Source organism: Benincasa hispida, chromosome 8 (assembly GCF_027475165.1).
Source record: "Benincasa hispida cultivar pf3 chromosome 8, pf3_genome.v1.1, whole genome shotgun sequence".
In the NCBI taxonomy this organism is placed as follows: Eukaryota; Viridiplantae; Streptophyta; class Magnoliopsida; order Cucurbitales; family Cucurbitaceae; genus Benincasa; species Benincasa hispida.
This window is the reverse complement of record NC_143485.1, coordinates 51068728-51140816: the sequence shown is the minus strand read 5'-3', so window position 1 is coordinate 51140816 and position 72089 is coordinate 51068728. Positions and strand designations below refer to the sequence as shown.

Sequence of the window (72089 nt, the reverse complement as noted above, 5' to 3'; positions counted from 1 at the left end):
CTTAGAAAAAACTTTCAAAAAGAAGGTTTGAGCAGAACTTTGAGAAATAAAAGGTAAAGTACTGCTAGGCTACAAATTAACTAAGTGTTAATTAGAATTTACAAAGTATGGGAAATGTTTCTAAGTATAAATATATTATACATCATGGCAGCGCAATGAATAACGCAAAAGTAAAAGATTAAGAAGATTGCAAATATTGACAAAGGATGATAAAGAAAAAGGCATAGGTAAATGGAGAGAATATTTACTCAATTGTATTGAATATTAACAAAGAATACAAATAATTAAAAATTAACGCAATACAAAAATTTCTGCCTATACAAATAATCAAGGAATATCGTTAACTTAGAAAAATAATGAATTGAAATTATCTTTTGAATCTAATTTAGACAGGTGCACGATTAAAAATTACCATCGCGCTTCCCTTAACGCAAATACATTTTTGCTGAGGACGGGCAACAACGCATGCATCCCCGCAACACACCCCTTAACTAAACACATTTCTGGAGGATTGGGCGCACAGTATTGCTACCAGCGCAACACTACCTCAACATAGTGTATTTTGCTAAGGAGGGGCAAAGGACACACGCGCGCGAAACACATCCCTCAATGCAATGCAAATAAGTCTAATGGATGCAAGGTGTCTCTTGTTAACACACAATGCACCCATCATCGCGTTACATACCAGTTTTTTTAATTTTCTTTTTAATTCATCAACAACGCAAGTCAAAAAGACTTTGCGTTGTTTAATGTTTCATCCAATCATTCACAAAAATTAAAGGATAGTACTACTAATGCATACAAATTAAAGGAATTAAACATGACCTGAAAAATTAAATTGAAGAGAATTACAGAAAGCATTAAAGGCTAATTCTAAAAAGCAGTAAATACGTAATTTAGAAAGCAGTAAAAGAAAAACTATAAAGAAAGCAAGTAAACATAGATAGGGATGCTGATTGAAAGAAGTTCTCAGAATTACCACAATCGCTTCCCCCGCAAGCGGTTTAATACCACTTGCCCAAGTCAATGGTATCCATGTGTCGCTTGAAGTCACCTCCGTAGTAAGGCTTAATCGTTCACCATTTACTTTAAATGCGTTGTTCCCATCTAAAGTTGTTAGTTCCACTGTGCCGTGACGAAAGATAGTCTTGATTCGGAATGGACCACACCAGCGAGACTTCAACTTTCTTGGGAATAATCGCAAACGAGCGTTAAATAATAATACTTGTTGACCTTCAGCGAATGTCCGGTCGTTTATGCAATCATCATGCCACTTCTTGGTTTTCTCCTTATAGATCTTGGCATTTTCATAGGTGTCTCTTTGCCATTCGACCAACTGATTCAGTTGCAGCTTCCGGACTTTCCCCGCTCTTGCTAAATCAAATTGTCGCTTCTTGCACGCCCACATCGCCTTATGTTTCAACTCGAGCGGCAGATGACAAGCCTTTCCAATGACCAAGGCATACGGGGACATGCCAATCGGTGTTTTATAGGCAGTCCTGTATGCCCACAGTGCTTCATCAAGCTTGGGTGACCAATCTTTCCTAGAAGTATTGACTACCTTCTTCAAGATAGTTTTCATCTCTCGATTAGAAATCTCTGCCTGCCCATTAGTCTGTGGGTGATAAGTAGTCACAACTCTATGGCTGACGTTAGTCAACAGGTTGGTGATTATGCAGTTGATGAAGTGAGAGCCCTCATCGCTTATCAAGGCCCATGGCGTCCTATATTGAGCAAAAATATTCTTCTTAAGAAACTTCGCCACTGTAGCCGCATCATTCTTGGCACATGCGATGGCCTCAACCCATTTTGATACATAATCAACCGCTATCAGAATATAATGATGACCTTCTAATGGTGGAAATGGGCCATGAAGTCAATTCCCCAAACATCAAATAATTCAACCTCTAAGATTGATGCCAACGGCATTTCATTCCTTTTAGACATATTCCTCGTTCACTGGCATCTGTCGCATTGCACAACGTGGGCATGGGCATCCTTAAACAGTGTTGGCAAGAAATAGCCACACTGCAAGACCTTTGTGGCAGTCCGCTGCCCCCCAAAGTGTCCTCCGTAAAGGGATTCATGACACATCTCTAGAATGTGCTTGGCTTCATTCTCAGACACGCATCGATGTAATATATGATCAGGTCCAAGTCGATATAGGAATGGATCGTCTCAGAAATAAAATTTGACATCATGTCTTAGCTTCTTCTTCTGCTGGTAAGTCTACTCATTTGGTATTTCACTGTAAACGATGAAATTCACAATGTCTACATGTCTACAGACATCAGCAGCTCATCGGGGAATCTTTCTTCAATATATTTTTCTTTCCCTTGAACCTCGTAATTCTCCAATTTTGACAAATGATCAGCGACTTGGTTCTTGGTGCCCTTCCAGTCTTTGATCTCGAGGTCAAACTCTTGCAGGAGCAACACCCACCATATAAGCCTTGGTTTTGCATCCTTCTTTGTCATCAGATATTTGATCGCAGAGTGATCCATATACACTACAAAGTTTGTTCCGATTAAGTACTATCAAAATTTCTCCAGTGCAAATACTACTGCAAGCATTTCCTTCTCTATGGTTGTATAGTTCTCCTGTGCATCATTCAATGTTTTATTTGCCTAATAGATAGGATGCAATACCTTGTCCTTGCACTGACTCAACATTGCACCCACTGCATAACCGCATCAACGCAAATGGTTGCGTCCAATCCAGCACAATCAAAATGGGTGCGGTGATGAGCACATCTTTCAATATGTTGAATGCTTAAATGCACGCATCATCAAAATTATATTCTCGGTCAGCTTCAAGGAGCGCACTTAAGGGCCTTGCGATCTGGGAGAAATTGCGAATAAATCTTCTATAAAACCTAACGTGTCCTAGAAAGCTTCTAAGTGTTTTCACGTTCACTGGTGGGGGTAGCTTGAAAATTGTGTCGATTTTCGCCTAATCAACTTCCAATCTTGCTTTTGAGATTTTATGACCCAGAACAATTCCTTCTTCCACCATAAAGTGGCATTTTTCCCAGTTCAGAAAAAGATTTGTTGCCACACATCTCTTCAAGACCTTTTCCAGGTTAGATAAACAGAAGTCATAATTGTTGCTAAAAACTGAAAAATCATCCACAAATACTTTGACTGACCTCCAAGTAATCCGAAAATATCGCCATCATGCATCGTTGGAAAGTGCCTGGCGCATTGTAGAGTCCAAATGGCATGCGTCGGAATGCAAACGTACCAAATGGGCACGTGAAAGTTATCTTGTCTTGATCCTCGAGCACGATTGCTATTTGGTTGTACCCTGAATAGCCATCAAGAAAACAGAAGAATTCATTTCCCGCAAGTCTGTCTAACATCTAATCAATGAACGGGAGTGGGAAATGGTCCTTTTTAGTGGCCAAATTTAACTTGCGATAATCCATAAAAATTCTCCACCCCATTGTAGTTTTTAAAGGAATTAATTCATTCTTGTCGTTGGTGACGACTATCATCCCCCTTTTCTTTGGAACATACTGCACTGGGCTCACCCAACTGCTATCAGATATCGAGTAGATGACTCCTGCATCCAGCCACTTCACTATTTCCTTTTTCACGACCTCCCTCATGGGGGGATGACAGTCGTTGCCTTTCTATCGATCCTGTTTAAACGCGTTCTGTTTAAATGCCATTTCTATTGATCATGTTTCCAGCCACTCCCGCAAGTCTGTTTAAACGTTGTTGCCTTTCTATCGATCCTGTCTTTCCTTCTTCCAGACGAATCTTGTGCATGCAATACGAGGGACTGATTCCTCGAATGTCTGCCAAGGTCCATCCTAAGGCTTTTACGTTGTTTCTCAAGATCTGTATAAGTGCTTCTTCTTTCTCCTTACTCAGCGAGGCAGAAATGATAATCGGTAATGTGTTGTTACCTCCTAAGTTGGGTGATCCCACCAACCAGGGTTGTAGATGCTGCCAAATGACTGATTATGGACAGAGTATATGGCCTGTTGATTCCACGGGCAGACTTGTGCTGGATGTCCCTCCTTATATTTAACGTAATTCATTGCAGCCACGTGCGTCAATGCATTAACTTGCGCTGATCCTTGAGAGAGATTTCTCCTTTGATTAGCCCTCATCTGAAGGAGAGAGGTCATCGTGGTCATCTGATCGACCAGTGTGCTCATTGTATTAGTTGACACATCGACACTTTCTACTCTTTTGTGTTCCTGACCATTTTCCTCAAACCCGGTATCAATCCACTCATCAGAATGTCGCGAGATGTGATCCAATATACTTCTAGCTTTCGTATATCTATCCATCAATCTTCCTGCTATGGAGGCATCGGAATTTGCTTGCGTTGATTGATCTAAGCCATTGTAAAACGTCTCCATCAGAAAGCTATCGGGAATCCTGATATGCGGACAATTCTTCATTAATTGTTTGAAACGCACCCAGGCGGTGCTCAAAGTTTCATAACCCTATTGCTAAAAATTCAACACATCCCTCCGTCTCCTTGCGTTGATGGCTAGAGGGAAGAATCTGTTCATGAATATTTCAACCTCTGCTCCCATGCTTTAATCTCATTCAGCTCTAACGACTGAGCCCACCTCTTTGCTTCGTCCCGCACTTTGTACGGGAAAAGATATAATCTAAATCTTTCTTGAGTCACACCAGGCATGGGGAATACACTGCACATGTCTACAAAATTCGTCAAATGCATATGTGGGTCTTCTCCTTGTAATCCCCCGAATTGACCCATATTCTGAATCATATGCAGCATAATTGGTCTGATTTCAAAGCTTACATTCTCCTCAACCATTGGTCTTGAGATTCCTGGTGAGAAATTGTAGAAATCCAGTGCCGCATAGTCTCTCATTGGAACGTTGCGGTCAGCAGCAAGAAATATGGAATCTTGCGTTGGCCAATTTTACCTTTGATTCCCTCTGGGAGCCTCATTATTATTAGCCATGCTTCTTCACCACTTGATTCGGCTCTAATGTACTTTTATGCAAATAATACACTTGATCTCTGGGACCACTTAGAATCTCTGGATCACTCCAGCACTCCTAAGTCGTCAGACTGCTCTTCGCGTTGAACAGCCAATACAAAGAGATCTATCCTGCAAAATACCATAAACACACTTAAACAATAAACCGTTAACAAATTCCCTACAACGGTGCCATAAACTTGACACGGCATAAACTATGATGATGTGTAATGTATGGTACAAGTTCATGTCCCTATTACCAGTTCCCTGGCAACGGCGCTATAAACTTGACGTATAAATTTTAAGCCTTTATCCTCATAAACAATACAATGATGCAAGCAAGGATGTAAGATACTATGTATTCTAATCTTATGCCATACAACGCATGGATGAATGATGACTTTATTTTCTTTATGCGATACTACTTCTAGATATGCGTTATAAATGAGAATCTTATTGTATACTATGCGTTGTCACAAGTTTCCTTGCGTTGGAACCAATTATAATTCCACCGCAAGTTTCTCGATGTGATCCGAGGTCGAACACAGGGATTGTTTTAGGTTGATTGTGTTATTTGTGATATATGCGACCGAGGGGTTTTCAATTTATAAAAAGGTTTTTTGTACAAGTATTTAAAAATGCGATAAAGTAAATTGCGATGAAAGTAAAGTTAAGCGATAAAAATGCAGTAATAAAGTAAATTGCGGTAAAAGTAAAGTGCGATAAAATAAACCTAAGCTATGATGATACAAGATACAGGTTACATGATACAAGATACCGAGGTTGAGATTGACTGTGAAGATTATACAAGATATAGGTTACATGATACAAGCTATGATAATACAAGATACAGGTTACAGAAGGGATCTAAGTACAGAGCTTCTCGACAGGGATTTGGCAGAATTGCACTAAGACTCACCTCTCGGCCTTGTCTCTTCTCTTCCCGGATTTCCTCCGATCTGCACTCAGTTCAGCTCTCTCTCAGTAGCCTCATATCAATTATACCTCTGTATCAAGTATATCTTTTCAGCGAATTCTTTGAAGGTATTTATAGGCTGAAGGCTTTGACTCTCTGACTTGTGGTCTCCACTTTGTTGTTATGGAAAGTCCGAAAATGGTGGAATAAATATTCCTTCTGTTATGCAATTAGTCCGTCGAATATGCACAATGGTTAGTTGTACACGTGTCACAATCCTTCACGTTAGCGTTGCTCATTTGCATCTTTCGATCGTGTGTCCACATGCGGTGTTTTTTTTATTACCGCATGCGGTTGAAGTTCAACTCTGGATCAACTGTCACATTGTGCCATCATTGCGTTGATTGTCTCTTCAGTATTGATTTGACAGGCGTAATGTGACGGATATGCGTTATTCGGCTTCTCTCTGAGTCTTAGTCGCAAACGGTGACTTGGTTTCCTGCAAAACAGACTTGAAATATCCTTTTCTACCATCTTAATAGTCTTTGTGGGTGTATTTGCAATAATTTATAATTATTGTATTTCTTAGCTAATTTTCATACAATCGACGCATATTTTCTCTCTTTTGGCCGCATTATCTAAATAAGGCAGCATAAATAACTTGTATTTCTACAAGTTACCAGATTCTCTAATAACTTAAGAGGTTGGCAGATCCAGTGTAATTAATTGGTGCTTAATGAAAGAAATTAAATAGGATTCTCTCTCTTACTCTAGAAATTAGAGAGACTCTTATTCTAGATTACATTTACCCTTTTATTTCAATTTCATGCATTTTATCTCTTTCACACCAAAACCCCCCATTTACCGCTTTAGTTAGAAAATTAACTTAACGAAATAAATTGCGCCTCCTTGTTGATTGACTCGGACTTACCACCGTTGCTACGTCTTTGTAGTGATTGGACTAGTTCGGTATTTACAAATTTTCTTTTGATCTTTAGGGTTGGATTAAACAATGCCCGAAAATCCTATTGTCAAAATGGAGTCGTTGTCAGGGTAGACATTGAAGTTTCGTTAGTTAAATTTCTAGTTAGAGTATTCTTTTGCTTTTGATTTGTTTTCCTTTTTTGTGTCAATGTTTTAGGCATGGACAGACATCATCAATAAGGATGGGGACAATCGAGTGGGGCATCTTAGTTTAGTGACGAGGTTCGTGACCTTCGAGGTCAACTTGCTGAGTTAACTTCTTTGGTTAGTCAATTGGTTGCAAGTAACCCACAGCAGGTGCAAGCATGTAGGATTGATCACCCTGAGCAAGCATGCTCAAGTTTGCAGTGGAACCCTATGCCACAAGATTACTCCATGGGAGGGTATCCTAGTTATATGGATGATAATTTTCATCGGCCTATATGGGAGGAGCCCTATGGCTACGGAAACCTAGGATGGGACCAGTGCTACTATGATCCACACCCTGCCACATCCGACATGTTGATGCATGCTCACACCGCCAACTCAAGTATGTCACTAGAATATGTGATTAGACAACTTGCTATTAAATATCTTGTTTTTTAGCAGGAGATCCGCGACCTCCAGGAGAGCTTTAGTTTTCAAACTGAAGTTTGAACTGATCTTTAGAGCTTGAGAGACTCAGTCACTCAATCTTCTGATTCAGTTGAGAGAGGATGTGTATCCCTACTGCTCACATCTTCTGACAATACCGAGGCATGCAACGATGAGGTAACCTATGTCGACATCGAGGATGAGTTGGAAGATAGCATGCCATGTCTAAAGCCAATTTGTGAGAACTATGAAGAATCTAAGTCTAAACTAGTTGATTTCTAGGTGATGGAGTTAGAGGTTGAAAAACCTTGCCCTGTTCTAGCCTTTGGTATATCGTATATTTTTTAGCTTTGTTCTTCTTGTTCTCAAGAGTCTGTTGAGTCTTTTCTATATTTTGACTCTTTTGGGTCACTTGAGTCTTTTGATTCTTTCTTTTTACCTTTTCTCTTTTTTTTTTTTTTTACTAATACGAAAAAAACATAATTCGACTTGTCTAGTTCTCTTCAAAAGATGAAGAGCTTTATGGCCTTACTAGGCTATATCAATTCATCCTAGAAAGAACTAGAGAAATATGAGAATTTCTTTGTACCTTGACAGGGGACAGGTCATGTTAAGCAATCGACGTTAAAAATTTTCCCTTCTTGAATGGAGCCAGGTGATAAAAATTATTCCTTTCTTTATTTGTTTTCTAGATTACTTTCTTTTTGTTTTTGTTTTGTAGGGACAACCTAGAGGAGAGGAGCATCTTTTTTAGAGATGAGCCCGACCACCACCATTCTGTGTGTGACATCATTTTCGGAGGAGGTTTTCTGTTCCCTTGTTTTATTCTTTTTTAGCTTTACTTGAAATACATTGGGGATAATGTATTATTTTAAGTTGGGGGTAGAATGCATGATGGGTAGTTTTTTATATTAACTTGGGATCCTTGAGCGTTGTGCTCGGACTATGCTTTATGTGTTGTGATTGCCTTGTTAGCTTGTTTGCCCTGTTGTTATCATGATAGTTTATGATGCATTCTACCTGTAATAAAATTTGCATAAAGAGCGTTAAGAAAGCATGATCAAGATTTTAGCCCAATTTTAAAAAAATTTCTTATCTCCCATGCATCTTTATGTCATTGTTTTGAGAAATTAAAGTCTTGTGTGCTTAGAATTGGGTTATCTGGTTTATACTTAGGTTGTCACCCCGAAAGGTCCACCTTTGACTTAGGAGTAACCATACTTGTAAAAACTAGACATGGTGGATAAAATAAGACCTACTGTGAATAACGAAAAATAAAGAAAAAAAGAAAGTCAGTTGAAAAAAATGCATAAAAATGAGGCATATACTAGTGTGCCTGGAAAAAAAAATAGTGTGTGTGTGCATAGATAGAGGTGAAAAGAGCTACCTCCGCCGTGTCTAGTTAGAGCCCACGAGAAAAGAGTGATTGGTTCCCGATAGTTGGGTGTGAAAGCTAGCCCTCTAGGTAAAATAGATGCCCTTTTATGTTTTGCATGTGTGTTTAGGCACCCTTGTCTTAGTGTTGCTCTCCTTTGTAAGTTTGGTATGTCCAAGGTTGATAATCGAACTAGAGTAGGGGAAAACAGGATGAGGACATTTTAAAACTTTTTCAGGCCGTGCAAGCTTAACTAGCAAAACTCTAGGCTTGCTCATGCATGAATAAATATGAATAGATTAAGAACCATTTTTAAACTTGTGCTTTATTGATTGATCATAATTGAATTTTGTTCTCAATTACAAATTTCATCCCAACTAACTGTTGAGAATGGATAACAACTTTGAAAATTAAGCTAACGTATCTTTAATTTTATATTCTATTTGATTGTGTGCTTCTATCTTACTCGAGACGAGCAAGAATTAAGTTGGGGTTGTTTGATAGCTCTCAAAAAGAGTTATTATTCCTAGCTTATTTGAGTTCGTTGAATTTTATGTGCTTTATTGTCTTATTTTGTAGGTTTCGAGCAACCAAGAGGTAAAATTGGCAATTTGGTGAAGAACGGGGTTAATTTGAAGCAATTTGAAGGTGATTTTGATGGAACACAAGACATACACAGCGGAATTAGGACCTAATTACACTCTAATTACTTTTAAATTAAAGGAAATAAGCATGCATCATGAAGGAAAAAACAGTGAATTAAAATTGTAGAGATGCTACCTTTGAAGCTCCCGAAAGTCGCTTCTCCTCATTGAATCTCGATCTGAACTCTTTTGGACCACCACTAGAGTTGACCTACTATCCTCTGGACTCAGAACCGAGTTATGGGACCCGGTGGATGGAGAGAACCGAGAGAGAGAAAAGAGATGAAAATAAGGAATGGAATTTTGAGTAGGTTTGGGTGTTTCCTTTGTTTTTCACAAAGTTGTAATTTTCCAACCCAAATATCAAAAAACTAATTTTCAAAATGGCAAAAGTCTTTTAACTAAAGTGAAAAGCCCAATTTATAGAAAAAAGGCATGCAACAATTGCATGAAAAAACTTCACAAAAACCCAACACCTAGAATCCACTCACTTAGTGGGCTTAATGTCTCCACTATAAGCCAACACCTAGCCTACTATTTTGTTAGTGGAATTATCCAACAAAAGTTTGGATTTTCCCACTAACTATAGTCAAAAGGCAAAATAGTAATTTGGTCAAAGTCAAACTTTGAACAAAAAGTCACCATTTTGACTTTTTATGATTTTATCCGTGTTGACTAATTTTGACCTCCCGAGCATGAATCCGCATTCATTTTTTCGAAATTCAAATCACATTTAAATATAAGGTCGGTCGAAGTTTGACTTTTCAAAGTCAAAAAACAACTCTGATTTTTTACAACTTTGACCATTTCCATTATTTCTGAGCTTCCGAATATGAACATATTCATATTCTTGATATTTAAATCACATTTAAATATTAAAGTTGTATTTCTAAGCTGAAAAACCCGACCACTATATCACATATACTTGTCGGTTTCTCTCTCTCTACCTAATTCGAACAATTCAAATTATTCTATCATATTGTTCTAAGTTTAATCCATATGAGCTAGTAGGGGAACCTAATGGACCTATAGATCATGGGCTCCAACGATCCGAGATTAGCTAGCTAAACTATTTAGACGGAGCTAATCAACATTCGTTAACTAACGGGTCATTCCACTAAAGTCCCGTAGTTGCACTTCCCTCACTATAGATATATTTGTGTCCATTTGATATAACCATGATTAGTAAATTAATCCTTCACAGGTTGTTCGTAATCTCGGTTGGGTCATAAAAATCGTTTTACCCCCAAGACTACATCTTGTTCCTTAAGTTCCACTGATCCTCTAATGAACAATTGGTTTAAGGTCCAACCTATAAACCGAAACCCTCTCGGGCCAAGGAGAGGGTGGGACCCCTTGTTCAAGACCTGGATTCAGTACTAAAGGGAACAACCTATCTACTATCCCTATAACGGGTAGGAGTGAATTCCGTCTTGCACCCTATGTTCCCAGCTATCCACCCGATCTTACCCCTGAAATGGGAGGCTTATTGGGCCAGCGATATTGAGCTGCCCTCACCTATGCAGATCTAAGGATAATTCTGAGTGAACAGGAGTTCATAGTTAGCTCAGGATTAAGATTAAGTTACCTAGGTCATCAATTAACGAAATAGTCAGTTTTATACATAAAACGGTATTTAGAACGTAAAAAGTGACTATTTCATGGTTCAGTCTTATGTAAACTCTTTACATAGGATGCCCCCACTCACATATCTCTATATGAACGATTCAGAATCACATCGTTTGTACTAACTACAAAGTGGGCCGCATCCATATTGTCCCCAGAATAAGGCGCCCAACCTTATTCATATACTATAGACCATTTTGGCTATATATTTGAACTTGATCCACCTTTATGTCACTACATAAAATTCAAACTACATTAAATAGCCTCAGGACCTTAGTTTATTGGATTCAAGATTACAATTTCAATAACAAATTTATCAAAAAACAAAACAGAATATATTTATTAATTTACAAACTACGAGTTTTAGGACATAAAATCCAACAGATTTGAGCATCAAGGCTTCAAATGAGTCAAAAAGACATAAATGCCCTTGCTTTAGCGTCGTAATGCTCACCTTATACGAAGGCTCGACACTCGCCTAATGTTGAAAAGCAGTAGCCTGATGTGCACGGGAGCGTTGCAATGCTACTCTAGAGTTGCAACTCTCTAAGTTGGCAACAACACTTGTGTTGCAACATTTCCCTTATGCTAGTGGCTTTATTTGCCGAGCGTTGCAATATTGTTACTAACAGCATTGCAACGCCGCGATGAATTCTATAAATACCTCCTATTATCTTTAGGTCAAAACATGCTAACTTTTGGGGGGCTTAACTGATGGAGGCCGAATTTAGTATCCTTGGGTTAGTTTTTCTTTTTTTTTTTTTTTTTGGGTTGTAATCAGTGGATCGGATGTGTATCTCAGATTTATCTATGAATTAAGAGGTAACTCCTATGTAATTTCTTTGAGCAAGAGCCTTATGTTTAATCTCTTGAAGGATTTCTAGTTGAATTTTTGTGAACTCTTTTGGATGATTTGATGAATCTTAATGGAATTTTTAGGAATTGATCTGAAAAATTAGTTTATCGAAATTCTTATTTGCAAAATCGTCATAGCCTATGTACAAATTGATTGATTTAGTTGTGCAAATTAGGATCGCATGTGTAAAGTCTAGACTTTTTTGACCAAACTCATGTATGCGCTGATTTAATCTTTCCAAGTAAATCATGCTATAAGATATGATTTTTTCGGCCTGTAGTATATCTTAACAATTGAACCCTTTCGTAATGCAATTCAATTTTAACTTGTATGTCGCTAAGAAGGAAGAGTTGTAAATTGAATTAAGGCTGAATTGGTTTAATATCGAATTTAGCTATTTGGGCTATTAGATTCTCTAATAGGTTGAGGGGTTGACAGATTCAGTGTAATTTATTGGTGCCTAATGAAAGAAATTGCATAAGATTCTCTCTCTTGCTCTTGAAATTAGATGGACTCCTATTCTAGATTACATTTACCCTTTTATTTTAGTTTCATGCATTTTATCTCTTCCTTACCAAAACCCTCCATTTATCGCTATAGTTGAAAATTAACTGAATGAAACAAATCGCGCTTCCCTGCAGATCGACTTAGACTTACCACCATTGATACGTCTTTGTAGTGATAGGACTAGTTCGGTATTTACAAATTTTCTTTTGATCTTTAGGGTTTGGGATTAAACGACGCCCAAAAATCCTATTGTCACTCGTATTGACAACCATAGCTTCATTCTTTGATACCTTCTTGATGCTCTTCACTTCTTTCTTTTCTTTCTTAACTTCTAGGACTAGTAAATCGTTGTTTCCTCTATTGGCAATGCTTAGTTTCATATCATGAGTGCGGGTTGCCAATTCCTCAAAGGTGCGGGATTTTATCCCTTGTAGGATATACAAAAGTCCCTAGTACATTCCTTTAGTTCACATTTTCACCACTAACAACTCAGTTAATCTATCTTTACAATCAAGGCTTAATGCTCTCCAGTGATTGATGTAGTCAATGATCGACTCACCTTTTCGTGTTTAGTGGCAGTGAGCTCTATCATGCTGACAATATGCCTCCTGCTATAAAAGTAGTTAAAGAATTCTCTTTCAAGTTGCTCCTAACTATCAATAGTTTCCAGTTCAAGATCGGTGTACCAGTCGAAGGCATTTCCCTTAGAGCTCGAAGGAATTGTTTAACCATTAAATCTCCTCATGTACCAGCATTCTCACATATTTCAATGAAATGAGCAATGTGTTGTTTTGGGTTGCCCTTCCTATCAAACTGCTGGGGATGGCTGGTATCCACTTGGCATTCTTAGATTGTTGATCCTCTTTGTATATGGCTTAGAATATAAGAGGAAAGACTTAGTAGGTCCACTGTATTGAGCCTTGATGGAGTTAGCAATCATCTCCTACAATTGCTGAACACAAACAAATTGACATCGAATTTTGTGGTTGACCTTCTTGCAGAACAGTCTTCCCCTTGTCATCATTCCTGACGACAATTGTATGACTTGATTTAGTAGCATCATGACTCTTGATGTGATTCTTGAGCGGATGCAATTTCATAATCCTTTTCTTCTCTAATTCTTCAATCTCCAAGGAGTTGCTTTGAACTTCGATCTTCTGGAATTCAAGGAGTTTTTAATCTTCCAAGTCTTCAATCTTTAAAATGTTGTAAACTTGAGATCGATTTGAGCTTCAGTCTTCTGGAATTCAAAGAAGTCTTAACTTCCAAGTATTTAATCTTCAAAAGGTGACAATCTCGAGATCGATCAAAACTTTCAAGTCTTGAGAGCTTTAGAGCCTTAATCTTAATCTCCATAGCTTTAACCAACCCACCCCAAAAGAAAGGGAAATACCTTTATTTATAGAGGATTTACATGGGTTTTAGGTGGGCTTGGGCCAATTTACCTTTGGGCATTTGGGCTTGGGCCCAATTACTTTCTGGGTTTGGGCCAAAATTGGGCTTACGTCCAAGCTCTTTTCTTTAGCACAAATTTTCCACTGTGGGTTTGAATTAGGTTGAATTTTGGACCTGGGCGATTTTAAATACTCGGTCCAATCCAATTCAGGATTTAAACCCAATCAAACCTCCAGTCAGATTTATCGATCGCAATTTAGGTCTCATCACTATTGAAGTTGATAAGCCCGTTATTGTGATCAAATGGCCGAATGGAAGATACGTGGCATTTTGTAATTGGATGAAATTTCTTCTACAACAAAGGCAAATTTTGAAAACTAAAAAAGTAGTTTTTGAAATTTTATTTTTATTTTCGTATTTTGACTAATAATTCAAATGTTTCTTTCAAATACTAAAAAAATGCTTATTTCAGGAAAGTGAAAATTATGGTAAGAAAATTAAAATAGAACAAACCGAAATTTAAAATACATAAAACTAAAAACAAAATTGTCACCTAACAGGACCTCAAGGATTAAATTTATGATTTTGAAATTTCAGTGATTAAGTATGTACTAAGTTCAAATGTATGAACTAAATTTATAATTTAACTTTTTTATAAATAGCAAAACTAAGGAGTTTTACTTTTATTTTAATATTTCAATTTTATCCAATTATACCTTAATTAACATTGAAATTTTAAAGATGTGATTTAGGACATTAGAATGACTTCTTACAAATTTAAAAATAGATTTTTGAATGCTAAAAAAAAATAAAGCAAAAGTTATTCCAAACAGACTGTTAATCATATCTGTTCAGTTTATTCCAGAGTAGTCTCATAATCTTCAAAATTTCTATTTTGATTATGTTTACAAACTTTAATAATAAAAATCTTCCTTCTTCCAATTGTTTAATTTGACTTTCAACTAATTAGCATATAGGGATGAAATGACATCAAATATTATATAGGCATCTACTAGGATTATAACTATTATGTATTATATAGTAGTAAACAGTTATTTTTTGAATAAAGATAAAAAAAAAAATATATTCGAAAATTTTAGATCTCCGTTGATAACTATTTGATTTTTTGTTTTTGTTTTTAAAAATTAAGCCTATAAACACTACTTTCACCTACAAGTTTCTTTCTTTGTAATCTAATTTACCAATGATTTAAAAAACAAAATCAAATTTTGAAAACTAAAAAATAGCTTTAAAAAATTTGCTTTCGTTTTTAAGATTTGACTAAGAATTCAACCATTGTACTTACAAAAGATACACATCATTGAAAGAAGTTGGGACGAAATAGACTTAATTTAAAAAAAAAAAAACTAAAAACAAAAAAATGAAATAATTACTCGTATTTGAAGTTTGATGACTAAAATAACATATTTAAAAATATAGAATGAGACCTTTTTTTTATACAATACAAAATGAGATTTGACCAAATTGGATTTACTTTTGGGAAGGTCGAAAACATTTTTTTTGTTGAATCTTAACAGTTTTATGACAGGTTTGAAAGTGATTTTGTAAATATCAAAAGCAAAATCACTTCTATTTCATTCTATATCAATCAGGATTTAAATATTTCAATATTCTTATAACAATTGTCTTTCCAATGCTCTTACCAAATAATTTAGATTAAAGAAAATTGCTTACAATTTAAATCATGTCATTTCTTTTCAAAAAATTAACTTATAATAAAATAAATGTTAAATCTTAACATAAAAATAATTTAAATCATATAATTTTCTATCCTCTTGTCATATAATTATAAGAAATAACAAAATATAATTTTGAAATTAAACAATAAAACTTGGAAAATTAACTTATAAAAATTCATATATTAAATATCAACACATAAATAATTAAAATAATATGTCTAGAGTCACTAACACCCTAGATCAATTTTTTCTCTGTAACGTTTACTTCCTAAAAAAAAATAATAATAAATAAATAATCCGGTCATTATAACTAAGTCACCAAATGGTACTAACTTTCTTATGCTTAAAATTGAAATTTAAAGAGTTGATTTTTCTAAAAGCACGATCACCTTCTATTATTTTAAAAATTATATAACAATCCATTTGGAAGCGCTTTAGTCCTTAGTATTAACCATTTTTTAGAAGAAAATATGGTTTATTATGCTTCAATAGGTCAAAATATCTTTAATATTTTACAGATAACTAAATTAGCCAAGAACAGAAGGAATTCATCCACAATTATGTAATACTCTTAATACTCTAATCTCTTTTCTATAGGATGCATCTTGTGGGAAGGATATTATTGAGAGCTTTCCAAATAAAATATTTGATCTTACTAGAAATATTAAGAACCCAATGACCTTTCCATATTGATTTCATACGATACTGCTGGAATCTTCCAGAGGAATTTCGGAGTTCATAAACATTTTATATCCATTTTTTACTAAGTATATGTATTTTTAATCAAAATGCTATATTAAGCTAATTATTAAAAATCATTTAGACCATGTAGATAATCATTTTGTTTTTTAAGATTAAATCTATACATACTAATTTTATCTTCAAATTTCTTCATTTGTTATCTACTTTTCACCAATAGTTTAAAAACTAAGTGAGCTTTTGAAAACTAAAAAATGTAGCTTTCAATATATTTTTTTTTTATTTGACTAAGAATTCAACTATTGTACTTAACAATAATGTAAATCATTGTAAGAAACATAGATGAAATAAATTTAATTTTGATTAAAAATTAAAAACTAAATTATTACTAAACGGAGTCTTAATAGTTGGTATTAATCATTTAATTAATTATGTTTTAAAACCATTTAATTAATTAATTTAAAAAAATAGTGCGAAAGGAGCAAGCGGCAATGCCACATTAAATAATAAATGGTACGTAAAGTAGCTAGCCGGCTTGAAACGGTGTCGTTTCCAAAGCCTCGTTAGGGGGCGCACCACAAGACCGCGCCATACATTCCTTTTGACTTTTTCATAATTTATATTACATTAGATTGATTAAATTCACAACTGTTTATTAAAAATGATAATTGGGTTTCTTAAAAAAAAAAAAAAAAAAAAAAAAACTATATTACTAAAAATATCGTCATTCAACTTTTAAGGATATATATACAAATAATGTAGAAATTAAATTATAAAACTTTTAAAATATTTATAAAGAAAAATAAATAGTACACTGAGTATTTAAAGAACAAATTTCACTATAGATATTTATAACTTTCCAATATTTTCTTATCATTACATCTCTATTTATGTTTATCTCTTATGATTATGAAAAATAAAATAAAAGAAGGAAAACATTTTCTTTTTGGTGTTCGTCAATTTAAAACCAATTTGAACATATTCATTTTAAATCATTTCCTTTGTAGAGTTTAAATTTGAAAAATATAAACATCTTATTTCCTTTACTTGGTGTTTGTCAATTTAAAACCGATCAAAAGATATATTGCTTTCCTTACCAAAAATGAATTGTTATTATTATATGAGAAGTACTTAAAAGTTAGAGCTATTTTTAAATAAAAGAAATTGAGTCAATTTATTTATAAATATGGTAAAATGTTACTATTTATCAATGATAGGTCACAATAGATTGAAGTATATCACTTAATAATAAAAATTTATTGTGGTCTATCATTGATAGACAATTATATTTTGTTATACTTGAAAATATTTTATTCAGTTTTACTATTTAAGACCATCACTCTAAAAGTAATTGAGTTTGGACTTCTAAAAAAAAAAAAAAAATAAATAAATAAATAATGTGTGTTTTGGACATAAATGACAAATTTGTCAAATTCAAACATTCTCTCTATATAGTTATCCGATAAAATTAAATCCGATTTGAAAATATACAGTTTTCCTTAATGAATTGTTATTTTTTCTTATTGTAGACTGTTATTGAAAGCTTAAAATGTAATTGAGCTTGAGGCTATTTGTCTATCTTTCTTTCTTTCTTTTTTTAAAGGGCCAGTTTAGACAGATACTAAATTAGGTTATTTTTCCAAAAGGAAGAAATAAATCAAGTTGAAGGTAGGGATGATCATCAGCCGATTGGAGTCGGTTTTCCAACCAGACTGACGTCGAACCGACCAGAATCAGTTTGGAACATGATCAAACCGGTCCAGCCGGCGACTGAGCAGAAACATGACCAGTCGACCGGTAGGTTGGTCGGTCGATTTGGTCTGGTTTTGCATTTTCCTTTTCCTTTTTTTCTTTTAAAGAAATTATATTTATTTATTGAAATGGGATGGAATTATGAAATTATATTTATTTATTAAAATTCTTAGAAAAATTGTTATTAGGTAAAAGTTATATTTAGTTATAAATCATTATCGTTATAAATAGCAATTTTTTAATACAGATCAAAAATAAACTATTTATTAAGTTCCTTATTAATCATGTTTAGTTTTCCCCCTTATTTTGTGATTGTGATTTAGAATTCAATATACTATTTCACATTTTAATACTTATGAAATAAAAGTATTAAAAATAAGATATTGATATGATTTGATTTAACAACCCTTAATATTTAACAGTTAACATGTCCATTGTTTGGGATTGCTTAAAGAACCCCTAATACATATTACATATATATTTGAAAACAAAACTAATATGAGAGTCGAGAGTATACGTCACAAATAGAAATGTCACATGACACATAGTCACATACAATCAAATTAGAAATTGCAACATAAAGTCAATTGTCAAATACAACCCAATTACAATAAAATCAAATGATAAATGTTTAATCAATAATTAACAAATTTGCAAAATCTGGAAGGTCTTGAATGTCTTTTTCATTGTCCATAACCACTCTGAATCCTATATAATTAAGATTAAGAAGAGAAAGACAACCTCATTAAGTTTTTAAACTAACAAGTTACAACTACAAAATACAAATGAATAAAGTTTAAAGTTAAACAATTGAATAAATACCTTCCTCAAATAATGAAGCTCCTTCCATGTCATGCTGAACTTCAAGATCTATTGGAACAGAATTTAGCCAATTTTGAGTACAAATAAGAGCCTCCACGGTTTTTGGAGCCAATGAATAACGTGATGAATCAACAACACGTCCTCTTGTACTAAAAGTCGACTCAGACGCTACAGTAGATACTGGAATTGCCAAAATATTTCTAGCCATACGACTAAGAACCTCAAACTTCCTCTTCCACCATTGAAGTATGTCAAAATCACTTTCATTCTTAACATTGGCTTCCAACAAATAAATATCAATCTCTGACCTCTGTTCGAAAGGTGTAGTCTCATCGCTTTCAAAATCAATATCAATTGTATCAAAGACAAAGTCTTCACCCACATTTTCAGTAGGATCACAATCAATCATGGTCTCCGAGGCTGAGACAATTGTTGTATTAGTAGTAGTACTCCCACTCCCACTCCCATTTCCACTCTGAGTATGACCAGTACTGTACTCATGAAAGAGACGTCCACAACATTGTTCTACTACATTTCACATGGATTTGGCAACCTTTGACCCGAAAAAAATTTTAAGGCAAAAAAGATACAAACCTTCGCTTTTTTCGAGGATCTAGCACAATAGCAACATACAACAATAGATCATTTTTTTCATTTATATTTGTCCCGATGTACAACAATTCGTAGTGAGAGAAACTCTATACTTCTTGTTAACAAACATGTTTTCATACGCTTTTTCTCATTAACATACAACTTAAGCACATCTCTAACCATAGTAAATGAGACGAAACAACGAATATAGGTTGACTTACACATGTTAATCTATCGAAAATTTTCTTAAATCCTTTACCCTCCACAAACTTGAATGGCAATTCGTCAACAATTACCATTTCAACCAACGCTTCCCGATAACTCTCTAAACTATACGACTCACATACAAGTTGTGACGTATTATCCTCAACATTGTCTTTGTCTTTAGTTTTGAAAGCTAATGTCATTTGGGTTGGATCTCTCTTTTTTTGGTAAGGGTATTTTTTATAATTTTTCAAATGATTCTTCATAGTCCCAGTACCATTACTTTTAGAATGACATGCATAGACAACTCCACAGTACTTACATTGAGCATGAGGGTCTTTAAGATCACCTTTTTGTCTCTCAAAATGATCCCAAACCATGGATTTTTTTTCACAGCCTTCCTTCTTTTTTATGGATTTGGAACATCTGATGTCTCGTTTGCTAAATCAACATCAATGATATTTGTATTGGCATCCGTTTCTGCATCTCATTAATTTTTTGAAGCATCAGTTGCAGTTCCATCAAACTCCATATCCGTTGAATCCATGTAGCTGAACCACACCATGTCAGACGTCAGTATCACACAATTCACAAAAACTTAAAGTATTTCAGCTTTACATAAACTCAAGTCTCAAAGTATTTACAAAAACTCAGATACTCAAAGTATTTATACCGCCTTCACATACTTTGATAACTCAAAATTAATCTTAGCAAGATTGTTAAATTCATGCACACTAAGAATGGCTTGGACAATTGTTTTAAAAAACTAATTTCCATTTTTGTTTTCAAACTAATTTCATTTTTGTGGCCACTGTGTACAATCTACAATACATTACAATCAGTCAATCACTACTCACACATCCATAAATCAAACTAATTTCCATTTTTGTGGTCATTATATACAATCTACAATATATTACAATCAGTCAATCACTACCCACACATCCATAAATCAAACTAATTTCCATTTTTGTAGCCACTGTGTACAATCTACAATATATTGAAACGGCTGGTATGGAAAATATCAACATGAAGATACGGACCTGCAGAAGAAAGAAGAAGAAAGTGGAAGATATCAAGATGAAGATCGGCGACCGCTATAAAAAAGAAGAAATGTCGACTGGAACAAAGAAGAAAGAAGAAGAAGAAGATGTAATAGAAGAAAGATGGCTGGAACGAAGAAGAAAGAAGAAGAACGGCGTTGGCTGGACTAGAAGTCTAGAACGAAGAAGACGTGTCGACTACCGGGTCGAACGAAGAAAATGTTGTCAAAGACCCTACGGCAAAGTCGAACAAAGAAGAATGAAGATGTTTACCCTAATTTTTTAAAATAACATTATATATATATATATATATTTAAAAATAATAATAAATCAGTCAGGTCGGGCCACACCCCGACCGCCGCTAGAATTGGTTCGAAAAATCGAAAACCGACCTTGACCGCTTTGAGTATATTTTCGAATGCCCGATTCCATTTCGGTAGATTTGAATCGGTCGTGTCAGTTTTTCGATCTAACATGCTCACCCCTAGTTGAAGATAAGCAAGTCATGATCCACCAAGCACGCAAAACTCTAATGTGTGGGGAGGCGTATGTAAACCCCAACACACTTGTATTTATTTGTTTTATCTTTTTTTGACTATTTTTTTTTTTAAGAAACATACATAAATTGGAATTCTAATATTCCATTCAAGTTTACTAATGAATAATTTTAAGATCCACAATTATTTTGGTCAAATAATTTTTGAAAACGCATTTATTTGAGTAGTGTGGTCATATTTATGCCTTAATTTATGTATTATGCAAATATTTAGGCTATAGATTAGAAAATTTGTTATAATCATTTTATATAAATTCTGTATATAAATCTCAAATCAATATACAAAATATTTAATCTAATATCACGCCCATGGTACCAAAGTTCTAGTATTTTTTTTTATTGCCTTTTTCAACCCTTGCCATCTCTTTGTCTCTACCGACGGCTGCTGTTGGCGGAGATGGACTAGATTTTTTCTAACCATCTTGTTTGATTCGAGAATTGATGTCGTTGATTCAACTCTAAACCAAAACAAAAGAAAAATTTGTATATATCCGAACTACTCGTATTACTACTAAAGCTTAGCAACAGTGATTAGTGTGGGGTCGAACCACAGAGAAGCATTGAATTAATTTCTTTTAAATTAAAATTGACTTTGAAAAAACAGTAAAAATAGGGTTTTGATTTTTGGTTGAAATTTGAATAAAATGCAAGAAAGATAAATTGCTAGGGATAAATTAAACGATAATTAGTTCATCTAGTTCTCAGATCAAGTAACAATTCAATGTAATTTAAATCATTTCCACCAAAGGATCATGTCTTCAAATTATACATACGTAGCTACCCAATTGATGTGAATTAACTAATCTCTACAAAGGCCGACAATCAATTAATTCGAAAACAATCAAGCGTCCTTGTTCGCACGAGGTTTCAAGAGAAATTTATTTCGTGGAACTTAAACTTTGTATTTGTATTAATTTTTTGGAAAGTGAGTACAATCTCTAATACACAATATTTTGATGCTTTCAAAATAAACTATAAACTTTAAGTTAGTTGATCTTCTTGAACGATCGGCCTTTGGGCTTGTTGATCTTCTTGGGTGATCGGCCTTTGGGCTTGTTAATCTTCTTAGGTGATCGACCTTTGGGCTTATTGATCTTCTTGGATGATCGGCCTTTGGGCTTGATGATCTTCTTGGATGATCGACCTTTAGGCTTGTTGATCTTCTTGGAGGATCGGTCTTTGAACTTGTTGATTTTCTTGGATGATCGGCCCTTGGGCTTGTTGTTCTTCTTGAAGGATTAGTGTTCGCACAAGGCTTCCGGAGAAACTTGTTTCCTGGAGTTGAACTTGAGTTGGTGTTGATATTGAGGTTGATTTGATGTGATGTGGTTCGATCTCTAGTACTTGATCCTCTGATTCTCTCTCGGTTGGGGGGATGCACTTGACTTGAAGAAGGAAAGCACCGACGTTCTTGCAGAAATCTTGGAAGAGTGTTTGTATCTTCAAGGGTCTTCTGTCTTTTAGGAATGCAGCTTCAGGAGTCTTAAGAGTCTTCTACTTGTTGATGAATTCTCTCTAGGCTCTCTGAATATAGAATTACTTGTATCTTCAAAAGGACTTCAGTCTTCAAGCATGGTCAGAATGCTTGTATCTTCAAAGAACTTCAGTCTTCAGGATGCTTGCATCTTCAAAGGACTTCAGTCTTCAGAATGCTTGTATCTTCGAAGGACTTCAGTCTTCAGATGTGGTCAGCTTCAGGAGTGAAGGAGTCTTCTAACTGTAGAGAATTCTTTATAAGCTCTCTAGTGTATAGAATTGTTGATCCCCACAAATGAGGAGAACTCCTCTATTTATAAAGTTTTCTGCTGGAATTCATGGGCTTGGGCTTGGTCGATCCATGGGCCTGGGCTTGGTCGATCCATGGGCTTGACTAATTAGATTTAGGCCTTATTTGACATTTTGGTCAAATTAAGCTTATTTACGGGCTAAATTGGACCTTTAGCCCAAATAATAATATCAAATTGGATCGAAGTAATTTTATTCAATCCAACGGTTACGAAGGAAACATGTGGCATCATCGGACTTCACCAATTTATGTCTTCAACTTCAATTTGGGACAAATGTCAACTTCTAATTAGTCTCGAATTCAATTATTTGGAATTTCGTCCTTAATTTAGTAAATGACGTGGCAATTTGCAATCGGTCCAAAATTTCTCATTCAACAGTCGTAATTCATAATTAAGACTGGATAGACCGTGCCCTAACTAACCTACATGCTTCTAGATTCAATTGGGTGCTTAGCGGCCATAAAGAACTAGAAACACATGCATTAAGATTTAGGATTCAACTATGTTGATTTAGTTTCAAGAAAAGTCTTTTTCAATTAATCAATTTATTATTTAAATCTAGATTAAACGTGCGATGTAAAGATTCAAGGTCATCCTATATACCTAAGTATGCTCATCTAATCGATGCTACAAGGGTAAACTCAACACATGGACGATTACAAGGATATGTGCGAGCTTGAATTTAACTAGTGGGGATATGCAATTATGATAGGGGCGTCAATCTAACACATGAAAGTAAATCGAAATCAAGAAAGATTCAAAGAAAACATAATTCTAAATTAAAACACAAAGCTGGAAGAAAACTCATTGAAGTACACAAATTGTTCGATCCAAGAACTAGATAAAGAATTACCTCATTGTTTTATAGACAAACCAACGAGATGCATCCAAATACACGTTCATAATCCGAAATAAATGAAAAACAATCCTAATGATACTGAAAACATAAAGGAAAAGGAAGAAGTTTCGGCCTCTCCTCGGCCTCCATTGAGATTTAATACAATTTTCAGCACACTTTGACCTAAAATCGAAGGAGATTATTTATAGAAAATGGGACAGCGTCGCAATGCTAGAACTAGTGTTGCAACACTAAGGTAACTAATCAGAGCGTCAAGGTGAAGAAGTCCAACGCTACCCTAACGCTCACTTGCGCGCGCACGAGGCTCCTTGTCTGTCAAAGCTCGTAGCGTTGCAATGCTACCCATTCTATCTTACAACACTGGGTGAGCGTCAAGCCAAGCCAATCTACGAGCATTGTGACGCTGAAGCATGGCCCTTTTGGTCTTTTTGACTCTTTTGAAGCATAGATGCTCAAATCATCTCCAAATTGCTTCAAATTTACCTCGATTAGCTCCAAATTGTCGATTCTACCTCTTGATTGCTCAATACCTACAAAATAGGGAAATAAACATGTAGAACCCAATAACGAGTTCAAATTAAGCTAGGAATAATAACTCTTTTTTAGAGCTATCACATCTCGATCTGCCCAGTCTCTTGCTCAGCTTTGCACAATTCAATCAAAGATCTGACCCCATACCTCTGCCTAGATTTGTCGATGTCATGCATAACTCGTCGATCTCAGCTCAAATTAGTCGACCACTGCCCAGCCCGTCGAAGAGACTACATAGATCTGTCAACCTCGAACACAGATATGTTCGATCCACTCCCCATCCGCCTAGATTTTTCGTTGCCCAGCCTCTATTTAACTGCACGCCATCGTGTACCCCTGGAACCACTCTCGGATCCATCGATCAATCTCAATTAGCTTCGTTCATATTCGTTCACGTCGACATTTAGGTCTGCACATGCCTGCATCCGGATTTGCATACCTCGTTCGCCTCAAATAAATTCGAAGTCCTCATCCCAAATTTCATTCGCTCCCCCACTTAGATCTGTTCGCACACGACAACCACGACTAGATTGACAACACACTATTCGTGTTGTACCACTCTTCTCCATTCATTTACTCAGTTCACGTTGATTGCTTGTTGATCCCAGGTCCCCGTGCACACCAATCCAACCCCCATTCAGATTTCATGATTTTGGCTAGCTAGCACAATCCAGATCTGAGTAGTTCAGATCCATGCCTCCACTAGACATCATGCCTTCTACCATCGCTCAACCTAGTTCCATTGTGGACATGAGAGTTTTTTTAAAAAAAAAAAAAAAATCTATTTGGTTCAATTCAATCATTATGATTCGGTTAAATTGACTTGGTTCAGCTAAACTAAACTAGAGTTCAAACTCCAATGATTCCGCATGAAAGAGGATGAGATCTTCTTGGGGTTCTCAACATCAAATTGGATATTTGGGAATAAAAAAACTCAGTAATTTAAAAAATCATTTTGAATTATTTAATTTATTAAATCTTGAATTTTTATGAACTTATTTTCATTTTCAGTAATACATGGAAAGATGAATCGAGGGAAAACTTATGAATGTAATAGTTACAAGAAAAGACATGGTTCTACCAACTCAAAGACCTGCACTTGCTCGAACTAGAATCTTGCTAATTCTAAGTTCTCATTGTGCTAAATTTCTCTCACTGGGATAGGGTCCAGCATCGGCTCTTCTAGATCTTCAAAGATCGAAATTGAATGATTCCCATGTATGAACGTCCCCTTGTTGGTCCTAAAGGACAGAGGAGACTAGGTTGGCCTAAAGATGGTCAACATTGTCCATAACTCGTCGATCTCTACCCAAATTAGTCAACCATTGCCCAGCCCATTGAAGAGACTATATAGATCCGTTGACCTCGCACACAAATCTATTTGATCCACTCTACATCCACCTAGATTTTTCGTTGCCCACCCTCTACCTAGCCGCACACCGTCGTGTACCCCTCGAATCGCTCTCAGATCCACCGATCAATCTCACCTACCTTCGTTCATATCTGTTCACACCAACATTTAGGTCTGTACACGCCTACATCCAGATTCGCATCCCTCGTTCCCCTCAGATAGATCCAAAGTCCTCGTCCTAGATTTCATTTACTCCCCCACTCAGATCTGTTCGCACACGATAACCACGACTAGATCGACAACACATTGTTCGTGTTGTACCACTCCGCTCAATTCATTTACTCAGTTCGCGCTGATTGCTTGTTGATCCCAGGTTCTCATGCATGCCAACCCAGCCCTCATTCAGATTTCATGATTTCGGCTAACTTGCACAATCCAGATCTGAGTAGGTCAGATCCATGCCTTCGCTCAGACATCATGCCTTCTGTCGTCGCTCAGCCTAGTTCCATTATGGATGTAAGGGTTTTAAAAAATGGATTTGATTTGATTCAATCATTATGATTCTATTAAATGGACTCGGTTCAATTGGACCAATTTGGTTGATTCAGCTCAATTAGATTAATTTGGTTTGACTTTTGGTTCATGTTTTTTGGTTTCAGCTTCAGTTTTCAGATCTTCAAAGTCTCTGTTTCGTGTTCAAATCAACAGTTTGTGAGTTCTGTCTCCAGCCCAGATCTATGTGAAGGAACCTATGAAGGCCTTGAGCAGAAATGTGGATCATCCCTTTTTTTTTCACAGAATCGGAAAATATAGAAACAAAATTATGCAAAAAAAAAAAAACAAAAACAAAATTTACGATATGCTAATAAAATTAGAGAAAAAAAATTATGGTTTCAGACCTTTGAAGAATCTTTCTTCACGTGAATTCCTTTTTCCGGGTCTATCACGAACGATAATAGCTAAATACGTCATTTTTGTATTGGCTGTGGTGAGTTCAAGGGAGGATTTTGAGTTATGTGAAATTTTTTAGGACTTTATGCTTTAACTTAAAGTTTTGATTCATATTTTGTTGACCATAATTGGTCTAAGAAAATTACTTTTAAATTGAATCTTTTCGAACTTAACAAAACTTTAAGCAAGTTGTTCACTATACTAATTGTTGGAGCAATTTTAAACTTTTTCTTTTATAAGGTTATGAGTATTAATGCAACTTTTAAAATTTTAAATATTTTTTTTAATGAGTACTAATGGTTTGTGTTTAGATACTAAAATAAGGGTATTTAAAAAAAATTAAAGGTATTTTTAAATTTCTTATTTTTAATTTTAAGGTATTTTTTGACACTTTTGAAAAGAGAATATTTTTAATAAAGTTCACTTCTTTAAAACTAATTTTAAATATAATTAATTCTAATAATTAATTCTTTAGATAATTTAATTAATTCAAAAAAAATTTAATATAAAATATAAAATTATTAAAATACCAATCCCGAACATGAATCTCTATTCATTTGTATAATATTTAAATTATATTTAGATATTTTCAATTCTCAATAATAAAACCATTAATTATATCGCATATATTAACTCTTGTTGCTAAATTGAAATTGAACGTTTCAAATTCTGTCCTCATACTGTCCTAAAGTTTAGTCTAATTTGAGCTAGTTGGGGATCTAATGGACCTAAAGATCATGAGCTCCAACAATCTGAGATTAACTAACTAAACTCTTTAACCTAATTTACCAACATTTGTTAACTACTAGGACACTCCACTAAAGCCCACTAGTTGCACTCTCCTCACTGATTTAACCATGATTAGTAAGTCGATCTTTCACCGGTTGTTCATAATTACAGCTGAGTCAAAATTATCATTTTACCCCTGTAATTACATATTGCTCCTTAAGTTCCACTGATCCTCTAATGAACAATTGGTTTATGGTCCAACCAATAAATCAAGTCCCTCTCGGGCTAACGAGAGGGTGGGCCCTCCTATTCAAGACTGAGAGATAACACTTAAGAGAACTGTTGGGGTCGATGCCCTAAATCTCATAGAGTCATGTAGTTTGTAAACACCTGTATGAACAAACGCTTATGATGTAATAATATGAGATATTTTCTTCACTGTTGTCTATGAAATATGAGATATTTTAGTTGCATTTACTACAAACCAATAAACTAAGATACCTGGTTATCGTTGTGACTTAAGCATGTATGTTGAGACATACAAGTGGATCATGCCTTAAGTGATAACCTAAATGGTCTGTAGTGTATGGATAAAGGAGGGAAACCTTATCCTGGTGGCACTACGGATATGACCCTTCGATGCATTATCTCGCGGATCAGATTATACCACTCTATGTGTTTACCGTGCCTGTGACTTCTAGGCTCCTTGGAGTTTGCCACAGCACCACTATTGTCACAATAGAGGGTGATAGTCCTAGACATATTTGGAACCACTTCCAGCTCTGTCAGGAACTTCTTGAGCCAAACGGCCTTCTTAGTAGCTTCATAAGCCGCTACGTACTCGGCCTCCATCGTGGAGTCAGTGATACACCCCTGCTTAGTGCTTTGCCATACTACAGCTCCTCCGTTAAGAGTAAAAACGGACCCTAAAATGGACTTCCAAGAGTCCTTATCAGTCTGAAAGTCAGAATCCATGTATCCAGTAAGGATCAAATTCCTAGATTCATACACGAGCATGTAGTTCCTCATTCTCCGAAGATACTTGAGGATGTTCTTAACTACGGTCCAATGACCCTAGCCTCGGTTAGACTGATACCTACTAACTATTCCCATAGCATAGCAGATGTTTGGCCTAGTACAGAGCTTCACATATATCAAACTGCCAACGGCAGATGCATATGGGACCCATCTCATCTCCTCAACCTCTTGAGGCATCTAAGGACACATGTCCTTAGACAAAGTGACTCCATGCTTGAACGACAGTGCAACATCTTGTCAATGTACGATGCCTGAGACAAAGCTAGCACTTCGTTCTTATGATCCTGAAAGATCTATATACCTAGAACAAACTGAGCCTCTCCAAAATCTTTCATTTGGAATTGGATTGCAAGCCAGTTCTTAACGGCAGTCAAGAGTACTACATCATTCCCAATGAGTAGGATATCGTCTACATACAACACTAAGAAAACTACTGAACCGTTGACAATATTCTTGTAGATACAAGGCTCATCACTGTTTTGGTCAAATTCGTACGATTTGATCGCAGTATCAAACCGAATATTCCAAGATCGAGACGCATGTTTCAGCCTATAGATGGACCGATTCAGTTTTCAAACTTTTTGCTCTTGACCTTGGGCAATGAATCCCTCGGGTTGCACCATATAAATGGTCTCCTCAAGATTGCCATTCAGAAAAGTCGTATTGACGTTCATTTGCCAAATCTCATAATCATAATAAGCAGCAATGGACAGGAGGATGTGAATCAACTTCAACATGGCAATAGGCGAGAAAGTCTCCTCATAGTCGACTCCCTCCACCTGGGTATAACCCTTGGCCACAATTCGAGCCTTGAAGGTTTGCACCTTCCCATCAGGACCCCATTTCCTCTTGTAGATCCATTTACAACCTATAGGTCTTACTTCATTAAGCTGATCTACAAGATCCCATACTGAGTTGAAATACATCGACTCCATCTCGAGATCCATGGCTTCGACCCATTCATCCCGGTCAATATCCTCCATTCCCTTCTGTAAGATGATGGATCCTCAATGTTGCCATCGGCTACCATAGCAGGGATTTCTGTGAAACCCAGATAGCAAACGGGTGGTTTCGCAACCCTCCAACTGCATCAAGGTTCCCTCAACTCTTGAGGTGGAACCACCTACTAGATGAACTATCATCAACAACTCTTGCTGATGAAGCAGGCCCTTCAACAACTCTTGTTGAAATTTCAGTAGTTTTGTTAGAACGATCACATAACACGACTTTACTATGTGGACTTTGCTCCCTAATATGATGCTCCTCCAGGAAAGTAGCCTTCGTGGAAACAAACACCCTATTTTCCGACGGATCATAAAAATAACCCCTTCTTGTTCATTTGGGGTAGCCTATAAAGAGGCACAACCTCGGCCGTGGTTCCAACTTCTTGGGATTAGTCTCAAGCACATGTGTTGGGCAACCTCATATGCGAAAGTGACGTGAACTAGCCTTACTCCCGTTCCACAACTCCAGAGGTGTTCTCGCAACACTCTTGGAAGGAACAGAGTTGAGTATGTATACCACAGTCTCCATTGCAAAATCTCAAAACGAGTCCGGTAAGGAAGCGTAACTCATCATCGAATGAACCATGTCCAACAAGGTTCTATTTCTCCTCTCCGCTACACCATTCTGCTGAGGTGTACCCGGCACTGAGAGTTGGGTAACGATTCCATGTTTTATCAAATAGTCTTGGACCCCGAATCTAAAAACTCTCCACCTCGATCCGATCGAAGTGTTTTAATTTGTCTATCCAATGCATTTTTGCATTTTCAACTTCAGCCTTGAACTCTTTGAACTTTTCAAAGGATTCAGACTTCCGTTGCATCAGATAAACATACCCATACCTAGAGTAATCATCAATAAAACTGATAAAATACTCATAGCCTCCCCTAACTCGCACATTCATAGGACCACAGAGGTTAGATTGTACTAACTCGAGAGGCTCTTTGGCTCAATAACCTTTTCCAGTAAAAGTTCTTTTAGTTATCTTACCCTCAAGGCAAGATTCATACGCTGGTAAAGAATTTTCCTGTAACTCGCTTACAAGGTCATTCTTCACCAACTTTTAAATCCTATTGAGCTTGATGTGCCTTAATCATTCCAAAGTTGTGCATTTTCTTTTAGAAAAATACGTTGACGTTTAGATTGAGTTAGGACAGTTTTAAACATCTCTATGTTATGGAGGAAACTTAAAGCTAACGGTCTTAGCACATACAAGTTATTTTCCAGTTTAGTTGTACAAATTTCTACTCCATCTTTATGAATAAACACTTTATCCACATTAAACGAAAGAGCATATTTATATTATAGCAAGCACTTTACAGAAATTAAGTTCCTTTTTAACTCAAGAACTACAAAAACATCTTTTAAAACAAGAAATCTATTTTGCAAAGACAACTGGATTCCTCCCACTGCCACAACTGAGACGATGTGCCCGATGCCTACTCGCATCGTCATCTCACCAGCCTCTAGCTGCCGCCAAGATCTAATCCCCTGAAAAGAAGAACAAACATGATTAGTGGCACTTGAATCAATTATCCAGGCAGAATCATCATTCTCCACTAAACAAGTTTCTAGGACAAGTAAATCACATTTACTTTTGTTCCTTCAGATAACAAGGACAATTCCTCTTACAATGTCCGCTCTAGTTGTAGTTGAAACATTTTCCCTTGTCAGCCGGCGGACGCCTATTCCTCTGGGCGACAGGTGGTTGGTTAGCATGCGTCTTCCCTTTTCCTTTACCACCCTTCTCTTCTTCCCCTTTCCAGAGTTAGAAGTAGAAGGTGCAGACTTCGTCTCTAAGGTTAAACCTCGATGGATCGTCTGTGAAGATGAAGCAACATTTGCCTCACTCCTTTTCCTCTCTTTACTTTTCAGTAAATATTGGTATGTCTGCAACTCATTGAGGAGAGTAGTAAGGGTATATTCCACTTTGTTAAGAATCGCATTGCTAACAAAATAGAGAAAGCTCTCTGGCAATGAATGCAAGATTATACTAACCTGATTGCCCTTATCGATTCTAGACCCATTCGTCTCTGCCACATTGAAATGGACCATCATATTAAGCACGTGTTCACGAACAGAGGTGTCTTCCTCCATTTTGGAGTTGAAGATGTATTTCAGAGCCTCGTGCTTGAGCTGTCCAGATGATTGTCCGAACATCCCCCGCAAGGACTCCATGATCTCACGCGTTGAGACCATGGGCTCATGCTTCTTGGCCAACACGTCACTAAGACTGGCTAAGATATAGGCTCGGGCCTTCTCGTTTGCTCGTGTCCATCGCTCGTACGCCTCCCAAACATTTTGAGCGGCATTTGGAGCTGGAATAGGAGGACAGACCTCTGTAAGGGCAAACATGAAATCCTCGATGATGAGTATCATCGAGATCATATGTTTCCAACTCAAATAGTTGTCACTAGTTAGTTTTTCGGCGCTTAGCAATGCAATAATAACTATAGCCATTTTTCCAAACTGTTGCTGAAAAAACGAACAAACTTTTATAAGAATTTGTTAAACCACATTTTAACCAATTAGTTTTAGCAAAACAGTTACCAAGTACCCTAAGTGATTAAGACTTCTATTTTGCAATGATGCCCCAGCGAGGCAAGACAAACGTCATCGGTGGGGTAATCAGATGCCTCTTCACTGGGATGAGACATTCTCAACCATTAGGTAGAACCAACTCTTGGAATTGAACCTAACAGCCACCATTTGTTCGGTCCAGAACTGTTAATCCTTAACAATTCCGCGTAAGTGTAACACCTCGTTTTCGGCCGCAGAGTCCCACCCTAATGTGCCCACCATAGGGAAAAACAGATTAGGACAAGAGACTAAGTAACCTTATCCTATATAGGAGATCAAATAAAGAAACACGCAAAACTGTCATCCTATAAGGGGACACTCCCAGGGTGCCTCGAGGCGATGCGCAGAAACTTTATCCAACCTAACGAGAGAGACCGTGGGATATGCTGTCGCACTTCCCGCTCCCACTTACTATGAACATTCTCTCCATCCACCTTGATATTGACCTACCCAAACACCATCCTTTAGGGGGACACTCCTAGGGTGCCACGAGGCCGAAGATAGATCTCATGGTGTGGACAATAAAGGGAGAAACGCGGTTTAAATGAAGCATCTAATGCCCCAAGTACCTCCCACTAAATTTTCTACCTAGGGGTTCATTAACCTAGACAATTCAGCTATTGATTTTAGTCTAAGTCATTTTTAATCCGCTCAAAAAGAACTTTTATCTTTGAAAATGAAACAAGTTCAAGTAGTCACATTAAACTCTTTAATGAACTATCTTAACCTTGCATGCATGCATCAAATCTATCTAATTCACCTTTCAAGGTAGATTCCCAGGTAAGGGTGTTTCATTTCCATCACCTTAAAAACCCCAGCTTAGACAGAACTCACCTTAGACAAAATCCCTTATAGATAGATTTGCTAGACTTTAACCTTTTATTAGTCAATTTAATCCTATTAAACTGATTAAAAGATTAAAGCCTAAGGTTGCTAATCATATTAGAATCGTGATCTTAAGTCCATCTCATCCAAGTTTTAAAACAATTTTAAAACTATGATTTAAACCTAAGTTAGCATGCATATCTTTCTTATCGATTTCAGTTCTAATTTCTTTATAACCTTTATAAAAGAAACAATTAAAAACATACATTGCCACACAATGAGATATTTATAACGCTTATAAATTTAACCTATGTGTTATGCTTCATGCAATGTCTGGTCATTACTATACATAACTTTTATATACGAGTAACAACCAAGCACACATGCTTTTCATACACCCTTATACTATAACATTTATAATATAAAGATGATGCATGTTAATGCTTTAAGCATGCATAAATATAACTCTTATATTATATGATGCATGAGCATGCTCTTACGTAATTTAAATCATGCTTCTCTAAATCATAACACTTATAATAAAGAGATGATGCATGTCCAATGCATAACCTAAGGTGAGATTTTTTTCTTTTATATGTCATATCATATGACATAAATAAAACATACATCCGATGTATATTATCACAGATTAATGGACCGTGATGAACCACCCCAAAACCGGAAAGAAAAACTCTATGTATTACATTTTTCCATCGAGCAAACCGATTCACAGGCGAACCGGGTCTTGAACCGTCGGGCGAAGCTCCCATCGTTTAGTAAACGCTCGTCAGGTAAATGATCGTGTAATGCACAAGACGAAAACACATGGATGCTAAACGATCATTTAGAGGACAACGAAGTTGCGAAGCCCGATCGTCTAGACGATCACTTAACACGCAATAGGCAAACAATTTACTCTGCGATCGTATAGTCAGTAACTAAGCGATGAAGCTTAATGAGCTATAAGATCGTCTAGTGCGCGCGCATAAAACAGCTCTTGAGTATCCAATACTTAACGATTGTCCACCCCATTGTTTACACGACCTGACCAATGTTTGGTCGTCTTCATCCTCGAAGAACAACAACCCTTGCTACGAAGTTTTTTCACGAACGACTCACAGACTCAAACTCTTTGAAATTACAGACTCAATAGCAGTTAATATACCCAAAAAATGTAGGGGCCTTTACAATTAACTTTAAAATGTAAAAGAATTTAAACAATCTGAGGCTTCATCCCAAAAACTCCATTAATCCCACACATCCATAAATGATTTAACGATTAAACAGGGAGTAGATATGCTTCACCCACCGAGAATGTAAATGCAATTCTTTGCATCAATGATTTTGGAATACCATAAACCCGGCTCTGATACCAATTGAAGGAACTCTTATACAAGAGTACCTCTGAGCAGAAACGAATCTTTCCAAAGACATTGTGACAAAATTACCACATTTATATTTAAACAGACAAATATGCATCAAACTACAAATTACCGGCATGCTTAGAACAATAAATTACAAGAGACCAAGAATACATATCAGTTGATGAACTTTTCTTCACAGAAAATCTTGCTCTCTCCAAGGATCGGCTCCTCTCGCTCTTGTTGGTACTTCCAAGCAATCGTTCAGCAACACCACCGGTCATCTACACACGAATAGCCTCCACACGAACAGAAGAAAATGAGGACGACACCACCACTTGGAACCCTCGGTATTCTTAGTGTGAAGATCCAAAGAGTGGACTCTGTTGGGATTTGGTAGAGGAGAGGAGGATAGAAGATCGTATACAACAATCAAGCAAGTGGAAGAAGTGCTAGTCTATTGTATAGACAAAATGCTTGATCGTTTAGGTGAAGTACATGATCGTTAGGAAATAGGCAACAATCGTCTAGTAAATGCCCGGGCGCTATACGATTGTTTAGTAAAACATAAGCGATTGTTTAGAAGATGCGCGCGCATGTACGCAATCATGTAGTAAATTTGAGCTATCGTATAGTTTCTGAGTTTACTAAGCGATAGGCAGCACACTACTCTTGAGCGAATTTCGTGATCCTCTGGCAAAATGAAAACTATTTTCATTTTATTTTTCAGTTACGAAAACTGATTGGAACTTCCCACTAACGCACGGTTACGGAGAAAACGACGGCCAATTATCCCATAATTATCCAATTAATAATAATAAATATAATCATATTATATTCATTAACATATAGTTTAATATCACATATAAATCATAGTGTTTTCTCCTCTACTAGATATAAATCATATTTATATCCATTTTCCTCCAATTAATATATCTCATACATAAAGTCAATCATATCATATATAATTAACCAGTTCAATCATATCATATATAATCAAACTCCCTCTTGTCAATTTGAACATTTCAAACTTACCCAAAAACTGATTCTCAACTTGAATCCATTGAGCTACCAAGGCGACCTTATGAACCTATGGCTCGAAGCTCTAACGGTGCGTGAATAGTTGACTAAACTCTTTAACCACAAGATCCACTATCCGTTAACTATCAGGCATTCCACTAAAGATCGACAACTGAACTCTCCTTACCATAGATATATTTCTGTGTCCATTGGATATAACCAATCAATAGTACAATAACCCTTTATAGATGCTCGTAAGTACAGTTGGGCCAATTTACTGTTTTGCCCCTGTAGTTACATCTAACTCCTTAAGTACCATTGATCCTTCTAATGAACAATACAACATAGTCCTACTATGTGTGGACACTTCTCGGCCCATGAGAAGGTGTGTGGCGCCACATCATTCAAGCCCCAGGATCAACCTTAAGGGAGCAATCTATCTATTTACCCTTGCTTCGGTGTAGGAGTGAATTTCATCTTGTGTAGCTGAGTTTCCAGCTCTCAAATCAGACGAATCCCCAAAGTGGTAGGTTTGAGTCGGCGACCTGGCCACTCGCACCCATGCAAATCAAAGGACCGCCTTTAAAGGTAGAAGTTCCCAACTTACTCAAGATTGAGGTCATGTTACCTATAGTCATCCTAGTGAAGTGAAGTCTCTGTCATGAACGACGTTATATAATGAGACGTTAACACTTCGTGATCAGGTCTTATACAAACTCTTTGTATAGGACGCCCCCGCTCGCACGTCTCCACATGAATGATCAAGATCAGACCATCTTTAGCAAGTCACGCCACTTGTAACTATTCTACAAAGTGGACCGCATTCGTAGCGTTACCAGGATAAGATTTTCCTCCTATATTCATATATTACATACTATTTTGGTTATCACTTAAGACATGATCCACTTGTATGTCATCACATACATGCTTAAGTTACATAATGGCAACCAGGGATTTTAGTTTATTGGTTTGTGGTAAAGCAAATAAAACATGTTCAAAGACAAGTAGTGAAGAAAATATCATATATTATATATCACAAGCGTTCGTATAAAACTATGTCTACAAACTACAGGACACGAGAGTTTAGGGCATCATCCCCAACAGTTATCAACTCCTGTGTACATTTACTTGCTTTCTTGTCATTAGAATTTTGTTGTTACGTGTTTCTCAGTACTTCCCGTTTAACATTTGTATTTCAAGTGTCAAGTTAATCTAATGCTTTTTCACTTACTTTATAGAAATTATTATTCAAAATAATCAATTATAGTCTATTTAAACTACAATTAAAATCTTATTAACGACTAATTATAAGAATTTTCATCCATTTTCATAAAGTTTTCCAAAATTTCTATCGATATAGATATTTCCATCCATATTTTCATAAAATTAAAACCTCGATATTTTTCATCGATGTGAATATTTCAAAAAAGGGAAAAAAAAAAAACAAAAGTAAAAATATAAATCTTGAAACCTAAAGACTAGACAAAAAAAAATATATAACTCAAAATTCAATAGTAAAATGGTTTTTAAAATTGAAAGAATAAATTAAAATTAAATTCAAAAGTCAAAAGTCACCTTTATTTATTTCTTTGATATTTTTGGGTTTTCAATTGAAAAATGATGTTAAACCATCAATTCGCGAATGATACAAATACAAAAAAATAAAACCCATAATTTAAAATTCCAAAGACGACCATTTCCAATTTCTTCCTCCACTATATAAATCCTCCCATCCATCTCCATCTCAAATTAGCAAAAATAATAAAAGGGAAAAAAAAAAACCCAAAATTCAAATAACAATCATCAATGGAGATGAACAATTTGAAGGTCGAAATAATCTCAACAGAGATAATAAAGCCTTCTTCTCCAACGCCTTCAGACCACCAACAGCACAAACTTTCACTTCTTGACCAATTTGCCCCTAGCAGCTACACGCCTCTCCTCTTTTTCTACCCAGCCGATCAACTCCACGGCGCCGACGACCACCGTGACCGGTGCCGGAAATTGAAGGAATCTCTTGCTGAAACCTTGAGCCGGTTCTATCTTCTGGCCGGAACTCTGGTGGAGGCTTATTTGGTGGAGTGTAACGATGACGGCGTGGCGTTTACTGAAGCGAGAGTTTCGCGCCGGCTGTCGGAGGTCATGGAAAACCCACACGACGTCGTTTTATTGCACCGGTTGCTGCCGTTTCAACCTGATGCGGTTCTTGAAAGGGAGTGCATTTTGGCTGTTCGGTATAATGTGTTTGAGTGCGGCGGTGTTGTGATTGCTCTTTGTGTTACTCATAAGATCGTCGACGGCACCTCTGCCACCTTGTTCACTAAGGCTTGGGCCGCCACTTGTCGTGGAGACAACGGTGAGTAGAGATAAAAGCTTTAAGCTAATGAATCAATGCTACCTATATTCAACTATTCATTTATTACATAAAACAAAAAATAATAATAATTTAATTTTTAAAAAACAAAAAAGTAAATAATTTTGATGCCACTGTCAATTTTAGCCCCCACCTAAGTTTTTTTTTTTCCATACCTATTGCATACTCTCATTTCTTTACCCACATCAAAAATTAATTTTTAATAACTTTTTTTTGAAAAAATTGAGTGTCCCAGAATTAAACTCAAAAAAATATTAAAGTATTTTATGGACCATACTCATCTTTACGTAGCATATTCAGTCAACTAATAAAAATTTATCGTGTGATAAATAATTTTTTTTAAAAATTATTATTTTTTATTATATAACAAAGAATGTTGCATAAACTGTACCTATTATCTGATGATTGCTCGTGTGATTAAAAAGAGGAGAAGATCTTCTTCTTTAATTTATCTTAGATTAAAATGGTTATAATTTACTTTTTAAAATTTTCATGATTGAAAAATATAGAGATACAACGTAAACTTCTCTATTTACCAAATTAAAAACTATATATATCACTAAAATAAACATGGTTTAATTGATATAGTGTTTGTATTATCAACTTTGATATCAAAAGTTTCGATATATATGTTATTAAAAAAATAAAAAAATAAAAAATAAAAAGTAAAAAGTATATTTTCTTAAAAAAAGTGTGAGATTGATGAAAAAAAATAACTTTAAAACTTGTTTTTAATCGTTCAAAATCAATTTTGATGATATAAAAATTTTTATTTAAAAATATAAAATGAAAAATTAAAATAATTTTAAGTGATTAAACATATGAAATTATTAAAATCGTTTTTTGATCATGTTCAAAATTGTTTCAAAATATGAATTTAATTACTCAAAATTAATTTAATATTCAATTTGTACCATTTTCAATGCAATTTTCATATCATCCAACTCAATTTTGGATGATTAAAACCATGGATCAAAGTGATTTTAAAAATGACATTTTATTTTGTCCATTTCTAAATCATTCACAAACATGCTATAAAAAAAGTGTATTTTTAATCCTCCGTTTAAATTCAAGAAAGTTAAAAAATGATTTTAAATCCTATAATTTGAAATCCAAGAAATGATTTTAAACTAATTACTTTGTTTGGAAAGAAAAAGATTTGAGATGGATATATTTAAATTTTGTGTTTGTAAGGTAATTGAAAAAAAAAAGTTAACAATTTTACTAATATAGACTTTTAACTATGACGTGTTAGTTGAAAATTAGAATTTGACAAGGTTAATTAAGTAATTTACTTTCAAATCCTATGAAATCCTATGAAATCCGAGCATTCTAATCTACGAAAGTGTTTTATGTAAAAATGGGATTTGAAATCATTTCGAATTTTAAAATCATTCTATTTCCTATCGTGTCAAATAATGAAATTTTTAAATCTATTATGAATTGGAATCCTTCGAATCATGAGATTCCAATCAGGTCTTAAACATAATAAAATACAGTCTACAATACACTAATTATTTATCTTAAATTCATATCTACAATTTATTTATAAATAATTGGGAAATGTTTAATTTTCCGTCAATATCAACTAGAAAAAGAAATAACAACCACTTCTCGTTTTATATTTAATTCTTTATTATTTTCAACTTATACATAATTACTCCAAAAAAAAATAGTTAAAAAATCATACATTTTTATTATTTTAACAGAGTACCCGGTGGTGCCGACATTCAACGCGGCGGAGCTATTCCCACCAATGGAAAACCACGGCGGCAACAAACGGCAATCCCGAATGCAAAAAATCGTAACAAGAAGATTCATCTTCAACAAATCCAACATCGCCGCTCTAAAAAAACAAGCCAACTCCGACGAATTATTCCTCAACCAACGCCCTCCTTCCCGAGTAGAATCCGTCTCCGGCTTCTTCTGGAAGCGTTTCATAGCCCTAGCCCATCAAAAACCCCCAACCAAAGCAAAGCGTTTCGCCGTAATCCAAGCCGTCAACCTCCGCAACCGAACCAACCCACCGCTGCCGCCGCACTCCTTCGGCAACATCTGGTGGTTCGCCACCGCCGATGCCCCAATCGACGAGGAACCAGAATTCCCGTCGTTAGTTGCAAAAATCAGAAACGCAATCAACGAAATCGACGGCCATTATATAAAGACATTGCAACATGCAGAGAAAACGATGAGGGAAAAAATGAAAATGGGCCAAATGGTTTACTCTGGGGAAGTGGAACTGATTAGTTTCACGGGCTGGTGCAATTTTCCACTTTATGAGTCGGATTTTGGTTGGGGAAAACCGATGTGGGTCTGCAGCCCTGGGCGGCCGTACAAGAACGTGGTGCTTTTTGTGAACACAAGCGATGGTGAAGGGATCGAGGCGTGGGTGAATTTGGAGGAAAATGATATGAAGGTTTTTGAAACTGATCCCCAACTTCTTTCCTTCACGTCATCCTCGTGAAATTTGGTTTAAGTTTAAATCCTATTTTCATTTGATTTATTTTGTTGCTTACACTTTTAATTTTAATTTATTTTAATTTCTAAGGATTTTTTTTTATAACGTTTCTCGTTTCTTGTTTTTTGTTTCTAGTTTTTATTTTTCAAAGAAATTGACTTCTTTGATAAATTTCTTATTTTTATATTATATTTCAATATCCTATTCAAATATCTCTTTAACTTTCTTTTATTCACGTATTAGTTTAATATTGAATTGTAATTGATTTATATATTATTTTGTTTTTTAAATTTCGTATTTTCAATATTTTGTGATTTTAAAATTTTTAAAGTAGTGTAGTTGAGTTAGATGTGAGTCGAAATTATTTAAGTTAATGATTTGAGTTAGAGATGATATTTTCAATCAAATTTGAACAACATTTGAAGGATATATATAATTTTGCTTTTGTATTTAATTGTGCATCGAGACTTATTTGTATTAAACGATATAAACTTTTGATAATTTCCTTTTCAATATTATATATATATATATATATATATACACTAAAAGACAAGAAACGACAAGTAATAGTTACCAAATATTATTTATTTTTTTTTAAGAAACAGAGGAATGGTTATCAAACATGTTATTATTTCTAGTTCTTAAAATATATGAAACCGCAAACAAGAAATAGGAAACCGCAAATAAACCAATAGCCCGAATATTTTCAAAATGTTCATTTTGATAATTATATTTTCAAAATGTGACCATTTTGGTCTCTTCATTTTCATTTTATTTCCTTTTTAATGGATCAAAATGATTATTAAAGTTCAGAGACCGAAATGAACAAAAATGGAAAATATAAAGACTAAAATGAACCAAAATTGAAATTAAGGATCAAAATTAATATTTAATAAGTACTAAGACCAAAATAAACGAAATCCAAAGTACAAAAACCTTATTATTAATAATATTATTTATCATCATTTTTCGTATGAGATTATTTATTTCTAATAAATGGAATGAGAAAGAGGATAATATTTTATGTATTGGATTGTTGTCTTATTTCTATAAGGAAATTGGAAAAAAGAAATATACAAACCTTCTCTCTGTTTGCTGCCGTCTTTTATTTGAAATTAATTTTTCTTATCTTTTTGTTGGAGAATACAAAATTGTTGCCACACTACAAAAATAATTTTTAATAACTAATTTTAATTATCATTTGACCATTTTTAATTAAGTGTAACCAGAACTCCATTATGAAACTGCACCCAAATTTTTTTGAAAAAAAAAATGTTATTAAACAGAAACAACTCATAAAAAAACTAAATTTCAAGCTTTGTTTATTTATTTATTTATTGTAATGTAAAAAAATGTAGAAAGATGTGTTACCAACTGATGAAGTAATTTGGCGGCAATGAGATAATCTACACTCAATTAGGTTTTTTTCCTTTTTCTTTTTCTTTTTCTTTTTTCTTTTTAGGTTAAGGTTATAAACAATATTTGCACCTATCAACTTGTTACCCCCACTACTTATTCCTTTTAAAATGATTCATGTTAGGTAGAAGTTTGGTCCGTTGAGTGAAACACTAGGACCGAAGTTTTTTTGCGTGTCAAGATCACGATGTTGTGCTTTGAAATCTTTGGATTGAGAGACAATCGTACCTTCAAGAATATTTTGAGGGTGTTTGGCTCACCAACATGAGTTGGTATAATATACCAACTCGTTGTTTGGTCCACTAACTTTAAATGTTGGTGGAGTTGAGTTGGTATATTTTACTAACGCACCCCAACTCTCCATTCTTCCCAAGTTTTCAATGATTCCGCCCATCGACCATTGTCACACTCCAAGAACTAACTCCAGTCTCCGACAACCACCTCCGATGACAACTCCGACAACCAACCTCGAGCTTCGACCACCACCTCCGATGAAAACTCTAGCGACTAATTCCGAGCTCCGACAACTATCTCCGATGATAATTTCAATGATGAAAATCCAGACTCCAACAACCACCTCCGATGACAACTCCGGCGACCAATTCTGAGCTCTGACAACCTTCGCGCGATCAACTCTAACAACCAATTCTGACCTCCGACAACCACCTCCGGTGATCCAACTCTGACGACCACCTTTGCACTACCAACTCCAACGACCAATTGGCTCCAAAAATAAACTCCAATGACCAACTCCGACAACCACCTTCTTAGGCTCCGACAACCAGCTCTAATCACAAACTTCGATGAAAATAACATTTGATGATCATCTTTAAGTGAGCAACTCCAACAGCCAACTCGAGGCTTCGGCAACCACCTTCAACGAAAAACTCCAAAAACCAACTCTAATACAACCTTCATGTGACTAACTTCAGACTCCGAAAGTCACCTTCGACTACAATCTCCAGCGAAAACCATATTCGATGATCAACTGCGATGACCACTTTTGCCTGACCAACTCCGGGATTTGAAAACCACCTACAACCAACTCCAATACACCTTCATGTGACCAACTTTAGGCTCTGAAAACCACCTCCGACTACAAACTCTAACAAAAATCATATTCGATAATCAACTTCGACAACCATTTCCGACTACTATAAGACTGATGACTGTTAAAGTGTGTTGTAAGGTTGTTGATTATATAAAAAACATTATTTTATCTACATTAAGTACAATATTTATACGTAATGAATTCATATATTAAACGAGTGTTAAGAATATTTAGACGAAAAGTATGTATATAGTTGAAAAGTATATAACATATAAAAAACCATAAAATGAAAAAAAAAATTCTGGAACATTTTTTAGCAAGAATTAGTGAAAAATAGATATTTATTCACTAATGATCCTCCAAATTTAGAGAAAATGAAAGTGAAACTCTTGAAGAAATATGGTAACATTTCATTAGTTGTTACGATGATTGTAGAGATTTAATTAAAAAAATTCATGACATAGTAAAAATATAGAGCAACAATAAGAAAAAGAAAAATATGATAATGAAATTCATAGAGAAAATTTAGCTAGAATCAAAAGTTTTGATTTAGCTTAATTTCTCATTTTATTTAACCATATTTCTATAAAAAAAAATGTAAAAAGTTAATTGTTGTTCATAGTCTAAAAAAAGAAAGAAATAAAGAAAGAAAAGTTTTAAAAATTAAAAGAAAAAATTGTAATCTAAATTTTATTCAAACAAAAATGGGTAGAATTGTTGAATAAAAAAGTTTCAAAACAAAAATAATAATCATAAAAGCATATTATTTAGAGTTCAAAAAATTGCATCAGATATCCAGACATATGAACTCAACTCTACATCCTAAACATAGACATATGAACTTCACAGATATATGAACTTCAAACATCTTATTTCAATTCAGCGTCCCAAACAATTCCTCGTAGTAGAAGAACTTAAATTTAGAAATACAGTATTACCTTGGTTGTCCTTTGCCGTCATTGAGATTTGTAAATTCTTTCTTTCTTTCTTTCTTTCTTTCTTTTCTCTGCCGGTCTTATATTCAATCTTTTCTTAACATTTTCTTGTTTTTTCAATCTTATTCTCAACATATCGATTTTTTTAAAAAAAATAATGTTTTTTTAATAAATAATGACAAAAATAGGGTTGGGAGAAAGTATTCCCAAAAATAGGTGTTTAAATCATGTACCGGGTACACGAGTACTTGGCCACCTAGCATGCCTAGTAAGGCCTAAATCGTGTACCGGGTACACGACTTCCACGCCTTAAAACCTCCGCCCCAACCCTTATTCTTTCTCACCGAAACGTCCATTCTTCTTCCTCATCGCCGCTTATAATTGATTTCCCTCATCGAGACCAACGATTCCTCCCTTCTACCTACCAAAATCTCATTGATTTTTCTCACCGAGGCCTCTATTTCACCGAAATCTTCCAAAATTTCGATTTTGCTCGATTTTCAATCCTCCATTTGATCCTCACCAAATCCTCCATTGTAGCAGTCGTGTTGCTCGATTTTCATACATTTTTGGCTGCCGATTTTTGCTTGGTATATTTCTTTCCCTAGTTGGGCTGATCTGTATTTATATGTATGTTTTTGCATATTTTTGGGCTGAGTTTATTTTAAACTTAGTTTATGTATGATTTAGTATATAGTTTATGTATATATAGTTTATGTATAGTTTATGTATATATAGTTTATATATGTATAATTTATGTATAGTGTATTATATAGTTTATATATAGTTTATGTTGTATAGTTTTGTGTATGATTTAGTTTATGTATAGTATATTATATAGTTTATATATAGTTTATGTTGTATAGTTTTGTGTATGATTTAGTTTATATATAGTTTATGTATGATTTAATTTATGTATTATTTAGTTTATGTATAGTTTATATATGATTTAGTTTATGTATTATTTAGTTTATGTATATGTTATGTATGATTTAGTTTATGTATGTTTTTGGGCTGATCTTACATTTTTTTATTTGTTTGGATTGATTTAAACTTAGAAATCTTATATGTATAGTTTATGTAAGATTGATTTAAACTTAGAAATTAGAGTTTGTTGGGTTGACATATTAACATATTTTTTGTCAACTATAACAGTTGAAAAAAACATAATAAATATGTCGATGCATCCTGAAGATTTAGTAATTCTGGAACCTGGAAATGATGGAGATAGTGACATCGACGTTGAAGTTGATGAATTATTTGGAAACGACAGTAGTGGTGAACATAATCTTGAGTTGGTAACTTCAGAAATGTTCACCCAAATAGATTGGGAAATGACAAATTCAATGTGTGAACTAGGGTCTACTTTGGAAGAAAGGAATGTAGGAGTAGATAACTGTAGTTTAATACAAAAAGGAATGTTGTTTAATACCAAAGAAGATTTACAGCTTGCTGCAAAAAAAATATTGTGTGACAGAACACTACGAAATTGTCGTAGTGGAATCACATCAGGATCTTTAGTATGTTAAATATAAATCCTGGAGTGATGTTTGTGCTTGGAGGCTATGGGCATGTCGGTGCAGAACTCATGGGATGTTCGAAATCACAAAACTTCAAGGAGAACACTCATGTTTGTTTTTTAGAGTTGACACAGGATCATTCACAGCTGGATTCAAATTTTATGAGTATCGAAATTCAAATTTTGGTTAGAGCTAATCCTGGAATACCTGTGGCCCTACTTCAAGAAGCCATTACAAGACAATGTGGCTATAATGTCAATTATAGACGAATGTGGCAAGCCAAGAGAAAAGCGTTAATGGTTGTGTTTGGCGATTGGGAGAAATCATATTTGGAGCTTCTGTATTGGCTAAGTGTTATTGTTCATTACAATCCAGGAACACAAACAGACTGGTTTTTCCTTCCCTCTGATGTGCCATGTACGACTATTTTTGGACGAGTTTTTTAGTCTTTTGGTCCGGCAAGAGAAGGGTTCAGATTGATGGAACTCATCTATACAGAAAGTATAAGGGGAAATATTGACAGCCTTATCTATTGATGCAAACGGACATATATTTTCCCTTGCTTTTGCTATCGTAGAAGGTGAGAATTCGTCCAGTTGGTCATGGTTTTTGTGGGCATTGCGTGAATATGTTACCTAGGTATTTGCTTGATTTCTGACAGACATAAGAGCATTCTTGTTGCAATTATAATGAAGAAATTGGTTGGAGTGAACCCAGAGGCGTAAGTTCATTCGGTGCATGAAAGAATTGAAACAATTGCACCCTGAATGTCTTGAATTTTTTTCAGACATTAACTTAGAAAAATGGACACAGTCACATGATGGTGGATACTGCTATGGGTGGATGACCAGCAATGCAGTTGAATGCATGAACGACGTTTTTAAAGGTACTAGAATGTTACCCATTACTTCTTGGGTTAGGCTAACATTATATCGCACAATATTGTATTTTGAACGCCGGAGACAAGAAATCAGTGAAGCACTCAATCGTGGGGATATATATATAGAATATGCCCTAAAGAAACTGAAGAGGTGGGAAAAACGAGCATCGGCACATACGGTAACATCCATTGACAGGGAAAGTCAAACTTTCGAAGTACAAACTGGCATAAGTATGATTTCTCCCTACAAAGGACAACACACCCAAGTTTTAAGTTTGAAAGAAAGGACATGTTCTTGAAATAAGTGGCAATCATTCAAGATTCCATGCTTTCATGTAATTGCAGTTTGTAATTACATGCATATGACATATCTACCACTTATTGATGAATGCTACAAATTGTCCAATTTTAAGCATTGTTATGAAGGCCGCTTCCATCCAATTCAACACCCAGATTATTGGCTAGAATTATCATTTACAGAAGTTCGTCCAAATGCGGACTTACTCAAAGAACAAGGTTGACCAAAAAGTACGTGCATTCATAATGAAATGGATTGGAGAGAAGCAAGCCAAAAAGTGCGATGTACAATTTGTACAAGAGAAAGACATAACAGACGTACTTGTCCACACCGTACACTGGGTGCTTCGTCGTCTTCAGGTCATTAGGATTTTTATTTTTATTTTTATTTTTTACTTGTATATTTCATGTATTTGTATTCTTTATGTATTTATATTTTTCATGTAATTGTATATTTCATGTATTTGTATTCTTTATATATTTATAATTTTCATGTAATTGTATATTTCATGTAATTGTATTTTTTATGTATTTATAATGAATTTATGTAGTAAACTTATTTTATATAATTGTATTTTTTATGTACTTTTGTGTATCTTTTATGTTATCGATTCTATTATGTAATATAATTTGAACTTTTTAGGTAATGGAGTCTGGTCCTTCTAATCCTGTTGTACAATTATACCAACAAAACACGCATCATTCACAGACAGTATGGGATAGTTCTTCCACTATAATGTTGAATTGTCGGAGGAGGGAGGCAACTGCACAACATACTATCCCATTTGATCACCGCATTATTCCATATATTCAGGAGGCAGGTTTTCTTGGGGTTGCACAGATTGGTTTCATCCAGCTTGATTGGCACCTGATTACTGCTCTAGTTGAGCGCTGGAGACTAGAGACCCACACATTTCACTTGCCCTGTGGGGAATGTACGATAACGCTGCAGGATATTGCCGTACAATTTGGGTTACGAGTGGACGGGCAACCACTAACAGGCTCACTACAATATGACTGGAAGAATGTTTGTGAAGAGCTCTTAGGTGTTCTACCAGAGGATCTGAAAGGATCAAGATTGAGTATCCCTTGGTTGGCGTCCCAGTTTCCCGAATTACCTCCCGATGCTGACGACATCAGCGTACGTAGGTACGCACGAGCATACATTCTGCAACTTATTAAAGGATTTTTATTTGCCAACAAGTCAAATACTCTGGTGCATCTCATGTTCCTCCCATTATTGTTTGATTTTGAGTACGCTGGTACATACTCGTGGGGTGGTGCATGTCTTGCATGGTTGTACAGAGAACTTTGTCGGGCTTCCAATGCACAAGCGTTGGAAATAGCGGGGCCACTGATACTATTACAAGTATGGGCTTATAATCGATTTCCAATTGTAGCACCACAAGTCCAACCCCATATCATCGTCCACTTAGTGCCAGGTATTATATTATTTATACATTTATTTTGTTACCATTTTATGTAAGAATATAAATTAATTGTATTTTTTATAATTTTAGATGGAGTGGTATATTAGTTGCCTTTGAACAGTCAGCAAATATGTTGCTCGTGTATAGAAAAATATTCGACATGCTGACGCCCAATCAGGTAGTAAATATGTATATAAATGAATATTTAAAAAAATTTATATGTATACTATTTTTTTTTTTTTTTGTCAGGTTATTTGGACGTCATACACACAGATTTGGTCATCCTTACCTGATTATTGTCGTGATGGTGAAGACATCTGGTTGACTGTTAGCCCTCTTATATGTTTCCATATAGTAGAGTGGCATCATCTATATCGTGTGTTGAGAGAGCTCGATATGCGACAAACGATACCTTCGTTGTCCTATACACTCCCAGCACTACACCAGATCGATTTAAGAGGTAAGCACGACCAAGATTGACGTCAAATCCATGCGGAGTTTTTAACCTACTGGCATGGACGACGTGATCGTTGTGCAGAGGGAGAATTGACAGATGGGCCAGCTGTATCAGACGACTACTTTCCCTGGTACAATTTGATCACGAGGTGATTTATCTCACCTAACGGTGCTTACTATTACTTCATGGTAAGAGATTTAAAATCAGACATTTTCCATATATATAATATGAATATTGTTTAATATATTTTTTTAATTCTACTAAATAATTTTATCGGCGATGTTCAACAATATTTAGTGCAGAACAACTTACCAGAATTGGGTTCAATGTGTCAACATACCTTGGTCAACGTAGAAAATATTATTCAACAAACAAGACAACTCAATATTGTTGACACCGATTGAAGACGTATTCGTCGTAGACGACAGCGACAACAGGGTGAACCTAATTTAGAAGGACACGAAGACAACCCCCATGAGGAGTAAGAATCAGTGGGTCGTTTTTAAATCCCACATTGTATCATTTTCAAATGGAAATCTCAAAAGAACTAATTGTAAATATTCTTTAATATCATGGTACTTTTTTTAATATGAGTGCAAGATGTTTTCATTTTAAATTAAATATATAATTAAGTTTAACAATTAAAAAAATAATTATAAGCAATAACGAAGGAATTAAGTTAAGTTTAACAATTAACTTTTTTTAAAAAAATTATAAGTGAATCGCGTACCGGGTACACGAGTTCGCTTGACCGATCAACCAGTCAACTGACTGGATTAAATGGTACTCGTATACCGGGTACACGAGTATGCCACATGGAAATCGTGTACCGGGTACACGATTTCACTACCATAATTTTGTCAATACTTTCCCAAAACACCTATTTTTTAAAATACTTCCTCCAACCCTATTTTTGTCATTATTTATTAAAAAAACATTATTTAAAAAAAAAATCCATCATATCTTCCTTTCTTCTTCTCCTTCTTTTTCTTTTAATGCTTTCTTTGTTTTATTTATATTTTTTATTTTTCAACCTAATTCATTTCTTTTTTTAAAAAAAAAATAAAATAAAATAAATCTAGAATTAATGCTTTAAAAAACGTTTTAAAGTTATTTTAGGGAATTTTAAAAAATAGAAAAATAAGATAAACTATTTACACAAAATAATAATTTTTTTATAGAGGTAAAATTTTCTTTAATAGAGGCTGATAGAAGTTTATCAATATTCATCAGTGAGAAAAATTAATAATCACTAAACAGTGTCTATCGATATTTTTTTTATTGTTTTTATTAATAGTTTGACATTTTTTTTTATCTGTGAAAATTCTTCTCTAATTTTTTTGAATTCGTATTTTTTCAACTCAAATTTTGAATTTGGGTAATACTTAGTTGGTTAAATTTCAATTATTTTTCTTTTATTTTTTTTAAAATTTTTTGTTTGATTATTTTTAACTTTTAGGTGTACAATATGCTTCTCTTAGTTCTAATTTAGTCAAGTCAAGTTGACAAAATTTCAAAATCATTTTCTTTCTTTCTTTCTTTCTTTTTTTTTTAAGATGTTTCATGTTATATTTATTATTTTGAGTTTATTTATTTTATGTTGGTTTGATTAGTTAATTTTTTCACAATTTAATGGCTAAAATGATTAATCAATTATGATTAATTTAAATATAAAGCACACATTTATACAACTGACTAAAACTACAATGTTCATGATCTCATGACTAAAATGATTAATCAATTATAATGAATTCAATATAAAGTACAAACTTCTACAATTATAGACTAAAACTACAATGTTATTATCCATGATATATTGAAATAAATTGAACTAGAGATTGAGTTAATTGACTAATTGACTAAAATTAATTGTAATTGTAGTTTTAGTCCATTAATTAGTTGATTGAATTAACGGACTATAACTAATTAATTAATTAACTAAACTATAATATAATTATTTTGCTATGTTACTGGTTTAAATGATTTACAAGGTTTATATGTAACCAAGCCGACTTCTTAGGAAAAGAGCAGGACTTAGGTAATTCGACTATTAAATCATGAAAAAAAAATTAACTAATCAAACTAACGTTAATTTAACAGACTCAAAATAATAAATATAACATGAAACATCTAAAAAGAAGAAGAAGAAAGAAAATGATTTCGAAATTTTATCAAAGTCAAGACTTTACTAATTCATAATAAAAAAAAATTAAAAAAAAAGGCATATTCCACACCTAAAAGTTAAAAAATAATCAAACAAAAAAAATGAATTTAACAAACAAAGTATTACCTGAATTCAAAACTCAAGTTAGAAAAAATTACGACTGAAAAAAAAAAGAACGTTTTTTCAAAAGCATTAATTCTAAATTTAGTTCTTTTTTTAAAATAGAAATAAATTTAGTTAAAAAAAACAAAGAAAATATAAAGAAAACAAAGTAAACATTAAAAGAAGAAGAAAGAGAAGAAAAAAGGTAGACAGGTTGGGAATAAGATGGAAAATATCAATTTATATCCTCATTTGGAGATTGTATAATTTAAATTTTAAATTTTGGAGTTGTATCAATTTAAATCTTGCAATTTGAGATCTGTACCAATTTAAATTTCAAACTAATAATTATATCAATTTAAACCTTAAACTTTCATAAATATATCCATTTAAACTCTAAACATTTGTATCCAAATAAAACATAATGAACGATTTAGGTTGAAACAATTGGGTTTAAATTGATACACTTATAAAAATTCAGGATTTAAATTGATACAACTATTGGTTTGAAATTTAAATTGATACAGTTATTAATTTAGGATTAAAATTGATACAACATCTAAAATTCGGAATATAAATTGATTTTGAAAAAGACAAAAGAAAAAAAAAATGAATATAAGACAGATGGAAGAAGAAAATTAAAAAAAAAAATGTAAATCTCAACCGCGGCAGGAAAAAAAAACGCTCTCCAATAAATTAATAATAATAATAAAATCATTATATAAACTTAAGGGAAAAAAGCTAATTTTAAATAACCAAATGCATATCCGATGGTCTTAGTAAATTTGCAGTTATTCTTATTTTCCTAGGGAAAAAAACTATTGTTTAATGTTGAGGTATCTATTATTGATGAGGGATTTAGATTTACAATGGCCGTTCTTAGTTATATGGAAGAATAAACGTTTTTCTAACAAATAGTAAATTGGTTTTTGAAAATTTCGCTGTGGTTTAATTTGGTTTGAGTGTTTGGAAAAGCTTTTAGTAAATTGTGGATTGTTTGATATAAATAAATGAGATATTTTTCTTTTAACTAGACTTTCGAATTTTATTTTATTTTGATTTCTAACTTTAGTCTTTATACTACTCAAATTATATTTATTATTTCAGTCTTTAAATTTAAAAATAAAATAAAATAATTAATTTGGTCTCGTTGTCTATAACTTGACTTGGAAAAAACTTGGTTGCAACCACTATTTTACCAAATTAAAAATTTCTATGTGACAATTTATTTTTTAAGGATTAAAAAATATTATTTTTTGTTAGAGGAAAGGGAATATGAAATTTGATGCAGCAGACTACGCCTAATCATTGTTCTTTTGTTTCCAACAAATTACTAACATAGTTTTGAATATGTTGCATGATTTGAAGTGATATATCTCAGAGACAAATATTTGGCAGATAGATAATTGATGGAAAAATGATCTAATAATGACCAAAATGATTGTTCTTTAAAAGTTCAAGAACTTTGCTTCACAAAATAATGATGATGTTTTGAAAGTTTAGGAACAAAATTATAAACATAAATTTAAAGTTTAAAAGCAAAATTGACATTTTAAAAAAACAACAAAATTAAACAAACATGAAATTATAGTCTATAACCCAAATAGTATTTTTAAACCTTTTCTAAATTTTATTTCTCTGACATTTGGAAGTATTGATAGATCAAGTCGAAAAAGAGAAAACGAAATATGGTTATTTCTAATAAAATTAACAATCACAAAGTTTCAAAGTTAGATCATAGAACGAATTTGTGTTCATAGAAACCGTAGAAACAATAATTAAGTAGATTGGTAGGTTGATATAAACGAACTCATATATATAATATATTCCTCTGTGAAAACTCATATAAATTTGGATGATTATCTCTCTTGAATGTATACGTTCCATTCAAGAGATAGAGTACGTCAATTTTCTTGACGTTGAAGTCTTAGAAGAATATTTTTAACTTTAAAAGATTCTAGTCCTCAAACTTAGAAAATTTATATATTTCAAAACCTCCAACATGAAATAAAGAGTTCCTCTATTTACAAAGTCTTCCATGGCAATGAGAGATTGGCCTTAGATGGCCCTTCAACCTAATTAGGTGAATTTTGAGCTTTTGTTGGTCTTTGGGCCATAACAATAACGAAATCATTATGATCTAAATAAACCAAGTCAGTTTATTCAATCTAATGACCATGACAAAAACATGTCATTAGTGAGATGGACCAATTTTTATCTGCAATTTCAATTAGAACACATGTCGGTTTTTAATTAGTCTCAAATTTGATTAATTATAATTCTATAATTAATTTGAGAAATGACTGTAATAACTTGTGATTAGTAAAAAATTCTCAATCAACGTTTTTAATTTATAATATGGGATCTTTCTCAAAAAAGAAAATCATAATATGTGATTGTGTGCTTTATTCATTGCAAATTTCATTGACTGTGTTCATTTCATTTATTTATCTTCCTCAAATTAGTTAGGTATTATTTGATGATTATTTAGACTTCATTTGTTGATTATTTTATTTTAAATTTTAACTTCTAAATATTAATTATATAAGTTTATATGTTTTGTTATTCACTTTCTATCAATATTTTAAAAAATCAAGTCAAATTTTGAAAACTAAGAAAAAAAACATACAAATAGTTCTAGGCTCTATTTGGTAACCATTTCATTGTTTTTTTAAAAAAAAAATAAAATTGAATTTATTTTCTCACTATTTCTTACCATGATCTGTATCTTTTTCTTAAATACAATAGTTGAATTTTTAGTCAAATTCTAAAAACAAAACCAAGTTTTTAAGGTCTTGAATGGTAACTATTTTGTTTTTTTGTTTTTGTTTTTTAAAATTAAGCCTATGGACACTACTTTCACCTTCAAGATTCTTTTTTTGTTATATATCTTTCACCAATGGTTTAAAAAACCAAGTCAAAGTTTGAGAACAAAGAAAAAGTAGCTTTCAAAAAGTTGTTTTTGTCTTTGAAATTTGGCTTAGAATTCAACCATTGTACTTAAGAAAGATAGTAAATCATTGTAAGTAATATAGATAAAATAGACTTAGTTTTAAAAAACTGAAACTAAAAACCAAATGGTTACTAAATGAGGTCTAAAAGTTATTTTTTTTAGTTTTCAAAATTTGACTATTTTTTAAATCATTGATAAAAAGTAGATAACAAATGAAGAAATTTGGAAGTGAAGATAATGTTTATAGGCTTAATTTTGAAAAACAAAAACAAAAAACCAAATAGGTACCAAACGTGGTTTTAATAACTTGTTTTTGTTTTTAGAATTTTGTTTTGAATTCGAGTGTTTTGTAAGAAATGTGAAAACTATAGTATGACGGTTCGAAAGAAATTTAAATAAATTTCGAAAAAAAAATTAAAAATGAAAATATTATTAAATGCAACCTTAGTTTTTTGTTTTTATTGTTTGAAAGTTATACTTATTATGTCACAGTTTTTTAAAATCATGTTTTTTTTTAAAATCTTTTTAGAGTGAGTATTTGAATTCTTAATAAAATTTAAAAAATAAAAATGTCTTAAGAAACTTTTTTTCTTAATTTTTAAAACATGACTTAAATTTTAAAAACACCCGTAAAGTAGTCACACAAATTAAAAATAAATAAATAAATAAATATTAGGTGGAACCATTAAACCCCATCTTTTAGGTAATTTCTATTTAAATCAACTGTTGATTTATGTATACATTCAAGAAAAAAATTATTGGCACTCTTCACTTGATCGCTGTAAACTACACAATGGAAGATATTATATTAGTAAAATTAAAGGGAATACTAAATTTTTTGTGTTCTTAATTATAAAATTTTTTGCCCCATATTTTTCATCCATTGTTAGAAGTATTATTTTAATAGAGAAATTTTTGTATATAGGAAAAAAATTATCATATTATTTATAGAAATAGAAAAAAAATATTGATAGTCACGGATCGACTTCTATCAGCGATCAGTTTCTATCATGAAAGAGACTGATAGACTTCTGTCGGCCTTTGCCAACCTCTATAAAAAAAAAATTAAATTTTTACTATTAATTTTCAGTTTTTAAAAATTTTCCTTAATAAATATTATTGTAAAGAATTTTTTAAATAATTTATAATTTTTCAATTTTTGAAAATTGCCCTTAATAAATATTATTGTAAATCATTTTTTTTCTGACACATTGGTTCCATTTATTTAAAAATATATATGTGTACAAATGGTTCCATCCCGTATATCAAATTAATGTTTGAATTTTGAGTTTTCTGTCAATACACTTAAATTTAGAAATTTAATCCATGAAATTTCAAATCTTCTAAAATTTAAAGTTGAATACAAATTTCATTTGATATAAATATAAATTTAAATCAAATTAAATTAATTAATTTTTAAGAATTTTGAATTTAAGATAATATAATTATAGACGCATGAAATATTATTAATCAAATTAGTATGTAAAAGCGTACAAATGTGAAGAATAAATGAAATAGTTGTCTTCAATATCTTTTTCTTATCTCATCCTTTGGGTATATTGTTTGCAATTTCTCTTATATACCAAAGAGCGAAAATTATGTGGAACGTTGTTTGAAATCATAAATCATAATTTTGAAAATAAAAACACGAAAGATTAATGTAATTTCGAGATTGATGGTAAAAATTTTATACCAATTAAATTGTATTCAATGTTCATGTTAGTTAATTCACTTCAAACTTAATAACTCTAATGAGAGAAAAAAAAAGTTAAACTATTTACAAAATTTTTTAAAACGTTTACAGATAATAGTAAAATATCACAGCTGATTTGCAATACATTGCGATAAACTATTATCTGTATCTATCATGACATAGATAGACGTAGATAGATTTATCAAGATCTATTGTAAATAGATAGTGAAATTTTATTATATTTATAGATATTTTGATTTATTTTTCTATATTAAAAAATAAATAAATAAACAAACTTGTTATCAATCTCAAAAGTTGAACCTATCCATTCAACCATTAATCTTTGATATAAAAATGCATAAAAAAAATCTTAAACAGTAAATAAAATATATTTATATTACGAAATAATTTCAAAGGTACATAATTAACAACGTGAAAAAAAAACTAATTAGGAAAAAAATAAAAATAAAGAATATATATCTTATCGATATAATAATTATACTCCTAAATCAGAGAAAATCTACGGCGGCGATTAATAATTTGATACTCTGTACTCAAAATTAGCTACCGGAAGTTGCCTCCGACGACGGCGGAGAGAGAGAACAATATCTAATCCCTCCTCCGCCGCGGATGACAGCTCCGTCGTCTTCAACCGGCGACGGAGCTAAAATTGGGGGCAAAAGCAATGCAAGCAAGCAAAAGCATGGCGGAAGAAGCGCCATCTTCTTCAACATTGGAACTACTTCTCTTGAACTTCGGATACTTAGCTTTATTGCACTGGATTTGCTTCGTCGTCGCTGCCGCTACCACCGCCGCCTGCGGCGGCTGAACTTGCTGGTGCTTCCTTCTCAGTGTTTCTTCCACTTTCGACACCATTTTTATTAAAAAAAAAACTCTAAAATTACAAAAATAAATAAAGATTTTTCAGGAAATGATCAAAAGAGGCTTAATTCGATTTGTGCTGTGGGGAACATCCCTACATAAGCACCTCGTTTTATAGTGTCTGAGGATGACGAAAATACCCCTCCCAGTTGGGCTTAATTTCTATTTCGTTCTTATCCCCTTTGAAATAATATTTTAAGGAAATGATTTAAAAATATATTCAGATTGATTTTAGTTTTTATTTAAAAATGGTTTTTCCTTGCTTGTGTTTGGACTAGATACATTTTATCCTACTGAAATTGCAGTCTATGGGTGGGGCCTCTAAACTTCCTCGCTTCTAATTCTTCATCTCAATAAACAGTACCTAAATTGTTGCCTACAGAAAAAAATAATAATAATAAGAAGAAAAGAAAAATTACCAGATGCTGGTTTGATAATAATTTTATTTTTCTATTTATTGCTTTGATCTTAGATCTAGATGGTTTTACTTATCTATCATTTTTTAACAAATTTTTGGTGCTGCATGACTTCCATCACAAAGAAAAATTAACATTTAAAATTATTTTTTTAAATAAAAAGAATTTATCGCAAAACAATTTGTGATTGGACATTTGGATCAATTACGAGATGGATACATATTAGAGAATAAAAAAAATATTTTAATAATTAAGAGCGGGAATTTCAACATCTAATCTTATATGTGCCGCAACTAATTCAACTATGGTTAGATTTTTTTAAGTGTCGTAGGATTGGCTCTATAATATCGTATGTAGATCTAAAAATCTTAGTTTACTTTTGAAAACCAAAGCTAAATACGTTTCTAAATTTATGAGAAAACAAAAGAGTTAGATCTAGGAAAATTATTTTAAATTACAAAACTGCTAAAATTGTTTACAAATAATAACAAAATATTACATTCTATTTGTACGATAAACTACTATCTGTGTCATGATAGATACAAATAGTAGTCTATCATCGTCTATATGCGATAGTAAACTTGTACTATTTTCATAAGTATTTTGGTTTATTTTCCTATGTTTGAAAACAACTCATGTCATAAATATCTATTTGTGTCATGATAGATACAGATAGTAGTCTATCATTGTCTATATGCGGTAATAAAATTTTACTATATTCATAAATATTTTGATTCATTTTCCTGTATTTGAAAATAACTTTTGTCATAATTCTAGGAGAAAAAAGCAAAATTGCTATCAAACAAACCTTAAAAGATCAAATATTAATTCAATATCCAAAATACTCTTATATATATATATATAAATAATTATTAGACATTAAATTATCATTAAGAGCTAAAATGAACTTAACTTTTAGTGGTATTAGTATATATTCTCTTCCTAGAAGTTGGAGATTTAATCTTTCATCCACCGTTGTTGATATTAAAAAAAAAGAAAAGAAAAGAAAAAAACAAATTGGTATAAAGAGATTAAAAACCTCACAACCTAAAAGTAAAGGTGCAAACAAATATATAATTTGTTTCTGCATATTAAATTAATTTTATAATTGTAGAATATATTTAGATATATGGCTCCAAATTTCCAACGGCCGTATCTTTGAACCATAGATTGAACTTCTTTTAAAAACTATATAATAACTTTTTTTTCCATATTAAAACTATATAATATTTGTGAACTGTATAATTATATACTAAACCACCACTCCCCAATCCATATTGATATGTCTTCAATGAAATGATTGTGTAAATATAAATATCATAAATAGAAGCATTGGATTCTCTCTTTAAGTGGATTGGGTAGCTAATTAGCCATATATATTCCATGACATGAGCTGGGTTTTCTTTTTTATTTATAAATAGTTACATTAATTAATTGTGTTTCTAAAACAACAACATAATCCAACCTATAATCTTAATTAGTGATATAATATTAACTGAGTTAACTTGTGAATTATTTTCAGATTGACACATGTTAATTAGTAACATATGTTTTTTAATATTTAATTATATATATATATTAATCTTTTTAACATATTAGGATGCAACTTATAAAATAGTAATTTAAAAAACGACAGTGTTGATGTCAAAATTTGAATAGTAAAATAGGCAAGAGGTTTAGGTGACAACTACGATAAATTTATAATTTGGAGAAGAGAAGACCTACAAAACAACGAAAAATGGTTAAAAATGGTTATAAGAACTATAGAGTGAAGAAAAAGTCAAAAGCTTAAGTTTTTGATGATGTTCAAGTTCAAGTTCACTCATATGGCGTTATAATAATGTATTTATAGAGAAAATGACTTGGAGTTTTCTTTTTCCTCGTAAGATTAAGTAGAAGTCTAACTTATTTTTCTTAACTTTTGACATATTTCGTTAGGTTCAATCTCATCAACAATAGATAGATTAAACGAAAGAGTAAAATTAGAGTTGATGATATATTATAGGAAAAAAAGAAATAAAGAATTCAATGTTATTAGGGTTTGAAGGAGATTGTGATGGAGAATTTGTCATGTTATATTGAAAAGAGAGTTCTTCATGTGCAACACCCATGTGATCACGTGTTATTGTTCCTCTTGTCTTCATCCCTTTGTAGCATGTTGTCTCATTGGTCTCTCTCATCAAGTCTTCTTTCTCTCTCACTCCCCTTTTTATTTCAAGTCAAGATGCATGTATGCATTATCGAACTGAAATTAACTTAAGAATCAAGAATTTTGGGAATATTGAGAATATGTTTTGTGTCGTCGTTTATGAGTTGAGGTAAGAGATTCAAATCCGAAATCAACTTTAATTTATTTAAGCATATAGTAAAAGTATTTTAAAATGTCATTGAAGAAGATGAATCTAGTCATATACTTAATTTTAAAAAAATAGAAATTAACATGCAAGGGGTCTATTGAATTGTTTTTCTTTTATTTAGTGACTTTTTTTTTATCATTAAAGTAGTTTCCACACTCAGCTAAAAGTTTTTGTTCAATAAATAACACTATACCCTGATACTAATTTAAATAGATGTTATATTAAAAAAAAATCAAAATTTTAAGCTAATTATTAAATATTAGGTATAATGATTTTTTTTTCCAATATAGAAAAATAAACCAACTTATTTACAAATATAACAAAATGTAATTGTCTATCGATGATAGACATTGATAGATGCTACATTTTAATTTGTTTTGAAAATATTTCTAATAGTTTTGTCATTTAAAATAATCACTATTTTCAATTAAAATAATTAGTCTCGAAAAACCATCAAATAAAAATTAAGAATCTTAAGATTCTTTCTAGTAATAATTTCGTTTTTAACTTGTAGTTTTGAAGTTTTGTTTGTCTGTTCATTATTTCTTCAATATGGGTTTTCACCTTCATGAAAAAAGAAGTTTGAATTCTGAATGAAATTCTCAAAATAAAACGATTTTTTTTATAAAAACAAATAAACTAAGAATTCAAAGGCTTGCTTTACAAAGATAAAAACCATGAGAAAATAAACATAATTTTCAAAAATAAAAACTTGAAAGTCAAATATTCATCCCACTTACCTAAAGTACTTAAACTTTTATCTATCCTTAAATTATCTCAATTTTCTTGATTTTAGACTTTTCAATTGTACACTTTTATCTATCCTTAAATTATCTCACGAAAAAGAAAAATATTTTAAAAAATATTGGTTTTTATTAACGGTTTAAAATACATTTTGAAAATATTCCAAAAAACTATTTTAAGAGATTGTCAAACACTTTCATTTTTTTTCTAAAATAATTTCTTTTCAAAATTAAATATTTAAAAAGTTAAATCAAGTGCACCTTATTTTTAATGTATTATTGTCAATTAAAACAATTTCCTAACAGAATTTTAAATTTTTTTAATAAAAATTTCGTATTATTAAACAATCGCTTTGTCAACATATTTAAACACATGTATATGATATGTTGTGTTCAAATGTTAATTGATACATAAAAGAATTCAATCCAACCGCTAAAAAAAATCAAGAAGTATCTTCTTTTCAAGTGTACGTGTTCAATAAGTTTTTAGAAAATAATAATGTATAAGAATTTTTAATATATTTAAAGTAAATTTGTGGGCAAAATGGCATACAGTCATAGGTGACCTAAATTTTAAGTCCAAAATGAAATCCGTCACACTTTTAAAATCTTAACTTTTTTTTTTAAAAGCAAGAAGAAGACACTTTTTGTGAAATTATCATAAGGACTACTGTGCACACGGGAAGGATCTTCATCTTACCCTCGTTACTCGTTCTCGCTTTTCTCTCTCTTTTATGTATTCTTCTTCATGATGATTAAATGTCAATCCTCTTTTCTCTCGAACACAAGAACAAGATCTATAAATTAGGTGTTGGAAACAAAACTAAAAGAACAAACGAACAAAGAAGACACAAAATCAAGAGTGAAAAACTAAAAAGCGAAGTGTAGGAGAAAGAGCTCGACGTCAAAACACTATCAAGTTAATATGGTAATTTAATCTAACATTGACATTAACAAAAAGATTATATAACATTAGTTTTTAGGGTGGGTCAAATCTCATTTAGGCTATTATTTTAGCTCAACATACGGAAAAAGTTAAAGGACGAAATTAAGGTAAATTTGGACCTTAGCCAATAATTTGCATGGTTCTTATTTAAATGATCATCTATGAAGCACAGATACTTTATGTGAGGTAAAGAATCAGTCAGTTATGTATCGGATACCGATACTTCTAGATATTCATAGATACGTATCTGACACGTGATTTGACGTATCTATAATTTTAGATACTTTCCAGATATGTATCTAACACGCGATTTGACGTATCTATTTCTATGTGTATTTTTTTTTTTAAGAAAAAAAGTAACTCATCTAATCTTTCCCAATCTAAAATTAGGCAATTTGTTTAAAAAGCTCACTACTCGAGTCCAAAACTAAAAGAAAAATAAATAAATAACGGACCAAATCATAGACTAGAATTATATAATCTCTATCTCATTTGAGTCCCCACAAAGTCCGCCAAAATATAAACCATTTGGATGTCTTTAACAATAAGTTCTTCGTTTATTTTCATACTTATCTCTAATCTTCTTCTTCTTCTTTGCGATATGAGTCACTTTTCTATTGCATTTTATTAACTATTGTACTTCAACATCTTAAATGTTGCTTTTTTTGTATTGTATTTCAGTGTTTATATTCTATTTTGTACTATTGTTATTAACTTATGTACTAAATTTATCTATATCCTAGATTTTTTTAAAGAAAAAATGTATCTCCAACGTATCAGTATCCTCGTTTTTTAGAAACATATATATTAAAGAAATATATAAAAAAGTGACGTATCCTCAGACGTATCCGTATCTTATGCTTTTAGAAATTGATGAATTATCGTATCCGATTATATCTGTATCATATAATCGTATCTGTATCTGTGCTTCATAGCTGATCATGAATCATATGCTTTTATGCTAATTCAAAGAATAAGACCGTTTTGTTTTCTGTAATTTCTTCATCACATTGGTCATTTGCTTTCAAATCAAATCAACCCATGAATCTCATTTTGTCAAAGAAAAAAAATAAGAAAGTTTGATTGAACGTCAACTCATGAAAAGACCCCTTGGGCGTGTGATGATTAAATCGCCAGCTCTAACCATTAATTATATACTTAGGTCACGTCATATTCTAAGGTTAAATTTAAATTAGAAATTAAGTTTTGTTAAAAAGGATCATATAAATTAAGCTCTCAATCCCTAAACCATTATTTATTTTTAATTTTTTATTTATGAAAATGGAATTTTAAACTCTAAATTTATTGTTTTATTATTTAATTTTTACTAATATTTTTAAATACCAAAATAAATTTTGAAAATTTGAAAAAGGTTGGAGTCATTTGATCCATTAATTTATTAAATTGGTGTAAACAATTCTACTTCAATACTACAAATTATTAAACTTGCACATTTATAGAGTAAATTCATTTTTTTTTAATTTTTTTAATACTTTTCACATTTATCAAATAATTTTGTCTTACTTTCTCAATCTACTTTTCATAATTATCTAGAAACTCAATCTTACTACTCTAAACCCACTAACTTCAACATATTAACCTCAGATTTATTTACTCCACTCAATGGCCAAATGTCCCATAGTTATAAAATGTAATTTTTCTAAACCATCATAGGTTGAACTAGTGGTAAATAAATGACTAATAGGATATGAGTTCATCCATGGTGGCCATCTACCTAATATTTAATATCTTACGAGATTCTTTGACACCAAAATGTTGTATGGTCAGACAAGTTGTCCCGTGAGATTAGTTGAGGTTTGAGTAAACTAGCTCAAACATTCGTGGATATAAAAAAAAAAGTTTTTGAAGAAATCAAGTCTTATACTTAAGAAAAATGTAAGGCATTTTAAAAAATTGAGAGGAAATATATTTCATTCTAAAAAACAAAAAACTAAATGGCTGCCAAAATAGACCTAAACTTTATCATTTTTATCTATTTTGTTAGATGTTGGAAAAACTAGAATCAGATTTTTGTGTCGTGGAACATTACTACCTTGAAAACAAAATTGGTAAAATGTTAGTGTAAATTTGTATAAATCAGTTGCTCCTTAAGAATAATCAACACATACTTTGGATGAGCGTTCGTTATAGACGTGTTGGAATCGAGATGAACTTTCCTCAGAGAAACTTAAAAAGGAAAGTAGATGAAGATGTCCCTTTCAAGTTTCAAATGTATATAGAACTAAAGGCTACAAATGTTCACAAGTTAAAAGATAAAGGAAATAAAAACTATTTATTATAAATATGTTAAATTAAGTGTATTGTAGATATCCAAGTTTAGTGTCTTAAAGACAACATTTGTCAAACTCCTATCACCACATGTGTCACCTTACATGTTAGCCATGTGTCTCATACCTATACGTTATTAGTGTCCATGTAAACTATCTCATACTTACTATTTTGCCTATAAATAGAGGCATTTGGTAGATCTTTAAAAACTACATACATTGGTGAAAATTTAATGTATTTTGGAGAAAGTGAAGAATTTTGGAGGAATCTCATGTTTTTATATTTATTTTATTTTATTTATTTATTTTAATATTATATTTTCTTGATATCTATATTCCCAGTGCGCATCATTTTTATGACACATTATCAGCACAAGCTTCTTTCATTTCCCCCCGCTGAAGGTAGGTATTAAAGATATGTCGTTTTCCCCCCTCTTCGTTATAATTAATAAATTAAATATTGTTTTGCATATTTAGTACATATTAAATTTCTAATATAAATACAATGCTTTGTGATAGTGTTGTCACGACAAACCTTACGAAATTAGAATTCGCAACCTTTGACATTAATGACAAAAATTATTTGTCATTGGTACGTGATGTCGAAATCCACCTGGATGCTATAAACCTTGGAAAAACAATTAAAGAAAGAAACACAACATCCAGTCAAGACAAAGCAAAACCTATGATTTTTCTTTGTCGTCATCATTTCTATGAGAGATTGGAAATGGAATATCTTATGATAAAAGATCTCCGTATCTTGTGAAATTTTTTTAAAGAGAGATATGGTCATAAAAAAAACAATTATTCTTCCTAAAGCTCGTTATGAGTGAACGTATTTGAGACTACAAGATTTCAAATCAGTAAGTGATTACAAATCCATAATATTTAAAATCAGTTCGTAATTGTTGTTATGTAGAGAAAAAATTACTGATGTTGATATGTTAGAGAAGACATTTTCTACATTTCATGTCTCGAATACGCTCCTGCAGCAGCAATAGAGGTGTACATAAAATCATCAAAAATCAATTTGACCAATTGAAACTTACTGAATTAAGATCAGTCGGTCGGGACTAGGGGTTGGTTGACACACATACACACACGCACGCACGCACACACGCATATAGAGATGTCCACGGGGTGGAGCGGGGCCGGGGATGTCATTCCCCATCCTCTTCCCCGCTCCCCATTTCATTCCCCATCCCCGTGAAATTTTACACAGGGATCAGGGCGGGGATTCCCCGCGGGGAATTTTTCTCCGTTACCTTTTTCTTTAAAAGAAAAAATCAATTAATTTAAATCACTAATGTGAACAAATTTTAGTTAAATAATTAACTTTATCGCTAAATTGTTTATTATATTAGTTTTACATGACAATTTGAATTTGAATTTAAAGATAAATTACTCAAATTTTGGCATAAAAAAGCTAATTAATTTCTTTTAGTAGAAAAAAAATAAATATAAATTAAATTAGTCACAAGTATAATCTAAATTTAAATATTCAATTTAAACATATTCACTATCTTTCCCAATAAATAATCAAATTTGAAATTTAAATGTAATATTTATATAATAATAATAATAACATAACAGTAGATAACTATACTAAATAAATATATAGAAACTAATCGGAGTGGGGACGGGGAATGGGGCAGAGGCGGGGACGGGGATGGGGAATGCATTCCTTCCCCGTCTCCATCCCCATTTAGCTCACGGAAAATTTTTTCCTCCACTCCCTCCCTCATTCCCTGCCTAATCGGACATCTCTACATGCAGTCCCCATCCCCGTAGAAAAATTGGACATCCACGTACACACGCACATGCATCTACACCCACCCCCACCACACACCCACACCACACCAACACCCACACCCACGCACCCACACACACCCACACCCATGCACACCCACGCACGCACGTGCACACCCACACACGCACACGCACACGTGCACACAAACACACATGCGCACACGCACACATACACACGTGCACATACACATACATGTACGCGCGCGTGCACACATACGCACACACACGTACACGCGCACACACACTCGTACACACGCATACACACACGCACATGCATACACATAAGCACACTAAGAACAAATTTACCTCCACCCCATCATTTGGATATTGAACCAGAAAAATAATTAAACCCCAAAATTAAAAGCAAAATCAATGATCAGATGGCAGCAGTAAAATAGAGATATCAAAAACCTATTCCCCTCTTCTGTTTGCCTTCTTCTTCAAAATAAGGTCCAAGTGAATGGAGATTTTAAACCATTATGGTCAATCACCAAAAATTTCATCATTGGAAAATGGAATCTCCTCTGAATGGTGATAGTCCTCTGAACGTTTAGGTAAAATAAAAAATGGGGTGGTCCTCTAAATGACAACGATGATTCCCCTCTAAGTGTTCCTCTTAGCTTCAGCCGAATGGCATGTGTGACTCTTCTTCTTAGACGAACGACAGACTAAACGAGTAAAAAGACTAAACCCTAAGTAAATGGTTCTAAAAATAACCTCTTGTGACTAAATCTTATTTCGTTGCAGATTATTGCGACAAAAGCCCTTTTCGTCACAATGCGGGCTTGCAACTAAACCCATTTCATCTCAAACCCTTAGATTGGGTGCCAAATAACTCATCCAATTAATTGAGCTAACATGTGTCGAAATCATTTTTCATTACTTATTGCGACGACTTTGAAATACGTTGCATGCCACTTGCGACGATTCAAGTGTTCGTTGCACACCACTTACGGCGATTAGATTTATTCGTTGCAAGTTTGCGACATATTAATTTTTGTTGCATGGATAGAGATGAAAGATGTATTTGGTCGTTATAGTTGCGACGTAGTAAATTTTTTCGCTAGATATTTGTCACTAAAAGTCATGATTATTGTAGTATTTTACAGGGACTACCCTAATATTATAGCTTAGCCACTAAGTTAATATTCTGAATATTAAAATAGTGAAACATATTTTTTTTGTTTCTTTTTCCATTGTGCAACTAGTAGCTTCAATTTTTCTTCCTCTTTAAAGTTGGTTAGGCATTTGGAGGTAAGTAGAGGTTTAATGTTTGTATATTATTTGTGCAAGACGATTCTATGCTTATTGGTTTTCTTCTTCATATCTTGTGAAAATATTGTTAGGCATTTGGAGGTAAGTAGAGGTCTAAATTATTTTTTTGTTATCTTCCTTATTATCATTTTCTTTGTTAATTTCACATTGTGAACTTTGAAACTTAGTTTCTTATGGCTGGACATTTTGGTTTATATTAGCAATATATTGTGTCACAGAGGTGCTTTGCTCTATGGCTTGGAATATCTCTTGTTAGGTATATTTGCAATGACTTAGCAATAATGAGTTTTATCTATAGTTTTGGTTATTAGCCTCTTTGTGCTTGATTTCTTTGCACTGTGTTATATACTTCTTATTTGTTTTGTTTCACTTTCTGTAAAGACTAATTTATTAGACTTGACTTTTTGTGTTTAATTTTCAGGATTAATGGTCATGAAAATTTCATTCATGATATACATGTGGTATGTTATTCAACTCTTACTCTCTCCTTGTAGTTTGGGATTGATTCAAAGTGTTTGAATTAGGTTTAAGATTGTTTGGATAGTTTTTGGTGCTCAAGTTTCACTATGATCATTTTGAACTCTTTCTAAATGTTGAACATAGTTTATAACTCTTGGAAACTCTCTGTTGTAGTTTAGAACTGATTCACAATGTTGAATTAAGATTTAATATTGTGTTTTTATGAGGTCTTATGAATCCACTGAAGTGGTGAAACTACCAAACAAATTATTGATATTTGATTAGTGGTAAAAATTGTAATGTAGTTACTCGTCACAGTACTTTGTTATATTTTCTTCCTTTGTAAAAAATTTACCAAGTTTCGTTATTAGTTTGCTTATATTGGTTTCTTTTGAGACATTCCATAGTTCCATTGTATATATTTAGATTTTTTTTTTTTAAAAAAAACATTATCAACTTTATTCTTATATACAAAAATTGTTATTTATGTTTGTACCAATTTTGTATTAGAATAGGATTGGTTGATGATGGAAATCATGTGTAATGGCAAGGTACAAAGAAATAATAAACTATCGAGACATATTTTTATTGACAATATAAAAGCGTCAAAAATATGAAATTTCGTGACAAAAATATGTCATGATAGAACATTTTGTTGACATAAAATATTTGTCATGTTTAAGATATTCTTAACAATAAAAAATGCTATGGTTAAAATATTCTTGACAAGAAAAAAATAGCACAATTTTTTTTTTGACATTTTATAACCGTTTTCAATAACTATAACGCTACAATAATAAGCCAATTTTGAGTCAATTGATGACAACGATAACATGTCTTAGTAAACTTGACAATGACAGTTTATAATTGGTAGTGATTATTCATTGTTGGCAATTAAATATTGTCATTAGAAGATTAATTATGAATTTTTTTAGGAAAATTATTTTAAGTGATAAAATTGTTGAAAATATTTACAAACAATAGCAAAATATCACAGTTTATCTGCGCTAGACCGTGATAGCTTACTCTTTGTGTCTATCATGATACAGATAGACACAGATAATAGTCTCTTATGGTCGATCACAGATGGACAATGAAAATTTTCTATATTTGTAAATATTTTAGTCCATTTTTCTATATTTAAAAGTAGCATTTTTCGTAAACTGTTATTAATAGTCATATTTTTACAGACAATACAACGACATAAAATAAGTGTCACAAATTTTAATTTTGACACTTTTTAAATGTCATGAAATCCTAACTTTGTAGTAGTATAATCGTTTATGTGTTTGTTTCTTAATATTTACCTATTTTTCTATGTTACTTGTAGTTTCCCCATAAAAAATACTTTTAGCCCCTAAATGGTTAAACTGTTATAAAAGTAACAATTAAGTCTTTTAATTTTTGTTGGTGAAGATTTAGTTCTTATACTCTCAAATTTGTAACAATTTAGTATTTCGAAATCAAATATCAACTCTATTATGCAATGACTTAAATTTTATAGTTTATGTATAAAAAAATTGATTCTCGATCAATGTATTGATCTACACATGTAAGCAATTTTATTAAATCGTAATAATATTATTTAAAATTCAGAGATTGAATTGTTATTTTTATGAAAGTTTAGAGACAAAAAATAATTTTTAATTGAAGTCGTTAAATCCTCCATTTAAAAAAAATTACAATTTAATCCAATATTTTACCCTCTATAAACCATTAGTCAATCAAATAACGTTGTTTTCCATACAATTGTTGCACTACCATTCCGATTTAAGAAAACAAAAAAATTGATATAAAAATTTTGAATTTAATTAGCTCAATCGTTTGATTGGAATTACAACACTTATGATCAAGGGGCTGATGTGCGAAGCTTGCAAACTTTGTGGGTTTTATCGTAACAAATTGGTAAATTTAGGGGCCAATCAATAAAATTTAAAATTCAATGGTTGTAACAATTCTTATACTTCACGATGCTTTTCACAATTAATTTCTCTATCAATTATTATCATATCAATATCCATAATAATTTGTGTTATTTCAAATATTTCGTCAACATTTGAATAGTGTATCGAAAAAGATATGTCTCCTTGATCTTATTAATATTCTCGTGTGTTTCAAGTTACGAAAATATCGATAAACATGTCGATAGAATTACTCCATACAATAAGCTTAAAGATTTAAAACATATGCAAATGAATGTGTCATGTATTAGAGGAAAATAACAAGGCTTATAATATGAAAGGCAATAAGAGAAGGTGGGTGGTCCAATAATTGTATTAGACAATGAACTTTAAGGTGAGTACATGAACCCATAATTCTCAACATCAAGGGGCCATTGTTTTAGAAAATGGGATGTTTGCTACTTTGACTACACAACAATTTTTGGTTAGTTTTCAATGTCTATTTAAGTTACTTCTTCATCATTTCTTTACGGAAGATTTTCAAAAATTAAAAAAAAAACTAAGAGAAACTATTTATATAGAATAGAAAATTTAATCATCTTCTCCTTCTTCGTATATTATATAGACGTTGATAGAAGTCTATCAGTTTGATAAAAACTGATAAAATTCTATCATTGACAGAGGTTGATAAAAATCTATCAGTATTTATCAGTGATAAAAACGGATAGAAGTCTATCATTGATACAAATCAATCACTAAGTGATTTTTTGTTATTTCTATAAATAATTTAATATGTTTTTTATCTTTGAAAATTTTTCCTTTTTTTTGGTTCAATTGAAATTTTTGCCTCTTTTTTTGGGTGTATATATTTTTTAATGAGAAAGTATCTTTTTAGTCTTCAATTTTGAGTTTAATTTAAATTTTATTTGATCTCTAAGTTTCAAAATATTAAACTTTTACCCTTGAATTTTTAGTTTATTTCTATTTGCTCCTAGATTCAAAATGTTATATTTTTACCTTTGAGTTTTGAAGTTTATTTCAATTTGGTATCGATCACTCAAAGATTTACACATTCAAAGTTGATTTTTTTCCCATTAAATATCCATTTTGAGCCATTGGTGTTAATGTCATATCAATTAATTTAAAAGAATTAAATTTATTATAATCACATTAGTCTTCACTTATTTATACGTCAATATTAAAATTAATTAAAAATTTTACATCATAATTATTTTAAATTAGTTAACAAAAAGTTAACATACAATATTAAAGCGAGCATCAGTAAAAATTTGAAGGTAAAAATGTAAAATATTGAAACTTAAAGGACCCAATAAAAACTAAACTCAAAATTGTAACATTTTAAAACCCAAAAATCAAATGAAAGTGAGACCCAAAACTTTGGACCAACTTCTTTCTTTCTTTTTTTTTTTTTTTTTTTTTTAATAATATTATAAATATTTTAAAATTGAACTTTGTTTTTATTATACAGTCTGGATCTTTGTCTTGGAATCTACCTAGTATCATTGGTTGAGTTCCATTATTGACTTAATTAATTATGAGACCAATTAAAACTTTTTAAAAAGATTCTTGGAATTTATTCTAAATACAGCTAGCATATTTGTATACATAATAATTCAGAATTAGCTCATGATTGCTTATTGTTTCCATTCATATAGGCAAATTTGGTGTTAATTGTGTTCTAGTTTTATGCCATTAGAAAATAATCTCGTTTACCTTCCCATATTATTGTTACTACTAATATTTTTCAAAATATATTTGTCAAATTTTTTTATCCATAAAAGAAATTCCTTTTTTAAAATTGGGATACGAATTTTGAAAATGTTCTAAATAAAAATGCTGTAGTTAAATAAGCATAATTTTTAATAATATACAATAATAAAAAATAAAGAAAGTAAAATGATTAGGGCCTTACAACTCTGGGCCTTCACAAAAAAGGCTTCAGCCCAATTTCGTCACCGGAGCCCAATGGCTGTTATGGGCCTAAAGGCCCATTTACAACGATTATGGGCCTTTCACCAAACAGTTTTAACGGGCCCAGAGATTTACCTGCGGCCTTTGGCCCACGACATTTCCTCCTTACTACCACCGGCGATTCCTGTCTACCTCCTCCTTGCTTTTCTATGCCACTTCTGTAATTAATATTTTGGGTAAATATCAATTTATATTCCTAAACTTTGAGAATTATATCAATTTAAGTCTTAAACTAAAAATTGTATCAATTTTAAATCTTAAATTTTGAGGATTGTATCAAATTAAATCCTTATCTTTGAGATTTGTATCGATTTAAATAATAAACTAATAATTATATCAACTTAAACCCTAAACTTTCATAATTGTATCAATTTAAACGGGAAAATTAAAAAGATATTGTCTTTTTAGAAACTATTTAGAAAAATATTGTTGTTTTCAAACTATTTGTAAAAATATTGTTGTTTTTTTTTTTTAAAATAAGTCGAGGGTTGAAAATTCAACCTAGATAGATCGAATTTTGAACCCTCGACCTTCATTTCATTTGTACGTCAAACTTTGAACCCTCGACCTTGCCCTTCCTAACATTATTATTGAGTCTGTTTAATTATCATTTCGGAGACATTCCTCTATCAAAAGATCGTATTTCTAAATTTTCATAAGGTCCCCTGGAATTCCTTCCAAAGCTTGTTGAATAATTTTTACAGATTCTGTCATCTCAGCAAGTCTGACTAAATAACGAGCTAATGAATCTCCTTCTTTTTGCCACTGAACTTCCCAATCAAATTCGAGAGTGAGATTATGAGAGAGAGCGAGAGTTTGAGAGAGCGAGATTTTGAGAGCGAGAGCGAGAGCGAAATAGCGAGATTTTGATAGAGAGCGAGAATACCGTACAAATTTCCTTTTTTTTCCTTTTTAATTATTACACATTCCACCTTCTTCTTTTTAATCCTTTTTTTCTTTTTTTAAAATTAATTTTCCATTTTATAAAAACAATTTTTAAAAATATTTTATTATTTTATTTAAACTCTAAAAAGAATAAATTAAAAAAAATAAGAACTCATACAAATAAAAAAAATGTAAATTAAATATCTCATTTATATAAAAATAATTGCAAAAATCAATGTGTCCCACAAGGCGGACGTCATCGATTTCGAGTTGGTTGTCGTCATAGACTTCGAACTTAAGGTTGCTCTGGTACCACTGCAGGCGCTTCAGAATATAAATATTCATTATGCTCTCCACGACCCCGACTATGTCCATGCACGTATGAAGATGAAGGACCAGCCTCTGAGTCATCATGTCCTAAACCAAATGCTGGCATCATCATCATCGGACTAACATAATCAGTTTGACTCTACGTCTGCGTCATAGGGGGCAACTCTTCCACATTATGTGCAACCTCATCAAATTCATCCTCTTCCCGAACAGGTCCTCTACGTCTAGGAGCTAGTGGAGGAACAATAGGTATATCGTACATATAATGAATTTCCTCCATATAGTTTTGGTTGTCACTACATATAGCAAGAACCTGGTTCGGATCATTCGCAACCTCACGGAGTCTACTGTTGTTCAATCTCTGTGAATTATAAAACAATTAGAAAATATTTAAAATAAATTTAAATTAAAAAAATTAGATAATATTCATTCATTTACCAGATGACCCACAGCTGCTCCCGGACGAGTGACGTAGCGCCTTATGATATTATTATACCAATGAATATATTCTGGAGTGACATCTATGTCAAACTCTTCAAGAGAAACCCCTACTGTAATAAACCTTGCACGATAGTGCCATCGTACTACCAAATGTACAACTTTTTCAGACCAATCTCCAGTGCTTAGGTCAATATCATGCAGTACGGGTTCAATATTACAAGGTGATGGGACATCCTGCTGAAAACCGAATTGTCTCATCACCCTGTTAGGAAGATGCCACTCACCAATGTGAAAACATATGAGAGGACTCATCGTCTGCTATATGTTTTGACCATTCGTACAAAAATTACGCAAAGTATGCACAATAATTTTGTACAGCTCCTAAAT

At 32.7% G+C, this 72089-nt stretch overlaps 1 protein-coding gene across 1 annotated transcript; it reads left to right on the top strand.

Moving 5' to 3' along the window:
• The first annotated feature begins 36895 nt into the window (after positions 1 to 36895).
• Positions 36896 to 40292, top strand: LOC120083539 (stemmadenine O-acetyltransferase-like). The gene is made up of 2 exons (XM_039039333.2): positions 36896 to 37604; positions 39332 to 40292. Exons 1-2 carry the CDS (start codon positions 37055 to 37057, stop codon positions 40084 to 40086), a joined length of 1305 nt encoding a protein of 434 aa, XP_038895261.2. The 5' UTR covers positions 36896 to 37054; the 3' UTR covers positions 40087 to 40292.
• The last annotated feature ends 31797 nt before the right edge of the window (positions 40293 to 72089 follow it).

What these genes read in the sequence shown, in the direction of transcription:
- LOC120083539 (XM_039039333.2), top strand. Translation starts at nt 37,055, where the DNA reads ATGGAGATGAACAATTTGAAGGTCGAAATAATCTCAACAGAGATAATA. An exon ending in CACTTGTCGTGGAGACAACG is followed by an intron (nt 37,605 to 39,331) that starts GTGAGTAGAGAT and finishes TTATTTTAACAG; the next exon opens with AGTACCCGGTGGTGCCGACA.